The following is a 72,089-nucleotide window of genomic DNA, read 5'->3' on the forward strand; positions in this document are numbered from 1 at the left end:
GTCTCAAAAACACGTCTGTCTCTTCAATTTCCTAAAAACCATCAAATCGTTTTTACCCATCTACACCATCTATTATTCTTAAGTGCTAGTAGGTGGTCCACTTAGCTTGAATACCTCGTGGGCTTCTAGCTTTCTTTTGTTTCGAGCTAACTCGAGGATTTCTTCGAGTAGCTCCTCCTGATTTCCGCTGGAGAAGTTACATGTTGATATATTCGCCGTCTTAAGGTAGTTCTACCCTTTTCTTGGGGGCTACTTCAATATCAGCTGGTTGTATCTGCACATACTCCATGAACTTTCCTTCATCTATGAATATCTGGATCGTGTTCCTTAGGTGATAGCATGTATCAGTTGTATGCCCATAGTACTGGTGGTACTCACAGTATTCCTTAGCCTCCTTTGTTTTATCCGGTTGCTTTCCCCTAGTGTTAGGGTACGGGAAACCCGGCTTCGCTCCTTCCTTGCTTAGAATGTGGGACAATGTGGTGTTTAGCTTTGTGTATACATTATCTACAAATTCTTCTCTTCCTCTGCCTTTATCATCTCCGTATTTGGATCTTTTGTATCGAGAGATGGTTCTGCCCCCGACTTCATTTTTCCTCTTAGGTATCTCCGGAATTGGTTCCAGAGAGTTGGTTTGTTGCGGAGATGTTGTCGTCTTTGTTTGTGCCCTGGGGTTGTCCTTATGGATTTCTTCAAGTCTGATGTAGCGATCTTGGGAAAACCTAATCTCTCCTTCGGAATCAAGGGCTCGGTTGTGAAGCTCAACGAAAATGGCTGAGGTTCTGTCAAGTACATACTTATAGCAATTAATGCTGATTTCTGGATTGACTTTCCTGATTGCTTGGCATGTATTTTGCCACCTATCTGTGTATTGCATTAATGTCTCCTGGGGTCCGATAGCTAGATCAAATAGCCTATCTAACCCTGCCTTTGTTGACTTTTGTACATGTATGTCTCCAAGAACACCGTAGACAATTTCTCGAAAGAGTCAATTGAGTTTGCTGGTAAGTTGTCATACCAAGCAAATGCTGATCTTGTTAAGCTTGCAGAAAAGTACCTACACAGTACTACCGTAGGTGAGCTGCAGGATCAGAGGTTTCATTGTATGCCTGAAACGTAGGTAGTGGAGATTTCGCAGGTATAGGCTCCCTCAAAATACGAAAAAGACAACGGAGATGTTGTCGCTTCCTGGAGCACCTCTTCTAGCCTTGCTCCTGCATGACCGGTTTTCAATCCTTGTATCTCCTTTCTCATTTTCTCCATTTTCTCCATAACCATGTTCACATTGTGAGTATCTCTTGAGAATATATCATTGTAGTAAGACTGAGAGGGCTTGTAAGTTGGATCCATTTCGTTTGGATCATGTTGCGTTCTCCTGGCTCCCCCTGGTGGGTTAGCCTTTGGTGGGTTAAGATCCACCCTTCGTCTTCCTGAGATAGCTCCGTTCTCACGCCTCTTTAATGGAGGGTGAGTTTGGGAACCTTCGATATGTACATCCAACATATCTTTCAGGTTCTGGTTCTGTTGGGCCATCACGTGCATTGCATCCTCATTCTGTTTGTTACGGAGTAGCAAAGCTGCTACTTGTTCTGCTATTTGGTATTCATTGTGGATTCCACTATCCCGAGGAGTGATGTCGGCCGGGTCCTCAGAGTTATCCACTCCTTCTTCTATGATCGGAGAGTCGGGATCTAGCTGGATCGGAGTTAGGTTTCCCAACCCCCGTCCTGTAGGAGTTGAGGTTCTGGGTAACCCTACGTTGGTCGCAGGTGGCTTTGTTGCATTAAGATGCTCCGACAACAGCATACCGTAAATTGGTTGTGCTCCTGATATTTTACCCATCCCTTCAGTAGGAATAGGTGGCTTGTTAGTGACTGTTCTTTTTGCTATTTCACTTTGCCCGTCCTCTACTTCTATTCTTTGGTTCGCTTGAGATGGCTTTTGAGATCTTCCTCTCGTGACTTCTGGTCGTGAGCTTGTTGGTACATCATTTGGTTTCTGCATGCCTTCGGCTTTTGTTATCCCGCTGTTACAGAAAAAACGACAAAATTTGCTACTTGGGTGCCTTCGTCAAAAGTAGCACTTAATGCTTTGACACAGAAGACGGCTGAGCAGCTTTTTCAGAAAAAGGACTGAAATGACATATGGAAAGACAGGTATTGAATTTCTTATGACACCCTTGGAAAAAAAAAACCCTTAAATGTTGAAAACAATTGAAAAAGGTACCGGATCTTTTTGAAAGATGGGGTATTAAATGCTTGAAAAGATTTTTGCTTCCTTAAATCCTCGCTGAGATTCCTCAGTGCTCAGAGGTACTCAGATCTGAAGGATACTTTGTCGGAAAAGGTTTTTTTAGTAAAAAACAAAAGTTTTAACATTTTGCGAGTACGTTTTTAGAGAAATTTTTGTAGATCTGTAAGATTGCGAGTCTTTAGAGGCTATGAACTCCAAGAACTTGTGAAAACAATGGATGAACAAATCAACAGAGAGTGAGATTCATCGCAGTTGAACTCAGATATCTTCGTTAAAGAAGATGCGTAAGTTGAAATAAATGACGGAATATAAAAACTCAAGCTGGTGAGCAAAACCTTCTAGCGCCAAACTGTGACTATTAATTTTTCCATAGTCTACGTGATGTAAACAGCTCAGAGGATCGAATACTATGTAGTAAGGATACCTCTTTTGAACTGATGATACTAAGTAATAAATGATATCTAAGATCACGATAATAACAAAGAATAATAATGTAACGTTAATACTTCTAAGTTATCATGAGACACAAGATATACGTGGTTCGACTTTCGTCTACGTCCATGGGGTAATGAGTGATTTGTTTGTATTAAGTTTTGGTGGTTATAAAGATATTAAATGCTTCCCAAAGTAATAGTGAGAACTCAAGTCAAAGTAAGTACTTAAGTTCTAAACATTAAAGAGGTATAAGCTTAAGACTATATCTCCTTCTCCTAGATATTGAATGCCTTTAGTTTATTGGTGAGGCTTGGTATTTATAGCCCCCTATGCTCTAGGTATATCATTGCTGTCTTTGGATCCATCATTTCCTGGTATATCTTCCCTACAAATGGTACCTTCGTTCTCTGCGTGCTTTCTCCAGTCGGACTCTGCCACCTCAGCTGGCCCACGTTCCTTCGAGAGCTTCCCAGCCTCAGTACAGATTGTACCTTTGTTCACCTCTACTTTGCCAGTCAGATTCCGCCACGTCACTTCTCTCCACGTTCTTTGGTTATGCGTGTAGATAAGAGACTTGTGCATTTAATGATGATTAGATGCGCTACCTCTGTCCCTTCGCCAACTTCCTCTCTCTAGACTAGGCTTTACTTTATCCATCTTGTCCGTCGAGGTATCCCTTCTTGGGATGAGATAAAATAGATCTGCGAAGGTATCCTCTGCCACTTAGGTTTATCTGTATATCAAGGCTACACAGTTATTCCGTATACGACCACTAAGATCGTGACACGTGCTCCGCAAAAATATTGGTATTCACAATGACGATTAATGTTCACTCGCAGCGGAGCAGCACGAATCTCCCGGAGTGTCAGTATTGAGATCTGCATGAAAACACTCACAGGCCGCACCACTCTATGATAAAGATATTTACATGTCAACGTGCTCTTGATTAAAAGTTCGCACGATCGACACAATTCCTTAAGGAAAACCTAGACTGTCCATGTCAGTCTTAAAAGCAATCACGACCATATGATTTGGCCAGTCGATTCAACAATCTTAGCCTCTTCCTAGCGGAACTAGGCAATCTCTATAGTGTCCACCAACTGGCCCACTATTACCTCAGCCGATCGGAATACTTTTAGTTCACCCGCAGAATCCCTGGTCGTCAGCCAAAACATGGATAATCGCGCTGTTGAAAAAGATCTCAAACGAGCCAAGACCGACCATAACGGTCTCAAATTCATCATATCCGCCCAACTTAGTTGGCTTAGTTGGACGGTTTATATCTTCCTTCGAATGATCAAAAGGGTGCTGACGTGTTCACCGGCGACCCAACTACGTCCTTGGTCGATCGACTTGCTCATGGCAAGCCAAGAGCGCATCAAACCGCTTGATCAAACTAGGGTGAATGCGCTGTTTTGAAAACTCTAGTTTTTGTTGCGGCAGCATGCTACTGTCTCCAATCGATCACATCCGTCCAACTTAGCCAGCCAAGTTGGACGGCTTAGATCGTGTTTTGGACGCCAATGAGATGCAGATATGTTTACCAGCCTGGCCGGTCGAACTAATTATGATATGCTAGCAACCACCAAAAACGCTAGCCCAAAGACAGGCCAGCCGCGAGAACGAAAGGAATCTTAATCGAATTAGGCTGCCTAGGTTGGTCTTAAATCAAGCGTGACCGACCAACTTCGTCGGCTGATACACACATTTTTGTGTCCGATTTGTCTCGATTATATATATTGCTAGGGCTCATTTTTGTACTTATTATGGTGTTTTGTTTATTTGTAGGTATTTTTGGCCAATAAACATTTTCGGGAAAAATTGGCTCGAAAAGTTGTCGGAAAGCACCCGGAGGACATTTGCTTTTCGGACTCTCACTTTGGATAAGGGGTAACCTAATTACTAAGGGGCATCCCATTTCCAGGCAGTTGCTAATCGCACCCCTACTCTGGATAAGGGGCAACCATCTTCAACATTTCAAAAACCAGGTTTTGGCGGGAAAATAGGTGCAGTGAAGAACAGTTTTGGCAATCATGATTTGGAGGAGTTTGAGGTCGATTAAACCTCTGATTTTCATAGGATAGACTCCTTATGGGTCTAGGAATCTGATATGGGTGTTTAAATCGATTAGACTGGGCTCAATCGACGGATTTTTCTCACAACAGAAAATATGGAAAGTCACGTGTGTGACCTGTTTTAGGGAATTTTAGAGAGATTAAAGCGCTGTAAACCTTCCCAAAGATTTGTATCTATCTAAGGAAGAGTTTAGAATAAAAAGGAAAGCTCAGAAATGCGTAGAAATTCTAAAACAAGAAATTGCTGCAACTTGGCCGTGAAGAGAAGGAAAGAGATTTTGGAAGATTTGGGAGAGATTTAATCGGTATTTTTGATATAAATAGATGTCTTGGGTCATATATAAGAGGTGTCGAGAGTTTGGGAACCTAAGGAGAGCCAGAGAAGAAGAAATCAGAGCTTTACCAAACCCTGTTTCTGCTGCTGCTGGTGCTGAAGAGGAAGAACGCGAAGAACATTGACGCACGGGAAACAGTCGCAGAACAGTGTCGTTGTTTAACAGCTGAAGAACATTAAGCTGTGCAGGGCAGTCGTATTCTAGGGTCTTAAAATCAGCGAGAAAGCAACAGTTTTTCTGTAACAGTTCCATTGTAACAACTGTTTTGCAACACCAATACACTGTTGCAAACAGTCTGTGTTATTAGTTTTTCACTCTTTTAATCATCTTTTGAGCAACAAACACATATTTTGAGATCATGATTAATATGAGAAGCTAAACCCCATTGCTGAGGCGATAGAGGAAGCTATTTTTCCAACAAAAAGTGGTATATTCTATTTTATCTTTTTATTTGCAATAATTATATGATTATTTGCCTTGAACTATTATTGAGTGATTGTGATCTATTTTGATGGAGTATGCTTATTTTTAAGACTTTTGATGCTTCATACTTGGTATTTACAATTATTACTTTTGAAAATCTACTTGTTGCAATATTTTAGAATCAAATTAAACAAGAAAATTGCATAAATATAAGTATTGGTTTAATCACTTTGAACTTGGAAAATAGTGGAATCTTAGCCTTAGTGTTTCTTTTAGTATTGATATCATCTTTGATTGAGTTTTCTATAATTTTTAGTGAGTTTTCTATTTTAATATTAGAATTTAAGTCTAATTAATATCCTTCACAAGTCCGAGAATCGAACCACTTTTACCAATATATACAAATCACATCAATTTTTGGTGCCGCCGACGCGGACTTGTTTTTAGGGTTTTAGATATATTTTATTTTATTATTATTATTTTATTATTATTTTTGTCCTTTTTTTTTTTATGTTTTTGGGTATTTATCTTGTGTCTACAGGTTCTGGATCATAAAGAAAATTGAGCCAAGGAGTTTGGTGATTTCATAAAGACTTGGAGCTAAAGATTAAAGCAAAAAGAACTGAAAAGAAGACAATTTTATTTTAGACAATTTTAGTTTAGGGTTTGTTTATTTTATTTTAAAAAAAAAACAAAAAAAAAACTGTATTAGGGTTTATTATTTTTGTAATTTTTCTTTATTTTTTTTGGACTTTTGGACTTTGGGACATTATTGTTTTTATTACCCTACGAAAGGGTACTTTAAATATAAATTGTTTGCAGAGAAGGAGGACAATTACGATATTTTCTCTGCACCTTGGGTTCGTACACTAGACATCGGAGTCAGTGGCCCGAGTCGACTACAACCGATTCATCCCCCGTCTGGAACGGAAGGTAAGATTCTAAAAACTCGTGAATCCCCTGTCAGCGAGTTACTGGACTCCTTCGTATGCATATATGTTGAGGACTGAGTACGGATATTTATTTTTCTAGTAAAGGGCAAGGCCTGGCCATACAAGATAAGGGTTCGGATTTCATCACCGTTCGCTTCTTGCCCGCTTTAGGAACACGTAACCTACGCGAACCTAAGCCTAAAATTTTGACTAGAACGAGACCGATAGAGTAACGATCTTAACAGCAAAGTCATTCGAAAAATATTGGTTACTCTTTTAAGCATACTTCGAAGTTCTTGACGGTTTTTGTAAGTTGAATGCGTGACTGCGCCGCCTTGTAATACCGGCGAGGCCTTGGGTATCAAAGCTCCACCGAGCTTCCCTCGCCTCTATTCAACTTACGTTAACTCGGATTGATTCCAGAAGGGTTTGCTTAAATTATAACGAATTCCCGTTCGAAGGATTAGAAGTTGCTCTAGAAACAATCTAAGTGGAGCCATCATGCTTTTTGTTTGCTAGAAACCAATAGGTTTGATTTGGTTGAGTCGGCGTTGATATGTGTTGGCTTACCCTTCCAATTTAGAAAATTCTATTGTATGCCTGAACGTAAAAGAGACGCACCAGGTAGATTTGTTAAAGAGAAACCTAGTAGTTCGAAGCGTCTCGATTACCTTAATCTAGAAAGTCCGGCTTTTGAAGAGTCTGTTTTTGAACGTTCTTTGACTGAGGAGAGAATACATGTTGCTCCGATAGCGCCGGAAATGGCAACTTTGAAAGCTTTGTTGAATCCAACTAGGACTATCCGTCCTTCGTGTATTAAGTTAGCTGAAACGGAGGCACCCTATGAACTGAAACCCGGGACCTTACAGATGCTCCCAATCTTTTTAGGGAAAGAAAATGAAAACCCTTATTACCATGTTAGGGATTTTGAGGAAATTTGTAGTACTCTAAGAATTAGAGGCTTAGATGATGATGCTTTGAAACTTAGGTTATTCCCATTTTCCCTGAAAGATAAGGCCAAGTCGTGGCTGTATAGTTTGGACTGCGAGTAAATTGAGACATATGAACAACTTACATTTGCCTTTTTCAATAAGTTTTTCCCTAGGCACAAAACATCGTCTCTTAGGACGCAAATATGCACATTTTCACAACAAGAGGGAGAATCTTTATATATGGATTTGGAAAGGTTCAATGATTTAGTATCCCAGTGTCCTCATCATGGTTTAGAAAAGGTTAGGCTAGTTCAGATCCTTTATGAGGGTTTAGATTATTCCACAACGACCATGGTTGAGTCTCTATGCACTGGTGGATTTGAAAACCAAACTGTTGATGCGGTGATGGAATTTTTTAATGAAATCGCCGAAAAAACCCAACAATGGGAAAATAGTAGGGCACCCCAGAAAACAATTATTTTAAGTAGAGGAAATGTTAATAGGGTAGAAGGAGGCTATGAATCAGATGCCAAAATTGCTGCTATAGCAAAACGGTTAGAAGCCTTAGAAGTGGGCCAGAATAGTAGTAGAGTGGAGCCTTTTTGGGAAGGCCAGAATATTGAAGAGCAGGCCAATGCTCTTTATAATAACACTAGATTTGATAACCGTCAAAAGATTGACCCATATTCAGAAACCTATAATCCTAGTTGGAGAAACCATCCGAACCTTTCTTGGTCAAAAGATTGACCCATATTCTAATGCTCCCCCAGGTTTTGGCTATACTAAGAATCCTTCAAGACTAGCTCAGTTTCAGAATTAGTCAGATAAGAAAATCCTAAGTTTAGAGGAATCTCTCGCCTTGTTAACTCAGCAAACTGCAAAATTCCAGTTATCCGTAGAACAAGGTCTACAAGCTAATAACAGGATAGGACAAGAAAATAGTCAGGCTATTTCCGAGTTAAAAACCCAGGTTGGTCTGATAAGTGATTCTTTGAGAGAAAAAGGTAAGTTTCCTAGTCAAACACAACCCAACCCTAGAGGAGTTCATGAATTAGGTGCAAAACCATCGAATCAATTGAATGCCGTTAGAACCCTTAGAAGTGGTAGAGTTGTAGACAATAAGGTAACCATGCCCGATAGTGAACATACTGTAGTTCACCCCTTAGGATCTCACCTCTCAAAACCAGTAGCTGAAGAGACTGATAAAGTTTCTAATGATGTGAATTCGGTTCCTGAAAGGTCTGATTTTAGGCCTAGAGCCCCATTTCCTCAGCTATTAGTACCAACAAAGAAGGAATCGAACTTTAATGACATAGTGGAGGTTTTTAAGCAAGTTACCATAAACCTTCCCCTATTAGATGCAATTAGGCAAATTTCTGCTTATGCCAAGTTCCTTAAGGATATGTGTACGCGAAAGTGAAAACTTAGCGTCCATAAGAAAGCCTTTTTAGCTAGTCACGTAAGTTCAATCATTCAGAACACCACAACTCCAAAGTACAAAGACCCAGGTTCTCCTACCATTGCTTGCACAATAGGTAACTTCCAGGTAGAAAAAGCTTTACTTGACTTAGGAGCCAGTGTGAACTTACTGCCATTCCATGTATACTTACAGCTAGGACTTGGTGAAATGAAACCTACTCAGATGACACTGCAGTTAGTTGATAGGTCTGTTAAAATCCCTCGAGGTGTTATCGAGGATGTTCTTATTGAGGTCGACAAGTTTATTTATCCAGTGGATTTCGTGGTCTTAGATAACCAACCTTCCCCTGACCCAGAGAACTAGATACCTATGATTTTAGGTTGCCCATTTTTAGCTACGTCTAATGCGATCATTAACTGTCGAAATGGTGTGATGAGTTTATCTTTTGGTAATATAACTATGGAGATGAACATTTTTAATGTCAGTAAGCAACCTCATGAGCTAGATGACACATGTGTTGAGGAGGTGAACATGATAGAAGCCTTAGTTCAGGAGTCATTACCAAACATCTTGTCTGAAGACCCATTAGAAAGTTGTATATCCCATTTTGGTTTAGATTTTGACGACGATAGCACTATTGAACAGGTGAATGCTCTATTAGATTCTACCCCTGTGTTAGACACTGATAGATTGAAAGCTAGGTTCGAACCGTTACCAGTTTCTGAGACTACCCTAATTCCTTCTTTAGAAGAGCCCCCAAATTTGGACCTTAAATCACTACCCGATACTCTAAAGTATGTGTTTTTAGGCCCATCTGAGACTTTACCTGTGATTGTAGCTTCCAATTTGGATAGTGATCAGGAAAGTAGGCTAGTAAATGTACTTCAAGACAATAAGGAAGATTTAGGGTGGACTATAGCAGACATTAAGGGTATAAGTCCTACTGTGTGTATGCATCAGATTCATTTAGAGGAAGACTCCAAACCTTCTAGGGAGATGCAACGTCGACTGAACCCTAACATGAAAGAGGTAGTTCGAAAATAGGTGCCTAAGTTTTTAGATGCGGGTATTATTTACCCAATTTCAGACAGTAAGTGGGTCAGCCCTGTTCAGGTTGTCCCCAAGAAATCAGGTATCACTGTAGTCCAGAATGATAATAATGAATTAATCCCAACCCGAGTGACCACGGGATGGCGTGTGTGTATTGACTATAGGAAATTGAACAAGGTCACAAGGAAGGATCACTTTCCCCTTCCTTTTATCGACCAAATGCTAGAGCGATTAGCTGGACATAGTCACTATTGCTTCTTAGATGGCTACTCCGGTTATAATCAGATCGTTATTGCCCCAGAAGACCAAGAGAAAACCACTTTTACCTGTCCCTTTGGTACCTTTGCGTATAGACGCATGCCTTTCGGGCTATGTAATGCCCCTGCAACTTTTCAGCGTTGTATGATGAGCATATTTTCTGATATGGTAGAACGGTTCTTAGAGGTCTTTATGGATGATTTTTCAGTGTTTGGTTCATCTTTCGATGAGTGCTTGCATCATTTGACATTAGTGTTGACTAGGTGTAAGGAAAAAAATTTAGTGCTTAATTGGGAAAAATGCCATTTCATGGTTAAATCAGGAATGTTAGGGCACATCGTCTCTTCAAAGGGTATAGAGGTAGACAAAGCCAAAGTTGACCTTATTAAGACTTTACAGGTCCCAAAAACCGTAAAAGATATTAGGTCATCCTAGGGCATGCAGGTTTTTTACCGTCGATTCATTAAGGATTTTAGCTTGATTTCTAGACCTCTTTGCAATTTGCTTGCAAAAGATGTTAAGTTTGTCTTTGATGATGCTTGTTTAGAGGCTTTTGAGAAGCTTAAAACTTTACTCACTACTGCCCCGATAGTCCAGGCACCTAACTGGAACCTACCCTTTGAGATTATGTGTGATTCTTCAGATTATGCTATAGGCGTCGTTTTAGGACAACGAGAAAACAAATTACTTCATGTGATTTATTATGCTAGCAAAACTCTGAATGATGCCCAAATGAACTACACAACTACCGAGAAGGAACTTTTAGCCATCGTGTTTGCCTTGGATAAGTTTAGGTCCTACCTATTAGGTTCTAAGATCATAATCTATACAGATCATGCTGCTTTGAAATACCTTTTATCTAAGAAGGATACCAAACCTAGATTGATTAGATGGATCCTATTGTTACAGGAATTTTCCCCAGACATTAGAGACAAAAAGGGTGCAGAAAATGTAGTAGCAGACACTTGTCTAGGCTAGTTGTTAGTTCCCCTAGTGATTCCCTTCCTATAAGGGATAGCTTTCCTGATGAACAATTGTTCTCTGTTTCCCAATCACCTTGGTATGCAAATATAGTGAATTATCTTGTTACTGGTCGAACCCCTCAACATTGGGGTAAGCAAGATCGTTCTAGGTTTTTAGCCGAGGTTAAGCATTTCTTTTGGGACGATCCTTATCTGTTTAAGTATTGTCCGGACCAGATTATTAGGAGATGTGTATCTGAGAGTGACCAGTCTAGTATTATCTCCTTTTGTCATGAACATGCATGTGGGGGTCATTTTAGTGCTAAGAAGACTGCTGCTAAGATTTTGCAGTGTGGATTTTACTGGCCTTCGTTGTTTAAAGATTCCCATAGTCATTGTGTTTCTTGTGAGCGTTGCCAGAAGTTAGGAACCATTTCCCGTAGAAATATGATGCCTTTGAACCCTATTTTAGTGATTGAGGTCTTTGATGTGTGGGGCATTGATTTTATGGGTCCATTTCCTATTTCGTTTGGTTATCTTTACATACTTGTCGCTGTAGACTATGTGTCTAAGTGGGTTGAGGCGGTTCCGTGTAAACGAATGACCACAGGGTCGTAGTCCAGTTTTTGAAAGAGAATATACTTACACGTTTTGGTACGCCGCGAGCTATAATTAGTGATGGAGGTTCACACTTTTGTAATAGACCGTTTTCTCTTTTAATGAAACAATACGGTATTACCCATAAAGTAGCAACCCCATATCACCCTCAGACTAGTGGTCAGGTAGAGGTTTCCAATAGGGAAATTAAACGTATTCTAGAGAAAACAGTTAATCCAAATAGGAAAGACTGGTCGTCGAGGCTTACTGATGCCTTATGGGCTTACCGTACTGCGTTTAAGACACCCATTGGAATGTCACCTTATCGTTTAGTGTTTGGCAAGGCATGTCACCTGCCTGTTGAGTTAGAGCATCGAGCCTATTGGGCTATTAAGAACTTAAACTTTTCACTTGACAAGGCAGGAGCTCAAAGAAAGCTCCAGCTCAATGAGTTGGACGAGATTCGTAGAGATGCATACGATAGTGCTAAGGAGTATAAGAACAAAATGAAACTTGTGCATGATAGGAATATTTTACGAAAGTCATTTTCTCCAGGTCAAAAAGTTCTTCTGTATGACACTCGTTTGCATCTATTCCCCGGGAAGTTGCGCTCTCGGTGGACCGGTCCTTTTGTGGTCCGTACTGTTTTTCCTCATGGCGCTGTTGAGATTGAGACACCAGATGGTAGTAGTTCTTCGAAGGTTAACGGTCAGCGATTGAAGCCCTTTTTAGAGCCTTTTCCTACAGGTGATGTTGAGGAGGTCCCTCTGGAGGACCCTGTTTACCTTGATTGACCATCGAGGCGATTTTGTATGTTGTATAATATTTTTGTAGGTTTTTGGTTACACTTCACCCAGGTACTATCTTTCCGACTTCTCTCTTTACTATTTCCTCATGTTACTTATATTTTTGGTACTGTTCTTTGATTAGAAACATTGAGGACAATGTTAGATTTAAGTTTGGGGGTGGGGTAGAACTTTTTGTTACCTTTTCGTTGCAATAAATAAACTCCAGAGCCTAGAAATTTATCCCTATTAAGGATGGCACTAACCAATCTAAGTGGATGGAAGCATTTTGGTTGTAGGAGTTGAGGAACCAATCTGACTAGATGGCAAAATCTAAAGAGTCTATTCATAAAAGCACAGAGCTCAGGTGTTAGAAATAACATGATAGTTTCACCATATCTCGTTGAGTCCTTTTCACTTCTGTTTTTATTTTGTTTTGTTTTTAAACTATGTTTCTCTAAGTGATTAGGTGGGGCTCACGATTCAAGTTGTTACCAATGCTAGGGTGAATTAGAGTGATTGAGATACAAAAAAAAAAAAAAAAAGAAGACCAGACCATCAGACCAACTGGAATAAATTCAATAAAGTCGACCACTGGAACCCTTGTATATGCCAGTTGTGTTGACCTAGAGTTAGGATTATCACCTGGTTCCCTTGTATATGCCAGTGTGTTGATATTAGTCAGACGTATCTCAGTCCATTAGGATAGGTTCATTTTGGCGGAGGCCTTCAGACAGATATGAGAAACACCGTTCACCTAGTAAACATCAAAACCATCTATGTTTTTCTATATCCATCTTCTTGATCTATCCATGTGATTAGTTTTGACTCCGGATATTGATGTCCATAGTGCGACTATCTGAGTAGAGCTCTGTCACTTCATATGAATTTTAGTATGCTTGAGTGCAAACTCGTGTACAACAATTGGAATTTCGCATCAGGGTACTTCCTCCTGTAGTCAATAAGTATGCCAACCAAGGAGATTCTTTAGTGCCTTCCAAGGTTCTGTGTAGATAGCTAGGGTCTGGAGTATAAAGGTTTTGTGGGTATACCTCTGGTAAGCCCTCCGGAGACAACACTCCGCCACTAGGGACACCTAGGGGTTTAAAGGCTTATTGCATACGCTAAATGCAATCGACGATGCCTGCGACAGTGAGTTAGGATTTTATTTCTATTTTATTTTTGCTCGAGGACTAGCAAATAATAGGTTTGGGGGTATTTGATAGACACATTTTTGTGTCCGATTTGTCTCGATTCTATATATTGTTAGGGCTCATTTTTGTACTTATTATGGTGTTTTATTTATTTGTAGGTATTTTTGGCTAATAAACATTTTTGGAAAAAATTGGCTCGAAAAGTTGTCGGAAAGCACCCGGAGGACATTTGCTATTCGGACTCTCACTTTGGATAAGGGGTAACCTAATTACTAAGGGGCATCCCATTTCCAGGCAGTTTAATCGCACCCCTACTCTGGATAAGGGGCAACCATCTTCAACATTCAAAAACCAGGTTTTGGCGGGAAAAGTGCAGTGAAGAACAGTTTTGGCAATCGTGATTTGGAGGAGTTTGAGGTCGATTAAACCTCTGATTTTCATAGGATAGACTCCTTATGGGTCTAGGAATCTGATATGGGTGTTTAAATCGATTAGACTGGGCTCAATCGACGGATTTTTCTCACAACAGAAAATATGGAAAGTCACGTGTGTGACCTGTTTTAGGGAATTTTAGAGAGATTAAAGCGCTGTAAACCTTCCCAAAGATTTGTATCTATCTAAGGAAGAGTTTAGAATAAAAAGGAAAGCTCAGAAACGCGTAGAAATCTAAAACAAGAAATTGCGCAACTTGGCCGTGAAGAGAAGGAAAGAGATTTTGGAAGATTTGGGAGAGATTTAATCGGTATTTTTGATATAAATAGATGTCTTGGGTCATATAGAAGAGGTGTCGAGAGTTTGGGAACCTAAGGAGAGCCAGAGAAGAAGAAATCAGAGCTTTACCAAACTCTGTTTCTGCTGCTGCTGCTGCTGAAGAGAAGAACGCGAAGAACATTGACGCACGGAAACAGTCGCAGAACATGTCGTTGTTTAACAGCTGAAGAACATTAAGCTGTTCAGGGCAGTCTATTCTAGGGTCTTAAAATCAGCGACAAAGCAACAGTTTTTCTGTAACAGTTCCATTGTAACAGCTGTTTTGCAATACATTGTTGCAAACAGTCTGTGTTATTACTTTTCACTCTTTTAATCATCTTTTGAGCAACAAACACATATTTTGAGATCATGATTAATATGAGGAGCTAAACCCCATTGCTGAGGCGATAGAGGAAGCTATTTTTCCAACAAAAAGTGGTATATTCTATTTTATCTTTTTATTTGCAATAATTATATGATTATTTGCCTTGAACTATTATTGAGTGATTGTGATCTATTTTGATGGAGTATGCTTATTTTTAAGACTTTTGATGCTTCATACTTGGTATTTACAATTATTACTTTTGAAAATCTACTTGTTGCAATATTTTAGAATCAAATTAAACAAGAAAATTGCATAAATATAAGTATTGGTTTAATCACTTTGAACTTGGAAAATAGTGGAATCTTAGCGCCAGTGTTTCTTTTAGTATTGATATCATCTTTGATTGAGTTTGCTATAATTTTTAGTGAGTTTTCTATTTTAATATTAGAATTTAAGTCTAATTAATATCCTTCACAAGTCCGAGAATCGAACCACTTTTACCACTATCTAGAAATCACATCATCTGCCGAACTGACCGGCCTAGATTCAATCTCACTCAACGGGTATAGTCGGATACGTTCGCTGATGGCTCGACTATTGTGATGACCAGTCGAGTATTCTCTAGCACGCTGCGAGCACCCAAAATCGTCGGCCCAAAGTAGGTTGGCCACACGAATTTAAAACCCTAAAATTGAATCAACGGCAGTATGCAACTGCCGCAAATCATCTTCGTCGTCCAATTTCGCCAGACGAGTCGACCGGCCTAGATTTGATTTCAGTTGACAAACAAGATTTCGTCGTGATCGCCATCCACTCCTCTTTCACGAGGAACGATAAGCCAAGCAACAACTAGCCCATAAGGATCCCAAACGATCGCCCAAAGGTAACTAGTTGCGCTGCTTGCATGTAATGCAACAACAGTCATTAACTGGCGCAAATCGTCTCAGCCACTCAATTTGGCTAGCCGATTTACGCGGTCCAGATCTAACCTGGATCGACCGATAGGATTTTAGAATGGCTACCAGTCGCCACTCTCCTATAGGGACTGATCGGCCACTCACTGGGATGCGTGTGTAACACCTACCAACTCCCTGAAAGAGGGTGGTCATGCTCCTTTTAAGACGCTCAATCCGCGACTGATTCAATCGTTCTCTAAAACAACGATGTTTCTTGCACATCGATTATTTTCAGCTGCTTTTTTAAAAGCGATGCTTCATACACATCGATTATAAGCGATGTTTTATAAATATTGGTTTCACAAATAATTTGTTATTTGACCTAAAAGCAATGCGAGATTCTTTTAGCGACGAGTCTCACGACTCGATCCACTTACTCGAGACATCAAACATGTCACAAACTGGGGGATGCTCACTGGTGATAGACACATTTTTGTGTCTAATTTGTCCTCAATGTCCGTATTGTTGGCACTCGATTTTGTACTAATTTTGTTATTTTATGTATTTGTATGTATTTTTTGGAAATAAATATTTTAAGAAAATTCGGCTCGAGAAGTTGATTTGGCACCCGGAGGACAAGTGTTATTCGGACTCTCGCTTTTGGATAATGGGCGACCACTGGATAAGGGGCGACCTTCTTTCAAATTCAAATTTGTTTGGCGGGAAAATTCTCTCTTTACTGGCAGATTTTAAATTCGACATTTGAAGGTGTTTTAACGAGATTAAAGAGAGCTGAGACTTAATGGGTATATGTGATATGAGTATATGAAGATATTATGGTGGTTGGGATCGATCAAATTTGTCCAGAAAATCAATTCCCAATCAAAACAGAGAAAAGAAGATCGTCTCATTTTTGGAAAGAAAATCACGTAAAAGATGTTGCATTTTGTGTAGTTAAGCCCAGATATTCTCCTAGGATGCGTATCAATCAGTTTATGAAGATTTCCAAGACAATTAACGTACACAGAGGAAGAAATAAGAAATTATTCTCAAAATATTTTTCTTCATGTGAAGATTTTTGAGGAGTTATGGCGAGATCATGAGGCTTAGGTGTATAAATATGTTGATACTATCACAGGGAAGGGCTGTCGAGAGTTGGGAGGAGAGAAGGAACGCTGCAGATCGAGAACCATGATTTCTCTCTGCTGCTGCTGCTGCCATGGATGAAGATGAAGAACACGAAGAACGGACTCGCAGAAGCAGTTCGTTTATCAACATGTCTAAGACGTACAACGCGTGGGTCGTAGTTCTTCGTACAACAGTTAACATTTATCGTTCTTTTTGTAACAGCTGAACAGCGCCTTTGCAACAGTTATTTCTGTTGCGATTTTTCTGTTCAATTGTTTTTACACCTCATTTTTATCATTTGTAAAACTTTTTGAGCAATAAATAATTATTTGAGAGCATTTTTTACTATATGAGCTAAAACCCAACACTGGACGACGAGGAGGCCAAACTTCATACGTGGGGTAATTTCCATTATTCTTTTTAAGACTTTGCATTAATTTAAAATTGAAATATGATTTGAATTAATTGTTGTTATTAATTTGATGATGTATGCTTGGCTAGGTGTTTTGATACATCATGCTTAGGACTACAAGCAATGTTTTGAGAATCGACTTTGGCAAAATAAGAGTCCATATATGTTTTGAGCTATTATTGTTGAGAATAAATCATTAACCCTTATGTTTATGAAGATTGGCCGAATCATTAGTCCCAGTACCTCTCTACCAATTTGTCAATATTTGTATATATTTATTTTCTATAATCCTTCACAATCCGAGAGTTTGGAACCTCATTAACTACAACCACCAGAAAATATTTAATCAAAATGGCGCCGCCGACGCGGATTTGTGCTTAGGTAGAATTTTTAGGTTTTTTTTTTTTTTTATTTGTTCCTTTTTACTTTGTCTTTTTGTCTTTGATTTACAGGTTCGAAGTGGAGCACTAAGGACTTGGAGAGGAAAAAGCTTAAAGCGAAAAGCGAAAAGAGAAGAAAAAAAAAGGACAATTTTAGGATTTAATTTTTTAATTTTTTTTTAGAGTGTGTGAGGAAAACTGTAATTTTTATTTATTTATTTATTTATTTTGGACTTTGGACTTTAAACAATTGGACTTTATTTTTTTTAACCATACGGAAGGGTATTATTATTAAAAAAAAAAATTTATTATATAAACTGTGTGCAGGGAAGGACGACGATTACTATATCGTCTCGGCCCCTCGGGTTCGCACACGGCATAGGAGTCGTGGCCCGAGTCGACGACAACGGTTCATCGCCCGTCTGGTACGGGAGGTAAGTCCAATCGAAACACCCGCGAATCTCCTGCAAGCGGGTTACTGTCTGCCTTAAGGTGATAATTGTTTGAGGACGAACCGGACTGTCTTTATTTTCCTAGTAAAGGGCAAGGCCTGGCCTAAACAAGATAAGGGTTCGGATTTCATCACCGTTCTCTTCTTGCCCGCTTTAGGAAAACGAAACCGAACGCAAACCTAAGCTTTAAAATTTGGAATAGAACGAGACCGATAGGGTAACGAGCTTAATAGGAAACTCGTTCGAAAAATATTGGTTGCTCTTTAAGCACACTCCAAAGTTCAGATGGTTTCTGTGGTTGAATGCGTGACTGCGCCGCCTTGTGATAGCGGTGAGGCCTTGGGTTCAAAGCTCCCTGAGATTCCCTCGCCTCAATTCAACTTACTTTGACTCGGATTGATTCCAGAGGGGTTTGCTCAAATTGCAACGAATTCCCTTTCGAAAGATAGAAGCTGGTCTAGAAACAATCTAATGGAGCCATCATGCTTTTTTGTTGCTAGAAATCTTTAGGTTTGCTTTGGTGGAGTCGAGTCGGCCTTGTTTGTGATTGTATAGAACCCTCTGTAGTTTATATTTCTTTCGTGATGAATCCTTTTGAAGAGACGCCACCTGCGATGACGTTGCGAGAATATATGTCGATAAATTCTCGTTATCAAGAGACGTCTTCGGAAATGACTCTTGGTGAATATATGCGTGGCAGCGATATATGGATCTCCAACTTTTATTGAGGAATCACCTCTAACGATCTATGAGAAATATTATAAACATAGACCATGTAGTTTGGAACAAAGATTTGAGAATTCTTGAATTTCAAAAATTGTATCATGATGATAGGATAGTGATGATGAAGAATCTGAAATATGTGGGAATAGTGATCAGGAATTTGTTACCACCGTTGAGCCTTATAATGATTATATTATTTCTGGTTCAGATCCTAATATTTTAAAAATTATTCACCTATTCAAAAGGACGGGATTTGACTAGAGATACCCCCGTTTCAAGACGATGTAGTATGTCCTGTTTACGAAACCGATGATGGGTTTAGAGGAACCAGTTTATCTTGAGATCGAGTCAAACGATTTAGAAACATAGTCTTAGATGAACTCGTAGAGATTAGCGAGGATGAACCTGACTTAGAAAAAATCAATTGCCGACCTAGATTAGGGTGGTTATGACCAGTCTATCTAGAGACGTCGAAAACTCTAAGTTTGGGGGTGATACTTCTCCATGTGCTTTAACTCTTAGTAAGGTCCCTCACTTGGGACTTGACATCAATGCCTCAACCATCTTACAAGATTATCTTCATAATCGTTTTCCAGAACCTAATGATATCCAACAAGAGTCTCAAATGTTAGAAACCCATCCTCTGGTTGTGTGGTTAACCCATGCAATAATACCAGATGATTTTGTTTTCCCACCAAATAGTTTTCTTCCAATTGTGGGAACGTATAGATTTCAAATGTTCACTTATAAGTTCTGAGACTAAGCCTAATACTTTAGGTTAATGGAATCGACACATTTCCTAAGAATGACCACTACTCTCACTGTGGTCAACTATGTAAGTCATATCTGATTGACTTAGAGATCCGCAATTATTTAGGTTATTACTTTCGTGATTCTAAGTTCGTATTTGAGTTTTTACAGACTCTAAGACCTAGTGATTCGGATCCCATCTATGAAGAAACGCAGCCAATGAAAATATTCTATCTATCAAGATCCTTTCATAGAACCTGAACCTGAACCAACAATGGGACATAGGTATCTTCATCAGGAACTAGATAAGGGTATGCAGTACATCAGTTCTTCCTTGGGTTATTGTAGTTTCCTTGGTCAGCTCTATTTAGTTTTGAAGACCCACAGTTATTTCGACTGTTACTTATCGGTTCGAGTTGACTAATCCTTTCCTAAGTCTGGCTGAAGACTTTAAACTTAGCACTTCTGGGAGGTAACCCAATCTCACGCAACACGGTAATATCCTTCCTTAACTCTTTTATTTCCAATAGTAACCGTTTCTTCTCTTGTTCATGTTTTTATTTTATCTTTTAGAACATTGAGGACAATGTTAGATTTAAGTTTGGGGGTATTGGGAGAAACTTTTTAGTTGCGTGATAAATAAACTCCAGAGCCTAGAAATTTATGTAATGCGTATTTAGGATAGCACTAACCAATCTAAGTGGATGGAAACATTTTTGTTTTAGGAGTTGAGGAACCAATCTGACTAGATGGAACATCTATAGTCTATTCATAAAAGCACAGAGCTCAGGTGTTAGAATAACATGATAGTTTCGCCATATCTTGTCGAGTCCTTTTCACTTTTCTTTTTTATTTTTCTTTTATTTCAAAGTGATTTGGTGGGGGCACCGATTCAAGTTGTTACCTTTGCTAGGGTGAAATAGAGTGACTGAGTTACCTTTTTCAAAAAAAAAAAAAAAAAAAAGACCGGACCAGTTAGACCAATCGGAATAAGTATTAACACTTGTATAGCAATATGCGTGTGTTCTCCCTGTTTCCATCGCCTAAGCAAGCGTGGAATGCAGGACCCGTGGGAACTATCATGTAATCTGCTGACAAGAAGCATGCGCTTGGATCCAAAAGATCTATTCATGCCGTTAAGTTAAAAAAAAAATGATTATTGTTATGTGTAGTCAACTGCTGGTTCCCTTGTATTTGCCAGTTTGTTGATCTAGATTTAAGTTATTGACCACTGGTTCCCTTGTATATGCCAGTGTGTTAATATTAGTCAGACCGGTGTCTCAGTCATTTAGGTTAGGTTCATCATGGCAGAGGCCTTCAGACAGATATGGGAAACACCGTTCGCTTTTCAACCATCTACATTTTTCTTTTTCCATCTTCTTAATCTTTTCATGTGATTAGTCTGACTCCGAGTGTGATGTCCATCGTGAAACTATCTTAGTAGAGCTCTGTCACTTATATGAATTTTAGTATGCTTGAGTGCAAACTCGTATACAGCAATTGGAATTTCGCCAGGGTACTCCCTCCTGTAATTAATAAGTATGCCAACCAAGGAGGTTCTTTAGTGCTTTCCAAGATTTTTCGTAGATAGCTAGGGTCTGGAGTATTGGTTTTTGTGGGTACACCTCTGATAAACCCACCCGAGATTAACTCGGTTACTTTTCAAGAATAAATTTTGCTCGAGGACTAGCAAATAATAAGTTTTGGGGTATTTGATAGACACATTTTTGTGTCTAATTTGTCCTCAATGTCCGTATTGTTGGCACTCGATTTTGTACTAATTTTGTTATTTTATGTATTTGTAGGTATTTTTTGGAAATAAATATTTTAAGAAAATTCGGCTCGAGAAGTTGATTTTGGCACCCGGAGGACAAGTGTTATTCGGACTCTCGCTTTTGGATAAGGGGCGACCACTGGATAAGGGGCGACCTTCTTTCAAAATTCAAAATTTGTTTTGGCGGGAAAATTCTCTCCTTTACTGGCAGATTTTAAATTCGACATTTGAAGGTGTTTTAACGAGATTAAAGAGCTGAGACTTAATGGGTATATGTGATATGAGTATATGAAGATATTATGGTGGTTGGGATCGATCAAATTTGTCCAGAAAATCAATTCCCAATCAAAACAGAGAAAAGAATATCGTCTCATTTTTGGAAAGAAAATCACGTAAAAGATGTTGCATGTTTGTGTAGTTAAGCCCAGATATTCTCCTAGGATGCGTATCAATCAGTTTATGAAGATTTCCAAGACAATGAACGTACACAGAGGAAGAAATAAGAAATTATTCTCAAAAATATTTTTCTTCATTGTGAAGATTTTTGAGGAGTTATGGCGAGATTCAATGAGGCTTAGGTGTATAAATAGGTTGATACTATCACAGGGAAGGGCTGTCGAGAGTTGGGAGTCGAAAGGAGGGCCAGAGGAGCAGAAATCAGAGTTTTCATAACTCTGTTGCTGCTGCTGCTGCTGCCCGTGAAGAACAAGGAATCGGCCACGGTTCCTTCATCCATTTGCAACTTTTTCTTCAACTGCTCTGCAACGTTTATCTTTATCGCAACAGATTCTTCATCATATTTTGCAACAGAGTAGTAAACCACAGCATTTAGTTTTCCGTCACCATTTGTTTCTCTGTAACAGTACAACATCGTCTTCGCAACAGGAACTGCTGTTGCGATTTCTCTGTTGCATTGTTTACTCAATTGTAATCAACTTTGGAGCAATAATAAAACATTTTGAGATTATGATTAATATGAGGAGCTAAACCCAACATTGGGACGACAGAGGGAGTCTATTTTCGTCATTGTGGTAAATTTAATTTATTCTTTTTATGACTTTTGCACTGATTAAAAATTGAAAAATGATTTTAATTAATTAGTTATCATTTTATTTGATGCGGCATGCTTGCTTAAATGTTTGATGTCCCATGCTTACGATTTATAACTAATATTCTGAGAATCTATTTTGGCAAAATAAGAGTCCATATATTTATGTTTTGAGCAGTAATTGTTAAGAATAAATAAAATATACCACATGCATGAAGAATTGTCCAAGTCCTTAGTCCCAATACCTCTCGAACATCTTGTGACAAATTTGTACATATATTTTCGTTTTAAAATCTATTCAAGTCCGAGCAACGAACTTTTACTTACCTCTTGAAAAATACTATAAACTGGGGTATTAGTTTGGCGGTTTACAGCGTGCGGCGTGTAGCGCTCCCATTACGAGAACGTGTTAGGGAAGAACGGACGATTAACATCAATGAGATAGTGGGTAAAGGGGTGACCAGTTTTCCCTCATAATGGAAACGTGGTGATCACCACTTTTTACACAACTCCACTTCTTCACTGCTTAATCACCTCCACTTCCTACGAGATCATGGGGTGCTCGAACATGACTTGTATAAATAGGATTTCAACCTATTTCGCCAAAAAACAAGTGTTGTCAACACAAGTATCCAGAAAACACAAATAACTGATATCTTACATTCTGCAAGCCAATTCCACATTATGATACAAGTCATAAAGCATCCACACCTTCGTAATTCAACATTCTGATCTCAACACCTTCTTCGCTTCCCTCCCTAAGATCAACCCTTATCCTTCACTTTGTGACCGAATTGAATCTGGAACGACCATTTCTTGGTTTAGGCCAGAGTCTTACAGATTGATCTCTCGAATCTAAAAGTACTCCCGTTCAGTGCATTTGTTTAGGGTTTGAATTCGTTTCTCATCAACACACCCAAATTTACCAAAAACAGCAGAATCGGTTTTTACCCCAAAACATGCCCCAAATTCTTTTTTGAGCAAACTGCAATTTTTGTCTCCTATTGTTGAAGGACTATGCTTTCTGCTGGTGTTAGGGATTATGAGACTCCCAAAGAAGCCTGTGCATAGAGATCCGAAGCCTAGATCGTCTTCTGAGCCACCTCCGCGTATGGATCATCCTGATGCTACGCCTTCTCCACCTCCTGAGGATACTGAAATGCCTGCGGGAGTTGAAATGGTTGTGGAATATGAGGTGGCCGTGGATGTTGAGGTAGAAGAGGTTTTTGTTGAAGATCTTCCTCCTCCCCCACCTCATTATGAGCTCCAGAGGCTGCAGCTACGTGACAAAGATAGTTACGCCCATTTGTATTTGGCTGAGATCTCCAAGTCTTTCCGCCTGTATAAGTTTGACATCTCCTTTGTTAATGGACCTGATGTTCTTACTGAATCTCTGATCCAGGGCTTCCCTTATGATGAGAATAACTTGTTGACCAGTGTTGGTTAGTTGGCCACAGGTATGCTCCTACCTTTATTTAATAGAAAGGATCCCTTCTACTATGATGTTTTGTCCACTAGGGATGACCCGGTGAACAAAACTCAAGTTCGAGGAGTCATGCAATACATTGGTAACTATTGGCGTGCCCTTCGAGAGTGCTGGTACCGTAGCAAGGGTAAGACTACTTTGAAGTCTTATGACCCCTTTGTTGCTGGGAGGTCTAAGAAGGAGGACTATACCCCTGCCAACTTCAATGCTACTTATGCTGATGCCATGCAGAAAAGTAATCTTCTTCCCCGGAGTGTTGGTCCGCGCCGTATCCATGTTACTGCCAAGCAGATTAGGGAAGGAAATAACATTCGTTTGTTGGAGGAGATTGAAAAGACTGATTTGACTGTCATCCCCTATTCTGCTAAGATCTTCTTTCCAAAGCCTCATTGCATTCGTCTGGACCATGATGATCGTTGGGCGCATACTCCTATTCGTGTTGTGGGTCCCTGGGATTACGGTTTTACTACCACAAATCCCAGCATCCCTCGTACAACTTCATCTTTGCCTGCTAAGTATGATGGATATCAACCTTCGATATTCAACCCTGTTGTTTCTCACGAGGTGAGCTTCGTTTGTTACAGACGTTTATTTTTCATTTTTGTCTTGCGGCCTTTGCTAAGTATTTTAGGTACTTCTTTTTGTAGCATGCCCCTGCTTCTTCTGTTGGGACTGTTCCGGGCTCTGCTGATAACTCCGTAGCTACCAGGACAAGGAAAAGGAGGCACTACAAAATTACTGACCTTTTGTCACGGCTTAATTGCCACGGATTTGAATATTCGTGGCTATTTGTCACATTTTGCCACGTTAAATAAGCAACCGTGGCAAATAGGTTACTCACTTGCCACGGCTTGATGCCTACTTGCCACGCGTCTAGCTTTACAATGGATTAGTCCGCCAGATATCTCCTACCCACGACAGGGTGGGCCGTGGGTATAACTGGCCATCTTGTTTCGGGATAAGCCGTAAAACTAGTTAAAAATAAGTCGTCCACGATCCCCACCTAAAGAGATAACTCCCCAGTTCCTCCAACCTCCCTCAACTCTCCTCTTTCTTCAATCATGAATACTAAAAAGACAATCAATACTTTGAAACCATCTGCAGAGAGGGAAATATTTAGGCAATGTTTCAGGTAATTTGGGGGATTTGTATAAAATTAGATCTTCTTATTTTGATTTTCTGAAACTAGGGTTTTTGAAAGAAGTATTATTTCTGATATTGGGTCAGATTCGGATTAAGAAAAGTCTTCAATTTCATCCAGACATCATAGATTTCATCCGCTCAGATTATATCTCCGCAAGCTGGTAAGAAATTAAATTTCTTGTTCCTTTCGATTCCTGGTGTTCTGTAGTCTTTAAAATCGTACGATTACGAGTCTAGTTAAAAATTTTAAAAACGATGTGCATCGTATGTTTGAATCGTTTTGATAATGATTCGTGATATTAATTTTTGAATAGTATGATTCAAATCAAAATCTGAATTCATTCAAATCACAACTTTGCTAACCAAACACAGAACAAACAAGAAATCCTTATAGATCTCTTTTAGATTTATGAAAACCTGATAACCTAAAACAATTACAAACTTCATCTCATAGCATGTTAAAATCAAGTAAAATTACAAACCCAGATTCAGTATTTATGAATGCATGTGTAAGGACAAGGAGCAACAAAGGACTTGTGCCTGTATTTGAAGCCTTGCCCTAGAAAAGGAGGTTTTCCATGTTCTCCAACACGTGCAGTTATAGAAAATCTTATTATGAAGTTTTTCTATACACTATGGTTATGATATCTGCAACAGAGAAGCGCATTGAGTTAATGCTAAAGGAGCTGGTGAAGAAATGGACAAGCTACAAGGTTTCTACAAGGTGGTGTTCAAGGTTTTTCCGCTACTGCGACCATTATTTTCGCATTCGGAGGTTGTTTCTAGTAGTAAGTAAAGTTGGGTTCTCTTATTTCCATGACTTAAGGACGGATATGAGTGAATGAATGAATTAAGGAATGAATGAATGAATGATTATGGTCAGAGTCGGATGGTAATAATGATTACAAAGGCTCCAGGTTGGTGTGTGCCTTTGTTGGCAGTACGTGGTGACAGGTTCGAATTCAATATTTATGCTTTAATTCGTTTTGGTCTCTGCTTTAATTCGTTTTGGTCTCAAAACTGTATACATATAGGAGTTCATCTATATTTGCGAGATAATAATAAGATTAAATTCTTCTTTTTTACAAGTTTTTATACCAATGGAGGTCCCTCCAATTTTTCAGATGAATGGTGCAGCGGTGAAACAAGTTATTCTTCCAACTCCTTGATTCAGGTGTCTCTCTCTCTCTTACTCATATATATAAGATGGATGTGCTCTGCCAATGCTCTATACCAACTTCTAGAGTTGCTACAACTGAATAGAAAAAAAAAAATCTAAAAATGACAAACCCTTTGAGGCAAGCCCTTTAAAGCCATCTTTCTTTTAGCTTTCTTGGATACCTTACCTTATTTTCTTTTCTTGGTGATTACGTACAGGTTCCTTGATATTTCAAACGCATTATCAGTTTTTTTGTCCCTTCCTGTTATTGCATGTTTGAGTTAACCTTGAAATACCATTTTTCTTTAATTGCTGATTTCAGTCATGCATATAGATCTAATTAGTTTCTGCATTTACTATGTGACCTACGGGAATGTTGTAGAACTTCTTTTAGATATCTATTTGCACTCCCTTTTAAACCTTCAGTGTGATTAACGTTAATCAACTTAACATTGCTACCAGATATTGATCAGAACTCCATTTTTTGTTACATAACCGCCGTAATAATATATGTGTGGAAATCTGGATATCACATTTAATTCGTAATATATTTTTCCGACTAGGAAAAATTATTGGCAAGAAGCTACTCTTTTTTTTACTCGGTCAAATAAAATTAAAAAAGCGAAAAACTGTACAGGGACTAGGCCTTCCTAATGACTAGCCGTGAGGCCACTCACTGGAAAACTTATTTGAAGCGATAATAAACTCTTCCAGGCCATTCCACAGATGGAATAAAACCTGGCCTACCCTCATAAAACTCAAAAATATCTTCAGCCAGCAAACAGGCTTGCTTGGCCGAGGCATCAGCTGAGAAATTTACCTCCCTATAGCTATGAATATAATGAACATTGTTGAAGTAAGACTTCACAATTTTCCACTTCTGCACCAGCTGCCAAGGCAGCTCACCCTTTTGGCAAGAAGCTACTCATAAGTTTAATCTAGAGAGGTTAAGAGAAGGCAGTGAGTGGGTGAATCATATTAATAAATCTAACCCGCGCAATTGTGCGGGTTTACTGAACTTGTTTCTCAATATTAATCAATTCTATCACAGATAACATGAATTGCATATAGTACAAGATTAATAGCTTGAATTCATGACTAATATTTACATTTTACTTGGAGATGGAAGGTTCACCATTTAGCTTCATCATCAGTAACTACTACCACTGTTATGGAATCAATTCTTTTTCAATTGTGTAAGCTTATATACTGAACTAGCATCAAATTTATGTACCTTATTTGTGGCTACCTAATATGTTATAATCTTGTACACATAGGACTAATGAGGAACCAATCTTAAGCGGTCATCTTCTTCAAATGTTGGCCAAAACAACGAGGACAATGCCTCTTTAAGAGGTGAAATTAAGAAACTGAAGGACCAGGTTGGTACGCAGAACAACATGAAAGAAAAACTTCTTCAGATGGAGAAAACTGTAGATGAGATGAAAAAGGCTAGCGAAGAATCAGAAAAAGATAGATGCCTTAGTGCTACTATTATCTGGTCAGGTATGTGTCCATAAATATTTTTGGCAGTCTATTATCTAGAATCTTAAAGCTTTCTCGGGCATGTATGAGCATATCCATAAATATTTTTGAAAGTGTACTATCTAGAATCATAAGTTTTCTTAACTGCATTTTATTTTGTAGAGCGTCCTCCCACATCCAGAGCCGTAGATTTATGATCTTGCTACACGAATCCAAGATAATGTTTTAATCTTTATAAGTACAAATGTCTGTGCATAGTTCTATACCTTTATTCATAAAATTATAGTTGCTTATAAACCACTAAACATATTCCCCTTGCTGCAATATATTAGAAAGACGATGGCATAATTGTTTAGTTACTCTGGATGAACATCATGGATTATGGTGATGATTGCAGACACATTTATTATTTTAGCTGTCACGGCACAGATTTGCATTATCGCTAGAAAATAGCTTGCCAATGATCTTAATAGTTGCATACACCAGTGGATGGTTTTATATATGCATGTTGAGTTATAAGGAAATTTTGAAATGGGTGTACTGGTTTCGGACTATTCTGGGTTTCTTGCTCTTTTTTTTCTGTCATGGATTGAATTTATGATAACTAGATATCTGTATTTGTTTGAATCTATAGGTGCACGTAGGAGAATATAATGAACGTTGTATTCAGTAGATGTTTTCTTATGTTATTTAACATTGATATCAAATTTGGTGTTTACATTTTGCAGGTTAATTTCATTGAAAGATATTAAGTTCCAGGCTATGTTGGAAGATGTATGTTGATTAACTTGGAAGTAAGGATCTATCTGTGCTAATTGGTGTACTTTGGTTTTCCATGCTCAATTTGAATTTTCTCTTGAAACTTGTATCCGATTCGAAACGGAAACGGTTTAGTATCACGCTTTATTTGCTTTTGTTGAATGTAATCAATCAGATAACCATGATTAGTATCGATCAGCTTTTAAACAGCTGCAACGAAATCTATGGCAAATGATCTTGGATCAGCACCAACGGACAAAAACTGTGACTAACATAGTGGCTAATAACCACGTAGTGTGACATCCATCTAGTAAATAGCCACGGCTACGCGCGTGGTAAATGCTGTTAAACTAGTAGCCACGCACAAAAACACTGGCTGACATCGTGGCAAATAGTATTAGCCACAGGCCTATTTGTCACGTAGAGCTGGCCGTGGAAGATTATCTTTTGCCACGGATTTTTGATCAACTGCCACGGTTCTTTGGCGTCACTAAATCTCTGTATTTTTGTAGTGAGGGCTTCGATTGAAGCGACTAATCCAACACCTGCGGAGGTAAGGATTATAATCTTACCTTAGTGTTTATAGATTCCTTAGTATTTTGCCCTTGATCCTTAGCCTGCGCACATGTTCTTCTACAGTTTCCAAGAAGAAAGGCAAGTTGAAGGCTGTGATCGATGTTGAAGAATCCGATGAGGATCCTAAGGCTGTTGGGGAAGAGCCGGATAACGAGGACATGGAGGATGTCGAGGAAACTTCCCTTAGTCCACATTTAGATGATATTGAGAAAGATTTTTCCAAAGATATCCCTAGTCATATCCGTGATGGTTCTATGGAAGGTGATATCCTTCATGCTGATGGCGGTTCTCCATTGATGAGCCAAGTTAGTACCCAAGTTGCAACTCCTGCTCCGCTGCCGAAGGTACCTGCGTTTTCTCCTCCTAGTGATTTGCAGCCTGTTGCTTTGGCTACTACTAGTGACGTGGTGATATCCTCCAAGAGTCTTCCATCTTTTCCTGCCACTTCGCTCCATTCGAGTTGTTCGTTTGCGAAGAGTGTAGCTCCGATTGTGAGGGTTAGTAGCTCAGACTCTCAGCCGAAGAAGAAGGTTATGATTTCACTTGCCAACTTCTCCTTCAATGATATGCCCACTTCATTAGGAAGTGCTCAGTCTGTTTCTACTGCCCCTGTTAGCAAAGTTGTTGGTCCCCCACCTTCGTCACCGGATAGGACTGTACTGGGTAATATTCCTTCTTCTGGTGACATGGACTTAGGTGGTGCTCCTAGTCAAGATTTTTCTTCGGTTCCCAGCTCGTCCACCATGTCGTCTCTTCATCGTGGTGAGGGTTCAGTTCTTGTGCCCCATGCTCGCTCTCAAGCGACTGGTGGGTGTCAACTGATCTTGAGAAGGGTAAGTTACCTGAGAGCTTGAGTCTTGGGATCTCCGACGATGCTATTCTTGAATCCATACTTCGGGATTCTAAGGGTCCTTTTGCTGCTGAGGTTGATCGTCATCAACTGACTGATTCTTTGGGGATTGCTTCGAGGTTGGATACTTTAGATGCTCAGTATCAAATGGCTAAGGATCTATTCTTCGATCCAGACTTCCTTCGCTCTAGTCAGAGTTTTGGTGAAGTCCACAGGGGTAGTATCCAAGAGATGGAGGCTTTCATGGATACCTACGCTGATTTCCTTCCTCACATTTCCTTGTTATCGGTAAGTAGCTTTCTTCTTACTTCTACGCACCTTTAGCTAGAACCTTTGCTTGTTCTTATGCTCCGCTGTTTGCATCTTTTCAAACAAATCGATGCTGGATGTACTTTGTTCAATTTCTATAGGGATAAGTGTACTCACTTGAGTGCTCTGCTGGAGTGTGACCGCCAACATTATGCCTTTGTTAGCACACTTCATCCTTCTCCTGGTGATGCTACTTCTGTCGCCAGGGTATCTTCGTTGGAGAACAATCTGAGGAAGGCTCAGAGGTCCTTAGAATCCTATTTGCTAGCTCTTTAGAAATCCAACAAAGCTGTGAAGGTTGCTGAGGAGGGACACAGATCTGCTGATTCTGCTTTGGCTGTTGAATCCTCCAAAGTCATAGGTTCGTTCCTTCTCCTCCTTAAGCTTTGTTTTTATTTTTTCCTGGTAGTCTAGTCTCGAGAGAACCTACGCATGCCATCTGGTAGCACATCTTCGGGAGAAGGTATCCAAGTTAACCTCCGATGTTTGGTATTACCAGAAGAAGTTTGATAGGTTGATGAACGTGACTGTTCATAATGAAGCCCAAATCTCCCTTGAGTCTACTCATAACTCAGACCTTGTGAAGAAGATGTCTTTGCTCCGTAAAGAATGTGACAAAACCTCAAGTGGAAAGAGGCTCTCATTTTAAAGCAAAAAGAGGATATTGCCTCAGTTGAGTAACGTCTCTCAACCCAAGAGATTATCGGCAAAAAGTATCATGCAGATTTTGAAGATGCTTGCGCTTCCTTAGCTAAGGTAACAGCCGAACGCAATGTATTGTCCTCTGAGGTTTGTTCTCTTAAGAACAAACTTAGTGAGGTTTCTTCGAAGACCTCCTCCATGTCTCATGCGTCTATGGTCAAGAGATTGGAATAATTAGAGAATGTTTACCAGGTCTTGTCTTCTGAAAATGCCTCGCTCCGGATAGATGTTGAAGATCTCCGGACCGAACTTGATACTCTAGTAGAGGATCTTAATGCTGCTGAGGAAGAATTTTCCGAAGCCCAACATAGTTTAGAAGATTCCCTTAGCCATTTCGGAGGTAGCATAGGACCTTCCTATTCCCGTAGCCTCCTTCATTCCCTGTTACGTTTTGATCTCTGTACCTTGGTAGCTATTACTATAAAGGAGGAATTCAGAATAATAATAGACGAGAAACTTAGAAAACAGAACATAAGTATTAATTCGAAGAAAATATCTTCTCTAGATGATGAACAAGAAAAATATTATAATTCTCTCATTGTTACGCTCACAATCTTCTCTAAACAATGTGAAAATGCGGGGGTCTAACAACCACACCCAACAATTCGTTTGGAAATCTGAGAGGACTTACTCCAATACACTTTCTAGAGAGTAACTAGACAGTCAGACTCAATCTAGAATAAAGTATATCAAAGAGTATTAATATCTCTAACTCTTAATTCAATATGCAATCACGTTTGAATATAAGGAGTAACTTGCACAGTACCAAATACCAATGTTCAAGTGTCAATCAATGTAAATCAACAACCCAAGGTTGGATATTCTAATTGATTGATCTTAACGCATAACCTGTGATATTTCAATTATATAACAAAAGATAATGCGAAAAAGAAATAACACAGACACCAGAATTTTGTACGAGGAAACCGCAAATGCAAAAAAACCCCGGGACCTAGTCTAGATTGAACAACGCACTGTATTAAGCCGCTAAAGACTCTAGCCTACTACCAATTAACTTCAGACTGGACTATAGTTGAACCCTAATCAATCTCACACTGATTCAAGGTACAGTTGCGCTCCTTACGTCTCTGATCCCATCAGGATACTACGCACTTGATTCCCTCAGCTGATCTCACCCACAACTAAGAGTTGCTACGACCCAAAGTCGAAGAATTGATAGAAAAATATGTCTCACACAGAAAAGTCTATATATTTTATAAATCTGTCTCCCACAGAAATACCCAATAGTTTTTGTTTTGTCTTTTTATAAATCAAGGTGAATAAGAACCAATTGACAAACCGTACTTATATTCCCGAAGAACAACCTAGTATTATCAATCACCTCACAATAATCTTAATCGATTAACGAAACAAGATATTGTGGAACCACAAACGATGAGACGAAGGTGTTTGTGATTACTTTTATATCTTGCCTATCGAAGATATAAATCTTGAGTCAATTATTTCAATTGTACTCAATACGACAGAAATAGCAAGATCAGATCACGCAACTACAAAGATAATAGTTGGGTCTGGCTTCACAATCCCAATAAAGTCTTCAAGTCGTTAACCCACAGGGTATCGAGAAGAAACCTATGGTTAAAGGATAATCGACTCTAGTTATGCAACTAGTAGCACACAGGAGGTGTGGGGATTAGGTTTCCCAGTTGATAGAGTTCTCCTTTATATAGTTTTCAAATCAGGGTTTGCAATCCAAGTTACCTTGGTAACAAAGCATTCAATATTAACCGTTAGTTGAAAAATCTGATTCAACCAAGCTAATATCTTTCAACCGTTAGATCGAACTTAGCTTGTTACACACAAATGAAATGTACCCTCATTTAGGTTTATGCAACCGTACCTAAACGTGTATACCATGTTGGTTCACAAATAGTTAACTGAGGTTTGCCATATGATTACTCTCATATAAACCTTATTCATCTTAACCATAACTAGTTCAAATGAAACTAGTTAAAGAGTTGTTCAATTGCTATATTCTCATGGAATTATACAAGAACACAATTGAAGCAAAATCGGTTTGATTCAATCGAATCAATACATGAACATTATAGCCACGCTTTGCAAAGATTACATTCCTTATTGATAAATGTTTAGGTTCATGTACAACCGATTTTAGAAAGTAACACACTTAAGTATGCGTACGGGTATGCGTACTTAAGTAACCGGATTTGAGTTTGTTTTAGTTTTCAAACTCAGCAGAAATTCACGGGCGTGAACTTTCCGCCAGTATACGTATGGGTACGCGTACTTTAGGTAACTGGATGAGTTTTTTTTTATTTCAAACTCAGTATAAATTCACGGACGTGAAATTCCTCCAGTATGTGTATGGGTACGCATACTTACCCAGTCTCCTACAACCATTTTGTATACACACAAGTATGCATACTTTAGGTTCCCGGTTTTGGACTTATACACTAATGTGCGAATACACTATGCTTATATCCAAAGATGGTTATATGATTCTAAACTCTTTATTTAAATCATTGAAACATTCTTAGAGGATGACAATATCCATTTTCATACACTATTAGCATCAAAGCAATTTTCAAGATATTGAAATAATCATTATCGAAACATTCCAATCCTACATCAAATGATTGTATCACACGAACCATGTAAGATGTTACTCGACAATTTTCTCATGATATAAGATGAACTTGGTCGAAGCGAAAGCTTACCAACACATATTTCGAGAAATATGTAAGCGAGATATACTCAGCTCGAAATCTCAAATGTGTATAGAGAAAACTATATCGTAACACGACTTATGTCTCAATATAGGAGATAGTAGAAATAGACTTTCCAAGTGATAGATGAGTTCAAGTCTCCACATACCTTTTGTCGAAGAAGTTATACATGCTCCCCTTAGTAGTTATTCGTCTTCAAATGATGAACTCCGTGAAAACTAAGCTCAACTACACAATTTATGTTCTAGTCCGAGACATCTATAAATAGTTTAGAAATCAAGACTTATAATTTTGATCACTAACATTGACAAACATGCTTGAGATAGCAACGCATGCGAGTTCGACCAAGCAGTGCTCTAACAATCTCCCCCTTTGTCAATTTTAGTGACAAAACTATCAATACATATGGATTACAAAATAATAAAAATTGTAGATTCTCATCCAAATGCTTGATCTCCTTGGAATCTTCAACACGACTCGAAATCTTTGTCACTTCCAAGTACTCCATGATCCTAAAGGTTGTAAGTTCAGCATCATAGTTGTTGAAGATCCGTAGCGATAACAATGAGAGAACAAAATGCTCTCAATCATTGTTATAAAGTGTCATAGTATTATTACACATCATCAAAGTTCAATTGTGTCACAACTTTGACAACAATACTATGGTGATATGTATCACTCCCCCTTAGTCAATACTCCATCTCAACATGAAAACCACTCCCCTTTACATAATAATCCGTAAACCATATGTATTTTTAGTATCACATTACACATTAATTCTCCCCCTTTTTGTCAATATAAATTGGCAAAGGTACGAAAACTAGTGGGATCCTCATGATATTTTCACAGAGATACTTGATGACCAAAAGAGAATACCATATCAACTTATTTAGATGTCATCATAAAGCCGAAGCTAAATGCATTCATCAAGGAGTTTATAAAGATACAAGATAACCCCTTTAATATTTCACAGCCGCACTCCCCACAAATATTTGGCAATTAAGCACAAGTTCAAAAAGAAATCTCCCCCGTTAAATTTCATTCCTGAAAGAACAACAAAGGCGACCTTTCTTTTACACGAAAAGAAGGATTTCTTTGGATATAACCAAATCACATGAAAACATGAATTTGTATCCAAAAATCTCAATTGAATCAACCACAAAAATATGATCAACTAAATTGGTCATTCTCGACTTAAGAGAACTTACGGAGCAACACAGTATGTGCACAAAAATGTGGATCAGAGATTGACCAATAATGTGGAATACACAAGGATTCAGTCTATTTTCCATCACTATTTGTACAATGACATATAATAGAAATAATTCTTGTAAACAAAAGTTTTATCCTTTCTTCCATCAAATAATGACATAAAAGGCTTTAACTTTTGTAAGTCAAAAGTTCATTCTATCTTTTATCAATACTTTCATACCGACATAATAGGGATAACTTTTGGACAAGTATGGGACAGTCACAGGATCACAGACGTAAACAACATATCCCATAACAATTTGCAATATATAAAATCATAAAGATTAAAATTGCAAAAAAAAACATCTTCCAGAAAACTTAGAATTTAAATAAATAAATCTAAAAACATGAAGATGAAAACATTGGACATAGCTATGTGTACTCACAATAATGGCTATTCCAAACCCTAGTTATTCTTCTAAAAACACAAGAAATAAATTCTTATAAGAAGATTTACTAGACATCAAGACAAACTCGTAATGCATATATAAGATGATTTGTCCTTACAAGGTAGAATCAATCTTTTTTGCATCAATCTTTTTTGCACGGATTTACACTAAGAATATCTACCGAAGGCGTATAAAAATATTTTCAAATAAGAACATACAAAGCCATTAATGACCATGCAACATAGTTCACACAAGATGATTGTGAACATTCAAGAATCCCATAACAATGCATACTACTGCCCATTCTTGAATTTCCTTCTTTGTGATTCACCAACAACATTCTTTTAAAAGATACAAATGAGATTAGAAGAGTGGTAATCCAAGAATACAAGTGCCCAAGTCCAAGAGAAGTGGAACAAGTGCAACGAAACAGAGCAAAACACTCAAAAACAAGAGACAGGACAATTACCAATATTAAATCTTCCAAATTCAAGAATTCTCATCTCCATTTTTAAGATAATTCAAATAGGAAGAGAATGCAAAAAGAATGAGGTCATTCCGAGTTCAGACGAAGAAGATACGGCTAAAACAAGTTTACCGAATATCGATGTCTACAGACAAGTATGCATAAGGGTATGCAAACGAATTTTCATGACCTGGGGTAGTATGCAAACAGGTATGCGTACTCAAACCCCTGGATTTTGATTTTAAATGATGGTATGCATACTTGGTATGACTACCATGAAGTCCAAATATCCCGAACTACTATTTTCATACCTAAACATTTATAAACCTTAAACACAGATCAAGTTAGGTAGAAATGAACGATAAGCAAGGTCCATGGATCATTATAAGTATTCTAAGTGAAAAAGCGGGGGTCTAACAACACCACCCAATTTCGCTTAGCAATCTGTATGGACAAACTCGAATACACTTTTAAGAGAATCAACAAGACTCAATCAATTAAAAGTATATCGACAAGTTTATATCTCTATCCTTATTTGATTTCCTCAAACAGAAACTGTGAGTACTAATCAAATACAAGGAATAACTTGAACGGTACCAAAGACAAATGTCCAAGGATCAATCAATATCAATCGACAACCAAAGGTCGGATTTCCAATTGATTAGATCAAACGCACAACCTGTATTATTTCTATTATATAACAAATATAATGCGGAAAAGAAATAACAAAGACACCAGAAGTTTTGTTAACAAGGAAACCGCAAATGCAAAAAAGACCCGGGACCTAGTCCAGATTGAATACACACTGTATTAAGCCGCTACAAACACTAGTCTACTCCAAGCTAACTTCGGACTGGACTGTAGTTGAACCCCAATCAGTATCCCACTGATCCAAGTTACAGTTGCACCCCTACGCCTCTGATTCCAGCAGGATACTACACACTTTATTCCCTTAGCTGATCTCACCCACAACTAAGAGTTTCTATAACCCAAAATCGCAGGCTTTAACAATAAACAAATCTGTCTCACACAGACAAGTCTATCAAAGGATAAATCTATCTCCCACAGAAAAACCCTAAAGTTTTTGTTTCGTCTTTTGATATATAATCAAGGAGAACAGAAACCAATTGATAATCCGGTCTTATATTCCCGAAGAACAACCTAGATTAATCAATCACCTCACAACAATCTTAATCGTATGGTAGCGAAACAAGACGTCGTGGAATCACAAACGATGAGACGAAGATGTTTGTGATTACTTTTATATCTTGCCTATCGGAGAACTCTCACTATCTCAATCCAATCAATCTAATTGTACTCGTACGATAGAAGATGCAAGATCAGATCACACAACTACGATAAAAGTAGTATCGGTCTGGATTCACAATCTTAATGAAGTCTTAAGTCGTTAACCTAGTTTTAGAAGAAGAAAACCAAAGGTTAAAGGAGAATCAACTCTAGATTACAAACTAGTATCACACGGACGTGTGGGGATTAGTTTTTAGAGTTGCTAGATGTCCCCTTATATAGTCTTTCAAATCAGGGTTTCGCCTGGCTCACAAAGCAAACGCTATCCACTGTTAGATGAAAACCTGATTTAGATTCAAGATAATATATCTCAATCGTTAGATCGAAATCTTAGCTTGTCATACACAAATTAACTGCACGCTTTTAGGTTTGTTAACCGTACCCAAATGTGTGCATTGTTGGTTCAATAATAGTCACCAAAAGGATAGCCATTCGAGCATTTCATACCAACCATTTTCTTCTTCACCATAACTAGTTCAAATGACTCACATAAACTAGTTAGAGAGTTGTTCAATTGCAAGGAAATATCATGTGCTACAAAAGACACAATTGAAGCAAAGATGATTCGGTTCACATGAATCGGTGCATGAACTTTATAGCCACGGTTTGCAAAAGCATTCCTTAGTCTTTATGAGTTAAGTTCAGAAATCATCTTTAGATATATAACCTATACAAGTTCGCAGACTAGGTTCGCGGACTTGAAGTACTGTAAAGAGTTTTCAAACTCCAGCATAAATTCTCGGGTTCGAGAGCTTCGCTGGTTCGCGGACTTGGTTCACGCAGAATATTTTGATAACTCAGCAGAAATTCTCGGTTTTGTGAACTTCGGCAGTTCGCTGACTGAGTTCGCGGACTCGGCTACTAGACGATTTCCAGCATGAGACTTATGCACATATGTGTTTCCACAACATACTTATGTCCACTATGGTTATGTAATCTAAACTCTCGTTCCAATCATTGAAACATTCTTAGAGGATGTTATACAGTTGTTACACTATTTCTCGTCAAAGCAATTTTCAAGATGATCGAATCATACATGACTTGCATCACTAGGTAAAGAAAAACATGGTCGAAGCGAAACGCTTACCAACACATATTTCGAGATATAGCTAGGCGAGGTATACTCGGCTCGAAATACCAAATGTGTATAATCTAAGTCTATATATAGTATACGACTTTTGTCTCAAGAAGTAGGAGATAGAATAGATATACTTTTGAGTGACAGATAAGTTCAAGTCTTCACATACCTTTTTGTCGAGAAGTTCCACCGGTTCCTTGAGTAGTTCTTCCACTTGTATGATGAATCGCCATGACGTCCTTGAGCTCAACTACACTTAGTATCCTAATCCGAGACTTAGCTATAATAGACTAGAAATCAAGACTTATAGTTTTGATCACTAACATTGACAAACATGTTTGAGATAGCATCACATGCGAGTTTGATCGAGCAGTGCTCTAACAATCTCCCCCTTTGTCAATTTTAGTGACAAAACTGTTAATACATATGGAATACAAAAATGATAATGAAACTTTAGTGGCTCCTATTCCATAAGTCTAATCTTCAATATTCCTTGAAATCTTCGTCCTTCCAAGTACTCCAATGATCCCAAAGGTTGTAAGTTTAGCATCACCGTTGTTGAAGATCCGTAGCTATGACAATGAGAGAACTCGAGATTCTCGATCATCATTATACAGTGTCATAGTATTATTACACAGTGTCAAAGTCCAATTGTATCACAACTTAAACAATAATACTATGGTGATATGTATCACTCCCCCTTAGTCAATACTCCATCTCGAATCATGGAAACCACTCCCCCTTACACAATGATCCGAAAACCATATGTATTTAGTGTGAACTACATATTAATTCTCCCCCTTTTTGTCAATAAAATTGGAAAAGGTACAAGAACGGGATCATAATGAAATTTCCACAAGAGAAATTTCATGATTAAAAGAAAATACGCACATCATCTTAATTTAGATGCAATCATATAGCCGAAGCTAATAGCATTCATCAAGGAGTTTAAAGATACAAGATAACCCCTCTAATATTCCACAGCCGCACACCCCTCAAGATATGACCATTAAGCACAAGTTCAAAAGAACTCTCCCCCATTTGATGTCATTCCTAAGGGAACAACAAGAGCGACCTTAATTTTGAGAGAAAAGAAGGACTTTTGACACCAAAAACCATGATAAGTGATTTTCTATATCCAAAAACTCAATCAAATTAATCACAAGTAAACCCATGATTAATTTAATTGGAATACACAATCAAGTTAAACACACTAGGTGATCAACTTAATTGTTTATGCTCAACATAAGTAAACTTACGGAACATATGACTTCCAAAACCATTGAAAAATGATTAGGATACCGTTCATATACTGAACACAAGAAAAATATTATGGAATATATGAATGCTCAACTAGACTAATTACAAGAGAACCCATAGTTAATCTAATTAGAATACAAACAACCAAACTAATCACGAAAGTAATCAATTTAATTATCATTTGTTTTGCTCGACATAAGAGAACTTACGGAGCAAATAACTAAATAACCAAACGAGATGATTAATTTAGTTTACCAATGCTCAATATAACATACCTTACGGAACAACCAACCAAGCTAATCAAAAATAATCAACTTAGTCGTATCGTGCTCAACATAAGACATATTACGGAGCCTCACAGTATTTCATAGGATATGAATCAAAGAAGATCAATACTGTGGAATACGCAAGGATCTATTCTATTTTCAATCATTATTTGCATAACAATAATAGACTTTATCCTTGTTCACAAAAGATTCTAACCTATCTTCCATCAAAGAATTGACAATATAGGCTTAACTTTTGTGTTTGTCAAAAGTCTATTCATCCTTAAATCAATACATGAATACCGATCATGAACGACTTTACTTTTGACAAAATATGGGACAACATAGTTCACGGACGTAAACACACAGATCCCAATAAACATTGCAATATAACAAACCAAAGATTAAATATTGCAAACCATCATCCTCCAAATATTTTTAGAATTTTAAACCAAAAAACCTAAAAAAGAAACAAGAAGATGAAAAAATAATAGCTATGTGTATTCACAATCATCTCTATTCAAAGCACTAGTTATTCTTCCAACTAAGCCAAAAAGAAGACATCCTAGGCAACAATGTCTTTAAGAAATTCAGCATCATTCCCGAACTCCTTGTTGTCAACAGCCATTGGAACATAAGGTTTGCGAAGAAAGGAGTTAATATCAACGAACTGTCTTGGCTGATTATGTCGAACCAGGGCTTTCTGAATTTCCAAAGATCATAAAACACAAGCCTCTATATTACGAATCTCCTTTCTTACTTCCTTCAACTCATCAAGAACATCGGAAAACTTCTGAGAGTTAGAAGGTACCGCCCTTGGTTTTCTTATATTCCTTCTTTTTCTTTTCAAGGACGAAGAATTTGGAGATTTCTCTTTTTTCTTGATTGATGGCTTAACAATCATGTTGACATCCTTTCCATCCAAAGACATGATGCTTTGAGAACATCTATTACCAACTGATTTTTGTGAGTGGAATTCACAATCTCAACACACAGTCTTGAAAAAGAATATCAAAGAGGAAAAAGGAATGTAGGGTTCGAAACCTTTAAACAGGTTCGTGGACGTCCAACTCTAAACCCTATAAAGAGTAAAATTGTCGATAATAACCCTTTTCTTTTATTTGATGGATAGAAAATAACAAACCTAAGAAAACGTTTTCCTAAAGCCTGTGCATTCACAATCTTGTCTCTTTTGATCAGGCACATGAGACAAGATTTACCAATCAACACAATCAATTTGTGTTGTGGTGAACAACAATTTTTCCACCATTTTCCTCTTGAGAGGAATCCTCTGTCTTCTGTCTATCAAAGCGACTTAACCATACCTTATTCTCTAATGGTCTTATTTTATCCTTGGAAATCAACTTCTTAGACGAAGATAAAATCCTACATGCCTCAGCGGTCTTCTGAGCAAGTTTAAGCTTCCTTGCTAACTGATTTTCTCTTCGTTGAAGTTTGTTGGCGTGCCTTATTTGATGTTTGTACTTGTAACATCTTGATAGTTCATGACCCTTTTGAGAACAAAACGAGCACGTCAAACTTGGATAGTAATCAGGCATCTGTGGTGCGACTGCGACTAAACACAAGTTGAATCCTGAAATGTTACAAACAGAGTTTCCATAGGATGGGTCAATTGATTCTTTCAGCTTGATTGGATTCTCATCTTCACCGAAACCATCAAGGTTTATATATGTATTGCTACAACTATAAAAATAAATATTCTCACATAGAATACCGACACTTGATTTCCTATCTTCTTCAGAATCATAGATCTCAGACATTTCATCAAGTGTTACAGCAAGACCTTTGTTCCCGGTGTATTTTCTCCGATTAGGGCATTCTTTTGCAAAATGACCAAAACCTTTACACTTAAAGCACTGAGGCATATCCTCGTCATCAACCTCGTCAGCATCCCTATTTTTAGGAGGGGCGCGAGTGCGAGGTTTATCTGATGACCTAGGTTTGTCTCTTGAAAACCGTTTACTTCTCTTCAAAAGAAGATACCTAAACTGTCTTGTGATCAAGGAGACTGATTTGTCAAGATCTTCATCCGCAAAATCATCCTCAGACTGATCATCCTCAGAGACATAAACAGACTTACTTTTATCGAGTAATTTGGTGTTCTTCTGTGCTTTAAAGGCAACATCCTTTCCGATTTTGGATGTATTCTCATGATCAAAGATCTTTATCTTACCAACTAAGGTATTTCTGGAAAGATTATCGAGGTTATTCCCTCAACGATGGCATGCTTCTTAGACTCGTATCTAGATAGCAGTGATCTGAGAATTTTCATCACAATGTCTTTTTCATGAATAGTCTTACCCAATGCAAAATATGCATTAACAATTTCAGACACTTTGTGATTAAACTCATCAAATGAATCTTCATCTTCCATACGAAGGTTCTCCCAATTGGAATTAAGGTTTTGAAGCCTAGCTTCCTTTTCACTGCAGTTTCCTTCAAATACGGTTTCTAAGATATCCCAAGCATCTTTAGACCTAGTGCAATTACACACATGGTGCTGAAGATTTGGGGTAATGACATTCAAACCACCGGAATTTTTCTTAGCCGCAAGTATCTCAGCAGGGCTATATTCAATAATAGGTTTGGGAACGTTTACATCTCCAACTGCCACAAGGGGAGCATCATAGCCATTAACAACATATAACCATGATTGAAAATCACGTGCTTGAAGAAAAGCTCGCATAGAAATTTTCCACCATAAGTAATTAGAGCCATCGAAGACTGGTGGTACGTTAATAGAGATAGCACCTATGTCCATAGAGTCAGATCACTACAAACACAGACTTGTAAGGTTTTGAACGTGTTTGCCTGCTCTGATACCAATTGAAAAAGCAGGGGTCTAACACCACCACCCAATATTTCTATTAGCAATTTGTATGGACAAACTCAAATACACTTTTAAGAGACTCAACAAGACTCAATCAATTAAAAGTATATCGACGAGTTTATATCTCTATCCTTATTTGATTTCCTCAAACAGAAACTGTGAGTACTAATCAAATGCAAGGAAAAACTTGGAGGTACCAAAGACCAATGTTCAAGGATCAATCAACATCAATCGACAACCAAAGGTCGGATTTCCAATTGATTAGATCAAACGCACAACCTGTATTATTTTTATTATATAACAAATATAATGCAGAAAAGAAATAACACAGACACCAGAAGTTTTGTTAACGAGGACACCGCAAATGCATAAGAACCCCGGTACCTAGTCCAGATTGAATACACACTGTATTAAGCCGCTACAGACACTAATCTACTCCAAGATAACTTCAGGCTGGACTGTAGTTGAACCTCAATCAGTCTCCCACTGATCCAAGGTACAGTTGCACCCCTACGCCTCTGATTCCAGCAGGATACTACATACTTTATTCCCTTAGCTGATCTCACCCACAACTAAGAGTTTCTATGACCCAAAATCGCAGGCTTTAACAATAAACAAATCTGTCTCACACAGACAAGTCTATCAAAGGATAAATCTGTCTCCCACAGAAAAACCCTAAAGTTTTTGTTTCATCTTTTGATATATAATCAAGGTGAACAGAAACCAATTGATAATCCGATCTTATATTCCCGAAGAACAGCCTAGATTAATCAATCACCTCACAACAATCTTAATCGTGTGGTAGCGAAAAAAGACGTCGTGGAATCACAAACGATGAGACGAAGATTTTTGTGATTACTTTTATATCTTGCCTATCGGAGAACTCTCACGATCTCAATCTCATCAATCTGATTGTACTCGTACGATAGAAGATGCAAGATCAGATCACACAACTACGATAAAAGTAGTATCGGTCTGGCTTCACAATCCCAATGAAGTCTTTAAGTCGCTAACCTGGTTTTAGAAGAAGAAAACCAAAGGTTAAAGGAGAATCGACTCTAGCTTACAAACTAGTATCACACGGACGTGTGGGGATTAGTTTGTAGAGTTGCTAGATGTCCCCTTATATAGTCTTTCAAATCAGGGTTTCGCCTTGCTCACAAAGAAAACGCTATCCACCATTAGATAAAAACCTGATTTGGATTCAAGCTAATATATCTCAACCGTTAGATCGAAGTCTTAGCTTGTCATACACAAATTAACTGCACGCTTCTAAGTTTGTTAACCGTACCCAAATGTGTGCATTGTTGGTTCAATAATAGTCAACCAAAAGGTTAGCCATTCGAGCATTTCATACCAACCATTTTCTTCTTTACCATAACTAGTTCAAATGACTCACATGAACTAGTTAGAGAGTTGTTCAATTGCAAGGAAATCTTATGTACTACACAAGACACAATTGAAGAAAAGATGATTTGATTCACATGAATCGGTTCATGAACTTTATAGCCACGGTTTGCAAAAGCATTCCTTTGTCTTTATGAGTTAAGTTCAGAAATCATCTTTAGATATATAACATATACAAGTTCGCAGACTAGGTTCGCGGACTTGAAGTACTGGAAAGAGTTTTCAAACTCCAACAGAAATTCTCGGGTTCGAGAGCTTCGCTGGTTCGCGGACTTGGTTCACGCAACATAGTTTGATAACTCATCAGAAATTCTCGGGTTTGAGAACTTCGGCAGTTCGCGGACTTGGATACTAGACGATTTCCATCATGGGACTTATGCACATATGTGTTTCTACAACATACTTATGTCCACTATGGTTATGTAATCTAAACTCTCATTCCAATCATTGAAACATTCTTAGAGGACGTTATATAGTTTTTACACTATTTCTCGTCAAAGCAATTTTCAAGATGATCGAAACACACGTGACTTGCGTCACTAGGTAAAGAAAAACATGGTCGAAGCGAAACACTTACCAACACATATTTCGAGATATAGATAGGCGAGGTATACTCGGCTCGAAATACCAAATGTGTATAATCTAAGTCTATATATATAGCATACGACTTTTGTCTCAAGAAGTAGGAGATATAATAGATAGACTTTTGAGTGACAGATAAGTTCAAGTCTTCACATACATTTTTGTCGAGAAGTTCCACCGGTGCCTTGAGTAGTTCTTCCACTTGTATGATGAATCGCCATGAAGTCCTTGATCTCAACTACACTTACTATCCTAGTTCGAGACTTAGCTATAATAGACTAGAAATCAAGACTTATAGTTTTAATCACTAACATTGACAAACATGCTTGAGATAGCAACGCATGCGAGTTTGATCGAGTAGTGATCTAACACTAAGTACATAAAAACACAAATATTGCTCAAGTTTATAGACATACCTTTTTAGAAGAATCCAATCGAATTCTACAGCCTTACCAAACATAATCCGTGCGCCCCAATTCTTGTCCTTCCCTCACCGTATTCATAGCAGGGCATTTCTTGGTGAGGATGCACTTCCAACACAATCAAGTTGTGTTGAGGTGAACAATATCTTGCTCATCATGGCACTAAGAAAGTGTTTCTTTCCAACTACTCTTACATCTTACAGTATTGAGAGAAACCCAATGAACTGATTCTATAAGTTTTTCAAAGAACTTCCAGAGACCACAAGAAAGTTTGTGTTTTTGATTTCTTATTTTACACCTTATAAGAAACAGTTTCCGCAGATAATTTTCAGTATCGCATAGGGAAACTCTTTTGATAAAAAGAGACATCATAATTTCTTCATAAGAATGGACAATACTATTATCTTGGTAAGATGTATCAGGAATTAACCAATGAATTGATTCATGCTTAGAGGTGGTACAATCGGAAGACTTAAAATTAAAGTTTTCTTGTAAACCGTTTAGTTTGCTACAACTAGTTGGATTACATAGAGGAGGAGCATTGCTCTCACTGATTAGTAAACCAATGTCAACCTCAACATGAACATTATTCATCATGACTAGATTTAGCTTATCAGGAGATTCTTGTTCTTTCTGGAGGTATCACTCAACATCAAGAGTTAAGCTTTCTAGTTTTTTTCAAGCCCTGAAAACACTTCAAGGGATTTTAAACCTGGTGGAGGTTTAGATAGAATTTCTTCTACTGATTTTATCAAATCAGTCATGAAAGAGAATTAAGAAATCCCTGGAACTGAAGGTGCGTTTATAGAGATAACACTTCTGTCCACATCAGATCGCCACAAACACAAACTTATGAGGTCTTTAATGTGTTTGCCTGTTCTGATACCAATTGAAAATGCGGGGGGTCTAACAACCACACCCAACAATTCGTTTGGAAATCTGAGAGGACTTACTCCAATACACTTTCTAGAGAATCAACTAGACAGTCAGACTCAATCTAGAATAAAGTATATCAAAGAGTATTAATATCTCTAACTTTTAATTCAATCTGCAATCAGCAAATGGAAATCTGTGAGCCCGATTGAATATAAGAGGAGTAACTTGAACGGTACCAAAGACCAATATACAAGTGTCAATCAAAGTAAATCAACAACCCAAGGTTGGATATTCTAATTGATTGATCTTAACGCATAACCTGTGATATTTCAATTATATAACAAAATATAATGCGGAAAAGAAATAACACAGACAACATAATTTTGTTAACGAGGAAACCGCAAATGTAGAAAAACCCCGAGACCTAGTTCAGACTGAACACTATACTGTATTAAGCCGCTACAGACTCTAGCCTACTACCAATTAACTTCGGACTGGACTGTAGTTGAACCCTAATCAATCTCATATTGATTCAAGGTACAGTTGCGCTCCTTACGTCTCTGATCCCAGCAGGATACTACGCACTTGATTCCCTTAGCTGATCTCACCCACAACTAAGAGTTGCTACGACCCAAAGTCGAAGACTTGATAGACAAATATGTCTCACACAGAAAAGTCTATAGATTGAATAAATCTGTCTCCCACAGAAATACCCAAGAGTTTTTGTTCCGTCTTTTGATAAATCAAGGTGAACATGAACCAATTGATAAACCGGACTTATATTCCCGAAGAACATCCTAGTATTATCTTAATCGACTAGTGAAACAAGATATTGTGGAATCACAAACGACGAGACGAAGGTGTTTGTGATTACTTTTCTATCTTTCCTATTGGAGATATAAATCTCGAGTCAATTATTTCAATTGTACTCAATACGATAGAAACAACAAGATCAGATCACACAACTACAAAGATAATAGTTGGGTCTGGCTTCACAATCCCAATGAAGTCTTCAAGACGTTGGCCTACAGGGTCTCGAGAATAAACCTAAGGTTAAAGGAGAATCGACTCTAGTTATGCAAACTAGTATCACACATGAGGTGTGAGGATTAGGTTTCCCAGTTGCTAGAGTTCTCCTTTATATAGTTTTCAAATCAGGGATAGCAATCCAAGTTACCTTGGTAACAAAGCATTCAATATTCACCGTTAGATGAAAACCTGATTCAACCAAACTATTATCTTTCAACCGTTAGCTCGAACTTAGCATGTACATACAAATGAAATGTACCCTCATTTAGGTTTATGTAACCGTACCTAAACGTGTACACCATGTTGGTTCACAAATAGTTAGCCGAGGTTAGACATATGATTACTCTCATATCAACCTTATTCATCTTAACCATAACTAGTTCAAATGACTCAAATGAAACTAGTTAAAGAGTTGTTCAATTGCTATATTCTCATGGAATTATAGAAAAATACAATTGACAAAATCGGTTTGATTCACTCGAATCAATACATGAACATTATAGCCACGGTTTGCAAAGGTTGCATTCCTTATTGATAAATGTTTAGGTCCATGTACAACCGATTTTAGAAAGTAACACACTTAAGTATGCGTACTTAAGTAACCGGATTTTAGTTTGTTTTAGTTTTCAAACTCAGCAGAAATTCACGGACATGAACTTTCCGCCAATATCCGTACGGGTACGCGTACTTTAGGTAACCAGATGAGTTTGGTTTTTTATTTCAAACTCAACAGAAATTCACGGACGTGAACTTCCGCATGTATGCGTACGGGTACGAATACTTACCCAGTCTCCTACAACCATTTTGTATACACACAAATATGCATGCTTTAGATTCCCGGTTTTGGACTTATACACTAATTCGCGAACACACTATGCTTATATACAAAGATGGTTACAAGATTCTAAACTCTTTATTTCAATCATTGAAACATTCTTAGAGGATGACAATAGCCGTTTTCACACACTATTAGCATTAAACCAATTTTCAAGATTGAAAATACGGGGGGTACAACAACCTCACCCAATATTTCGATTAGCAATCTGTATGGACTACCTCCAATATACTTTTAAGAGAGTCAACTAGACAGTCAGACTCAATCTAGAGAAAAGTATATTGAGGAGTTAATATCTCTTTCACTTGATTTGATATTTACTCGAGCAAATAGAAATCTGCGAGTCTTTATCAAATACAAGGATAATAACTTGGATGGTACCAAAGACCAATATCCAAGGATCAATCAATTTCCAATCAACAACCAAAGGTTCGATTTCATAATTGATCGATACAATGCATAACCTGTGATATTTCAATTATATAACAAAATATAATGCGGAATAAAATAACACAGACACCAGAAATTTTGTTAACGAGGAAACCGCAAATGCATAAAAACCCCGGGATCTAGTCTAGATTGAACACCACACTGCATTAAGCCGCTACAGACACTATCCTACTACAAACTAACTTTGGTCTGGACTGTAGTTGAACCATAATCAATCTCACACTGATTCAAGGTACAGTTGTGCTCCTTACGTCTCTGATCCCAGTAGGATACTACGCAGTTGATTCCCTTAGCTGATCTCACCCACAACTAAGAGTTGCTACGACCCAAATTCGAGGACTTGATAGACAAATTTGTCTCACACAGAAAAGTCTATATAATTGAATAAATCTGTCTCCCATAGAAATACCCAAGATTTTTTGTTCCGTCTTTTGATAAATCAAGGTGAACAGGAACTAACTGATAACCCGGACTTATATTTCCGAAGAACAGCCTAGTATTATCAATCACCTCACAATAATCTAAATTGTATGGTAGCGAAACTCGATATTGTGGAACCACAAACGATGAGATGAAGATGTTTGTGATTTCTTTTTATATTTCCCTATCGGAGATATAATCTCAATCCAATTATTCAATTGAACTCGTACGATAAAAAATGGCAAGATCAGAGCGCTCAACTACAAAAAAAATTAGTTTCGTCTGGCCTCACAATCCCAATAAAGTCTTTCAGTCGTTAACCTACAGGGTCTCGAGAAGAAACCTATGGTTAAAGGATAATCGACTCTAGAAAACCAACTAGTATCACACAGGAAGTGTGGGGATTAGTTTTTCCAGATGCTAGATATCTCCTTTATATAGTTTTCAAATCAGAGTTTGCATTCTAAGTTATCTTGGTAACAAAGAATTCAATATTCACCGTTAGATGAAAAACCTGATTCAACCAAGCTAATATCTTTCAACCGTTGGATCGAAACTTAGCTTGTCACACACAGAAATGAAACACATTCATTTAGGTTTGAATAACCGTACCTAAACATGTACACTTAGTTGGTTCACAAATAGTTAACAAATGGTTAGCCATATGAGCACTTTCATATTTACCGTATTCATCTTTCTCAAAACTAGTTCAAATGACTCATAAGAACTAGTTGAAGAGTTGTTCAATTGCTTAGGTCTTTATTCATAGACACAATTGAAACAAAATCGGTTTGATCCACTTGAATCAATTCATGAACAATATAGCCACGGTTTGCAAAGATTTCATTCCTTATAATTTATTGTTTTAAGTTCATGAACTACCAATTTGAGATATCACCAGCTTGAGTACGCATACGGGTATGCGTACCTTAGCTACCGGATTTGAGTTTACAAACTCACCGGAAATTTTTGGTTCGAAAACTTCCGTGGGTACACGTATGGGTACGCGTACCTAAGGTGACTGGTTTACAAGTTTGCAAACTGCAAACTCAATAGAAATTTTCGGTGGAAAACTTCCGCCAGTATGCGTACCCAACCTATCTCCATCACCAATACTGTATGCACACATATGCACGCACTTGGCTTCCGGTACATGGATTTATATACTAATGTGCGAACACACTATATATGCTTATATCCATAGATGGTAATCTCAATTCTACATTTCAATCATTGAAACATTCTTCTATAATGTTATAACAATCGTTATTCACGACTATCGTAATCAAATCTATTTTCAAGATTGAAACGTCATCATGACTTTCGCCACGGGTGAATATGAAAATGGTTAAAACAAAAGCTTACCAACACATATTTCAAAAAACAGATAGGAGAGTAAACTCGACTCGAAATAGCAAATGTGTATGTATGAAAGCTATCATACTTAAACGACTTTGTCTCAAGAATAAGAGATAGAATAGACTTTTGAGTGATGGATAAGTTCAAGTCTCCACATACCTTTTAGTCGGATGAAGTTCTACCGGTTCCTCGAGTAGTTCTTCGTCTTCGTAAGATAATCGTCATGGAGTCTGGAGATTCAACTACACTTGACTATCCTAGACCGAGACTTAGCCATAAGTAAACTAGAAATCAAGACATATAGTTTTGATCACCAATATTGACAAACATGCTTGAGATAGAAACACATGCGAGTTCGACCGAGCAATGCTCTAAAAATCTCCCCCTTTGTCAATTTTAGTGGCAAAACTATCAATACATATGGTTACAAAATAGATAAAAACTTTGTAGCTTCTCCTCCACATGCTTGATCTCCTTGGTGCTTCAACATTAATCTAAATCTTCGTCACTTCCAAGTACTCCAATGATTCCAAAGGTTGTAAGTTTAGCATCATCTTTGTTGAAGTTCCGTGGCCATAACAATGAGAAAACAAAAGCTCTCAATCATTGTTATACAATGTCATAGTATTATTACACAGCATCAAAGTTCTCATATCACAACTTCGACAACAATACTATGGTGATATGTATCACTCCCCCTTAGTCAATACTTCGTCTCAACAAGAAAACCACTCCCCCTTACATAATGATCCGTAAAACACTAAACCATATATATTTGTAATGTAAACTACATATTAATTCTCCCCCTTTTTGTCAATAAAATTAGCAAAGGTACGAAAACAAGATCCTAATGAAATTCTCATGGAGACGCTTCAAGACCAAAGAAAAGTACATATCAACTTTGTTTAGATGCAATCACAAAGTCGAAGCTAAATGCATTCATCACGGAGTTTATAAAGATACAAGATAACTCCTCAAATATTCCACAACCGCACTCCCCACAAAGATATGGAAACTAAGCGCAAGTTCAAAAGAACTCTCCCCCATTTGATGTCATTCCCGAAAGAACAACAAGAGAGAGCTTACTTTTACAAGAAAAGAAAGATTTCTTTGGACACCAAAAAAACAAAAATGATTTTGTTATCCAAAAATTCTCAATCAAAACCACAAGAGAACCCATGATTAATTTAATCGGAATACACAACCAAAATAATCACAAACGAATCTATGATTAGTTTAGTTGGAAATGCTCACACAATAAGACTTATGGAGCCACACAGTATATACATAAAATATGGATCAGGGAAGATCAATACTGCGGAATATACAAGGATTCATTCTATTTTCCATCACTATTTGCATAACGACATGCAATAAACATAATCCTTGTAAACAAAAGATTTTAACCTATCTTCCATCAAATAATTGACATAATAGGCTTAACTTTTGTTTTTCAAAAGTTCATCCATTCTTTTATCAATACATGCATATCGACATATAAACGAGATAACTTTTGACATCGTATGGGACAATAATAGTTCACAGACGCCAAAACACATATCCGATAACAAATTTCAATATATAAAACCATAAAGATTAATACTGCAATCATCATCTTCCAAAACAATTTTTTAGAAATTAAACGAAAAAACCTAAAAACAAGAAGATGAACACGGTGGACATAGCTATGTGTACTCACAATAATGGTTATTCCAAACCCTAGTTATTCTTCTACACAAAACAAGAATAGAATTCTCATAAGAAGATTTACTAGATAAAAATTAAATAACACATCTATCCAAGTCGTGCTATAAGATTTCGAACACAAACGAGTTCCTCATTGGCTTCCTTCAGCTTGTTCCTTACGAACTCGAGATTCTTCACGAACTGATCTTTTAGGACCTTAAAATCTTGAAGAAGATTTCCAACCAATTGTTGTGACAATTGAACTGGTTGTTTGTCTACATGATCAATTGCATGATAGAAATTTATAAGAACAAGGTTCTCAGAAAATTCAGCGAACTTGTTTCTTTCATTCTCAACTTCCTTCTTGCACCCTTCCATAGTTTGCACCATTATTTCTTAGAAGGCTATTTCCGTTACCGAACTGGTACATATTAAGAAAAACTTCATGATATATATACATATATGTATGTATGAGATACATATAGGAAAACCCTAGGGGTTTACGAACAAAAGTCGGTAATGGGCCGAGTATGCAAACGATCACAGTTATGAACCAGATTCAAAAAACCGTCTAGGCAAAGGGGTCTTATAAAGACTTTGAAAAGGATCTTTAGATCAAAAAGAAGGAGCACTGAAGAGTTCAGTGTTTTAACAAGTCATGGATTTCTCAAGAGTTCTCATGGATCAACTATGCTTCATTATGAAGAGAAGGCTAGAGTAAAATTCTACTTAGAAGGGATCAATTTTACAGAACCAAACGAAGAATTACAACAACCATTCTTGTCAAGATGAGTTGTATCTTGACATCTATATGCATCCTCATAAGGTTGGAATGAGAATGCACAGCAAAACTGGTCAAGTTGTAGACAGAGCATGTAGCTCATCATCGTTTCCCTTCTCACAAAGAGGATTAACAGGATTAATCTCAAAATAATTACAAGGAGAACAAGACATACCTGAACATGCTTTCTTCCTTAATTTTTTGATTTTTCGTTTGAGATTATTGATACTGGTTCTTAAATCAGAAGCATGATTGGTGATGTGAATGTGATCGAACCCAGATACATTGGACACAGTGTGATCCTCGCCAATAGATGATATTGAGCCAACCTTCTTCCTTTGACGTCTTTTTATCTTTACTAGAACATCAACCGTCTTAGTTGTCCATATGACATTCTTTCTTCTACGATTGTAGAAAGACTTAATATCATACATATAACTAAGAGAGGAGTTATCACAGTACTCTTCCAAATTCGGGAATATGATGTTCTCAGTACGGAGAGACACAAGCTTGATTACTTCCTTTGGCATCCATATGAGAATGTTATGAAGTTTTTCACTTCTTATCCTAAAGCGACATTTCCGTTCAACATGACCCTTGTTTCCACAATAGAAGCAGTTGAAGGTAGTGTTTTTAATGGCTCTTTCGCCTTGTCTTCGAAGAATGACCATCAGCTGTAATAGGTGAAACTTCACATAGCAAGTTGTCATTAGCCCTGAAAAATTGATCTTCCCAGTATTTGGAGCGTCTATTCCTTTATAGCCCATACCACGTGTATCACGATGTTCTTTACATGCTCCTAACATGGAAGACAATTTTGTATATCTAGTGTTGAATCTCTTCAGATTCTCTTCTAGTGATTTTACCTTGATGACAGTTGTAGATAGATCATCCTTCAAAAAATTTTCTTTGGCAAGAAAAAGACATTCTCTGTCGTTAAAGTATTTCTGTTGAGAGTCATACATTGCCTCAAATCCAGCAAGTCTTTCTTTCAACTCACAGAAACTTTTCTGAAGTTGTTCACATTCAGCAATTTTTGAATGGACTTCTTCATCTTTATCTTCAAGGATTGATTGCAAGAGTTTATAACCAGTAGCATATCCTTTAAAGAGTTTTCTTAGTTTCCTGTTTTCACGACAGAGAGGGAACAGATATTCTGCCAGGTAGGCAATTGATCCTTTCTTTTCTATGATATCGTCAAAGATTACAATATATTTCGTGAGACTTCTTCATCAATACTTGGTCCCTCGTCTGAGTCACTTTCATATGAAAGTTCATCAAGTTGTTCATCTAGGCGATTTTCCCATTTAACAACGGTTTCTGACAGAGGGTGAGATATGAGAAAATTCTTGGAAGTCTCAGAACTCTGAACAGTATCAAAAGGATTCTGATCTGGTTTTGCGGAGTCAGAGATATTACTACTGTCCATAGAGTCAGATCGCTACAAACACAGACTTTTGAGGTCTTGAACGTGTTTGCCTGCTCTGATATCAATTGAAAATGCGGGGGTACAACAACCTCACCCAATATTTCGATTAGCAATCTGTATGGACTAACTCCAATATACTTTTAAGAGAATCAACTAGACAGTCAGACTCAATCTAGAGAAAAGTATATCGAGGAGTTAATATCTCTCTCACTTGATTTGATCTTTACTCAAGCAAATAGAAATCTGCGAGTCTTTATCAAATACAAGGATAATAACTTGGATGGTACCAAAGAACAATATCCAAGGAACAATCAATTTCCAATCAATAACCAAAGGTTGGATTTCACAATTGATCGATATAACGCACAACCTGCGATATTTCAATTATAAAGCAAAATATAATGCGGAATAGAAATAACACAGACACCAGAAATTTTGTTAACGAGGAAACCGCAAATGCAGAAAAACCTCGGGACCTAGTCTAGATTGAAAACCATACTATATTAAGCCGCTACAGACACTAGCCTACTACAAATTAACTTCGGTCTGGACTGTAGTTGAACCCTAATAAATCTTACACTGATTCAATGTAAAGTTGTGTTCCTTACGTCTCTGATCCCAGCAGGATACTACGCACTTTATTCCCTTAGATGATCTCACCCACAACTAAGAGTTGCTATGAACCAAAGTCGAGGACTTGATAGACAAATCTGTCTCACACAGAAAAGTCTGTAGAATTGAATAAATCTGTCTCTCATAGAAATACCTTAGAGTTTTTGTTCCGTCTTTTGATAAATCAAGGTGAACATGAACTAATTGATAAACCGGACTTATATTCCCGAAGATAAGCCTAGTATTATCAATCACCTCACAAAATAATCTAAATCGTATGGTAGCGAAACTAGATATTGTGGAATCACAAACGATGAGACGAAGATGTTTGTGATTTATTTTTATCTTGCCATATCGGAGATATAATCTCAAACCAATTATTCAATTGAACTAGTACGATAGAAAATGGCAAGATCAGATCGCTCAACTACAAGAAAAGTAGTTTCGTCTGGCTTCACAATCCCAATGAAGTCTTTCAGTTGTTAACCTATAGGGTCTCGATAAGAAACCTAAGGTTAAAGTAGAATCGACTCTAGCAAACCAACTAGTATCACACAAGAGGTGTGGGGATTAGTTTTCCAGATGCTCGATGTCTCTTTTTTATAGTTTTCAAATCAGGGTTTGCAATATAAGTTACCTTGGTAACAAAGCATTCAATATTCACCGTTAAATGAAAAACCTGATTCAACCAAGATAATATCTTTCAACCGTTAGATCGAAACTTAGCTTGTCACACACACAAATGAAATGCATTCATTTAGTTTTGAGTAACCGTACCTAAACGTGTATACTTAGTTGGTTCACAAATAGTTAACCAATGGTTAGCCATATGAGCACTTTCATATTAACCGTATTCATCTTTCTCATAACTAGTTCAAATGACTCATAATAACTAGTTGAAGAATTGTTCAATTTCTTAGGTCTTTATTCATTGGCACAATTGAAACAAAAGCGGTTTGATCCACTTGAATCAATTCATGAACAATATAGACACGGTTTGCAAAGATTTAATTCCTTATAATTTATTGTTTTAAGTTCATGAACTACCGATTTGAGATATCACCAGCTTGAGTACGTGTACGGGTATGCGTACCTTAGCTAACGGATTTGAGTTTACAAACTCAGCAGAAATTTTTGGTTCGAAAACTTCCGTGGGTACACGTACGGGTACGCGTACCTAAGGTGACTGGTTTACAAGTTTGCAAACTACAAACTCAGCATAAAGTTTTGGCGGAAAACTTCCGCCAGTACGCGTACGGGTACGCGTACCCAACCTGTATCCTTCACCAATAACGCATGCACACATATGCACACATTTGGCTTCCGGTACATGGATTTATACACTAATGTGCGAACATACTATATATGCTTATATCCATAGATGGTAATCTCAAGTCTAAATTTCAATCATCGAAACATTCTTCTATAATGTTATAACAATCGTTATTCACGACTATCGTCATCAAAGCTATTTTCAAGATTGAAACGTCATCATGATTTTCTCAGGGGTAAAGATGAAAATGGTTAAAGCAAAAGCTTACCAACACATATTTCGAGAAAAAGATAGGCGAGTAAACTTTGCTCGAAATAGCAAATGTGTATGTATGAAAACTATCATACTTAAACGACTTTGTCTCAAGAATAGGAGATAGAATAGACTTTTGAGTGATAAATAAGTTCAAGTCTCCACATACCTTTTAGTCGGATGAAGTTCCACCGGTTTCTCGAGTATTTCTTCATCTTCGTAAGATGATCGCCATGGAGTCTGGAGCTTCAACTACAATTGACTATCCTAGACCGAGACTTAGTCATAAGTAAACTAGAAATCAAGACATATAGTTTTGATCACTAATATTGACAAACATGCTTGAGATAGTAACGCATGCGAGTTCGACTGAGCAATGCTCTAACAAAGATATTGAAATAAGCATTATCGAAACATTCGAAGCCTACATCAAATAATTGTATCACACAACCCATGTAAGATGTTACTCGGCAATTTTCTCATGATATAAGATGAACTTGGTCGAACAGAAAGCTTACCAACACATATTTCGAGAAATATGTAAGCGAGATATACTCAGCTCGAAATCTCAAATGTGTATAGAGAAAACTATATCGTAACACGGCTTATGTTTCAATATAGGAGATAGTAGAAATAGACTTTCCAAGTGATAGATGAGTTCAAGTATCCACATACCTTTTGTTGAAGAAGTTCCACAAGCTCCCCTTAGTAGTTCTTCGTCTTCAAATGATGAACTCCGTGAAAACTAAGCTGAACTACATAATCTATGTCCTAGTCTGAGATATCTATAAATAGGCTATAAATCAAGACTTATAATTTTGATCACTAACATTGACAAACATGCTTGAGATAGCAACGCATGCGAGTTCGACCGAGCAGTGCTCTAACACAGTGGATTAACCTTAAACTGTTTGCTAAGCTTGCACAAGTATTGTTACAAGATTTCTCTAGGTTTTCAGTGCCTAGAATTCTGTGTCCTTAGCTATTAGCCAAATCCCTCTATATATAGGTGATATGATTTTTGATTGTTGTTGTAGTAATAAAGATTCGAACTCTAAGACTTGTGAATATTAAATTTAAAGATTTAATGAAAATGATAAATAAAAGCGAGAGTTACTCGGACTAGGATTTCACTGAATTCATATCATCAAGTTCAATTATTTATTCTTCAACAATTCTAGCTCAATAAATAAAAAACATGGACTCTTATTTTTGCCAAGATAGATTCTCAAAATATTTGTTGTAAATCCTAAGTATGGGACATCAAAATATCTAAGAAAGCATGACCCATCCAATGAAATGGCAACTAATTAATCAAAATAATAATTCTATGTTAATTAGTGCAAAAGTCATATAGAGAATAAAATAATTTTACCCATGTATGAAATTCGGCTTCCTCCGTCGTCCCAGTGTTGGGGTTTAGCTACTCATGATGTAGACACTCTCAAAATAATTTATATATATAGCTCAAATGGTGTTTACAATGAAGAAAATGAGAAAAATAATATAAACCGCTAAACATGCGTTACAAACTCTCCCAACTCTCGATATACCCTCTCTGACTCCTAGTAATCATTTATATACCCAACAATCAAGAAATATTTCGAATAAATTCTCATAATCTCCTCGGTAATGACATTAAACTCGGGAATATTTTATTTCCCCTGTTTTGGATAACTATCGAAAATAACCAAGTTTGCTTCTTCAAAACACGTAAAAGACGCGTGTGCATAGTGAGCATATAATATTTGTTCAAATCCCATGAAAATCTGCAATAATATCTTCCCAAAAATACAGCCATACTCCAAAAATATCTCACGGGCACGTGCATTAACCTGTTTTTCTTCTAACTCCACGTAACCTCCTGATTCTTCGAGTTTAAACAACTTGCTATCCCTGTTTAACCGTAACATGGTTATATTAATCCAAATATACGAGAAAATCTCGATAATAACTCTTCAATCAATTTTCAGAAGTCTTCACAGGTTTAAAACATTTTCCCGCCAAAAGTATTTTTTATCTTTTGCTTCAAATCGATCACTGTAGCCAAATTCGATCAAGTTCAAAGACCTTACCAGCCTGTTTAACCAAAAGGAAGATACCCATTCAATTTCAGCCATTAAGTCTCACTCGAACACCTTCAAAAGCCAAACCTTAATTCTGCCACCATTTTTCCCGCCAAAATTGAATATTCAAACGAAGAAGAAGGTCTCCCCTTATCCTGAGTGCTGGAGTGTGAATAACAATAGGTGTTGATTAGTAAAGAAGGTGCCCCTTATCCAAAACTGAGAGTCCGAATAACATGTGTCCTCCGGGGTACAAAAATCATTTTTCGAGCAACTTTCTCCATAAGAGCTTATTCTTCCAAAAAAAACTAAAATAAGTTTATTAGTGATAAAATGAGTCTCAGCTAATGTATTTATGGGTGAAAATGCGCCGCACTTTCGTGCTCATCAAATTCCTCCACACTTACATTTTGCTAGTCCTCGAGCAAAACAGAAAATTGACCCTCTACACAGCTGGTCATATAATAAGAGAGAAAGAGACCCTCTACACAGCTGGTCATATTTTATATATATATATATATATATATATATATATATATAATATATTTTTTAGACCCGCTATACAGCTGGTCATATAATGCAAAAAAAAAAAGAAAAGACCCGCTACACAGCTGGTCATAACCCTAACAATCAAATTATTTTTATTTATTTTTCGTTTTATATTTTTCACTTTTTTAGACCCGCTACACAGCTGGTCATAACATGCAAGAAAAATGAACAGACCCGCTACACAGCTGGTCATGATTTGCAAGGAATTTCCTGAAAAAATAAAGTAAAAAGTTAACTTCTCCCCCACACTTAAACATTACATTGTCCTCAATGTAATTGAGTCATCCAACGCAAATATTAAGATGGGAAATGCAAAAAGTAAGCGAAAACATAAAAATAAAAATACATCTACTAGAATAGGATCCTTATAAACTAACAACCTGAAAATTCGGGGATCAACCCAAAATACAACATTTACAAATGACAGCTTCACACTTATATTATCACGATGCGGGGACACTGAAACTATCAAAAACAGAGACTTACCTCCAAACCAAGTTTTTACAACACAAGGAAGTGTGTAAAGAACATAATATGGGGATATTATTGGGACTGGAAAATTTTCAATTGGCTCATGCACGATATCAGGAATAGGCAAGTCCTCTAGGTACTTAGATGCAAAGTAATCCAACAACACTTTAGAAGCACACAATTCTAACCCTAAATTAGGCAACTTTTGGAAGTCTAGGGGTCTAGAAACAACCTCTAAGTTGGGTGAATTATCTTGTGGGATGGATTCATCTATGGAATTAGGCAAATTATCCACACAATCATCCACAGGGTCATCTATATGTTCTGTTTGGAACAGAGAGTCACTGCAAGATTCATCATCATCAGCATATAATCTTTGACATTCAATAACTCTCAATCTTTTTCCAAACTAGGCGGTGTGTGTTTGTAATAATTCCCATATATTGTTAAAGGTGATTCTTCACTTACCACATGTGGAGTAGAAACTCCATACTGTTGCCTACACTTATATTCAACAAGCGTCATCTCAGATGAGGTTTCCTGATAATTTGACTTTCTACGCTTATATTCTGCCAGCGTCATCTTAGGTGACGTCTCCTCAGAAGACGTCATCATCCTCAAAAAGTCCCTGAAAACAAGTACAAAAAGAAACGCATAAAGAGGAAAAAATAAAATTTAAAATGAAATGAAAATACTATACAAAATAAATAAAAATAAACCTAAAAAAATAATCTAAAAACAAATCCGCGTCGGCGGCGCCAAAATGATATGATTTTTGATTGTTGTTGTAGTAATAAATATTCGAACTCTAAGACTTGTAGAGATTAAATTTAAAGATTTAATGAAAATGATAAATAAAAGCGAGAGTTATTGGGACTAGGATTTCACCGAATTCATATCATCAAGTTCAATTATTTATTCTTCAACAATTCTAACTCAATAAATAAAAAACATGGACTCTTATTTTTGCCAAGATAGATTCTCAAAATATTAATTGTAAATCCTAAGTATGGGACATCAAAACATCTAAGAAAGCATGACCCATAAAATGAAATGACAACTAATTAGTCAAAATCATAATTCTATTTTAATTAGTGCAAAAGTCATATAGAGAATAAAATAATTTTACCCATGTATGAAATTCGGCTTCCTCTGTCGTCCAAGTGTTGGGGTTTAGCTACTCATGATGTAAACACCCTCAAAATATTTTTTATTTATAGCTCAAATGGTGTTTACAATGAAGAAAAGGAGAAAAATAACATAAACCGCTAAACATGCGTTACAAACTCTCCCAACTCTCGATATACCCTCTCTGACTCCTAGGAATCATTTATATACCCAACAGTCAGAAATATTTCGAATAAATGCTCATAATCTCCTCAGTAATGACATTAAACTCGGGAATATTTTCTTTGCCTGTTTTGGATAACTACCGAAAATAACCAAGTTTGCTTCTTCAAAACACGTAAAAGATGTGTGTACATAGTGAGCATATAATATTTGTTCAAATCCCATGAAAATCTGCAATAATATCTTCCCAAAAATACAGCCATACTCCAAAAATATCTCACGGGCACGTGCATTAACCTGTTTTTCTTCCAACTCCACGTAACCTCCTGATTCTTCGAGTTTAAACAACTTGCTATCCCTGTTTAACCGTAACAGGGTTATATTAATCCAAATATACGAGAAAATCTCGATAATAACTCTTCAATCAATTTTCAGAAATCTTCACAGGTTTAAAACATTTTCCCGCCAAAAGTCTTTTTTATCTTTTGCTTCAAATCGATCACTGTGGCCAAATTCGATCAAGTTCAAAGACCTTACCAAGCCTATTTAACCAAAAGGAAGATACCCATTCAATTTCAGCCATTAAGCCTCACTCGAACACCTCCAAAAGCCAAACCTTAATTCTGCCACCATTTTTCCCGCCAAAATTGAATATTCAAACGAAGAAGAAGGTCTCCCCTTATCCCGAGTGCTGGAGTGTGAATAACAATAGGTGTTGATTAGTAAAGAAGGTGCCCCTTATCCAAAACTGAGAGTCCGAATAACATGTGTCCTCCGGGGTACAAAAACCACTTTTCGAGCAACTTTCTTCATAAGAGTTTATTTTTCCAAAAACAACTAAAATAAGTTTATTAGTGATAAAATGAGTCCCAGCTAATGTATTTATGGGTGAAATGCGCCGCAATTTCGTGCTCATCAATAGCCTTCATCGTACTCAGCCGACTAAGGACTTCTATTAGGATTCTATTTCCTAAACAAAGAGTATTTCTTAAAACAAAACTCTTACCTAACTAGGATTCCTGCCTAGAATAGAATTATTCCCTCAACTTAGCTTGAGGTTAACTAAGTTCCTAAAAGAGTACGGATACACCTATATCATGGGTCCCCTTTTAAAGAACTTGAACTCTTTTGAGAGTTAAAAATGAAGGTTAGGGAACTCGAGAGTCCTTTTTTCCTTGTTAAACCGCTTGGCCTTGCTAGGAAATTGACCTTTACATCCAATTAGAAAAGCTTCTTTCTCTCCTTGTCGTGTTTTAGTCACTCTTCGCTCCAATATGCAGTCTTCCTTGAGTGGTTCTTCTCTATCAACCATAAGTCTTCTACTCGTGGTAAAATCATAGTGTCATCTCCGTCATCATCAAGTAATGGTGGTTCAAACAACTTCATGTATTCAACATTTTTACCGAGTACATTCCTAGATAAGGTGGCAGATCCAGACGAAAGGCATTGTCACCAATCTGATCGAGAATACGAAATGGTCCATACCTCAATGGATTCAAATTCTTACTTTCCCGCTTCAGTCGTTCCTTACCTAATTTTAACCATCCCAAGTTACAAGGTACAAGATGCTTGTCATGCTTTGCTTTGTATTTGGCTTGTGACTTCTTTAGTTGTGCTTCAACAGTCGCATTAATCTTAGATATCTTCTCCAAGAATTTTTCTGCCTTTTGTCGTTCACTTCCTTCCTTTCCCCTCATTGAGGTGTCACTAGAAAATACTAGATCGAAAGGACTAGGTGGTAAGTAACCATAACACATCTCGAAAGGAGATTTTTCCGAAGAACTGTGAACTTCTCTATTGAAAGCAAACTGTAGATATGGTAAACTCTCATCCCAAGTTTTAGGATTCTTAGAATTATGTCCCCTTAACATGTGAACCATAGTCTTGTTGACCACTTTTGTTTGTCCGTCTGTTTGTGGATGAAAAGTTATACTCTTCTTCAACCTAGTGTCCATCATCTTCCATAAAGAATCCCAAAAATGACTAAGGATTCGACTATCCCTATCATAAATAATCGAATTAGGTAAACCAAAATGCTTCGACACATGCTCAAAGAAGAGCTTTGATGCACCGGCTCCCGTTACCGTCTTTGTACATGGAATTAATGTGATCATCTTGATGAATCGGTCGACCAAAACGATCAAGTAATCATAACCAGACTTGGTCTTTGGTAACCCACCAAAAAAATCCATAGAAATATTTTCCCTAGGCCTTGATGGTACTGGTAATGGTATATATAACCCACGTTTCCTGTTGGAAGGTTTAGATGTGCTGCACAACTTACACCCTCTGACTAACTTAGCCACATCATCTTGACTTTTTTGGCCAAAAGACATAAAGACGAAGGTTAAGAAGAGTCTTATTCATCCAAAAGTGTCCAACAACTCGGGATGTGTGTGCCTCTCTCAACCATTGTAAACGATCTCTATCTTATGAAATGCAAAGTAACTGACCCTTGTATAAAAATCCATCTCGGAGTTCAAACTCGCCTTTCAAACCACTATTTACACCTTTTAACACCTTCTTGAAGTCTTTGCTATATGTGTATGACTTTGCATACTCTTGAGGAACAATCAGATGAATTCTCATGGCCACCATTAATGCTCGGGCTGGTGGACGAGACAACATATCTGCCAGTTTGTTTGTTACTCCCTTCTTGTACTTAATGAGAATGTTGAAACTCATCAAGTAAAACATCCACTTCACCTGTCGGGATTGTTGTAGTTTCGTCTGTGCGTGCAGATACTCCAATGGTTTGTGATCTGAATGTACCACTACTTCTTTATCTAAGAGATACACTCGCCAATGCTTGATACATTGATATAAAGCATAAAATTCTTTGTCATAAGGTGTGTAGTTCTTAATAGCACCTGAGAACAATTCGGAATGGTACTCTACTGATTTACCATCCTGTAACAACACTCCTCCCAATGCATAGTTAGAAGCGTCAGTCTCAACTTCAAAAGTACGTTGTAAGTTAGGCAATACCAACACTGGTGCTTCTGAAATCTTTCTTTTTAGTAACTGAAAAGCGTCTTCATGGGTTTGCTGCCACTCAAACTTTGCCTTAGCTCCTGTCAAACCATGTAATGGTCTTGCAATATTCAAAAAATGCCAGATAAACTTATGCAGGTAGGTGCAAGCCCCTAAGAAACTCCTGATTTCAGTTACAGTACTAGGTCTAGGCCACTTAGTGATCACTTCAACCATCATTGGATCAATCTTCCGTTTTCCACCACCAACAACAAATCCAAGGTACACCAACTCCTCTTTTTCAAACTCACACTTATTTACGTTCAACTTCAGCTGGCCTTCATGTAACACTTTAAACACCTTCTCAACGTGAACGAGATTCTCTTCCCAAGTTCTGTTTTATATTAGGATATCATCCAAGTAAACAATCACAAAATCTTCTATAAAAGTTCGTAACAAATCATTCATCAAACGCATAAACATCGCTGGAGCGTTACACAAACCAAAAGGAATAACCAACCATTCGAACAAGCCTTGTTTGGTTTTGAAAGAAGTCTTCCATGTATCATCTTCTCGAACTCCCATCTGGTGGTATTTGAATTTGAAATCTAACTTTGTAAAGACTCGAGCTTTCTCTAACCGATCCATTATGTCATCTATCCTAGGTAGAGGGTAACGATTCTTGATAGTAATCTTGTTCATTGCTCTATAATCAATACACATACGCCAGCCTCCATCTTTCTTTGGTACCAACAATACCGCTGATCCACAAGGTGAAGCACTTGGCACTATCATTCTTAATTCTAGGAGTTCATAGACTTGTTTCTTGATCTCATCATATTCCTCGACGGTCGTGCGATAAATACCTACATTAGGCAGAGGACTCTCCCCAGTCAACATGATTTCATGCTCCACACTCCTTTTTGGTGGTGACCCTGTGATATCACAAAAATATATCCTTCTATTTCAACTTAAACCTTTCTAGGTCACCTTCTTGTTGAGTAGTCAACGCTGCTAAACATACTCTACTCGGCTCCTCTTCAAGAGAACGGATCACAAGGAGAATGAACTTTTTGCTAGCATTCACCAACCTCTTATCCTGAGTGGCTGTGATCAAGCTTTCTCCCTCAAGAGGAGAATCTATAGCCCAAATCACAAAACATTCCCCATCTTTGGTAAAGGTATACTTTTGTTACCTCCTGTGTAGAGTTTCATCTCTATCCCATAGGTAAGGACTACCTATTACTACATGACAGACATCCAAAGTAACTATGTCGCATGTAACTTCGTCAATATATGACTCATCTAGAGCAAATTTGAACGTGCACTGCTGTGAAACTTGTAAGCCCCCTTCCTTTTGAATCCATCCTAAAGGGTATGGTTTTGGATGTTTGTTAGTCTTTAATCCTAACTTCTGCACCAAAGAATTTGAAATTAAATTCTTCTGACTCCTGGGTCAATAACAACATCAACTAGTGATGTTTTTGATTTGCATCTTCACTGTGAAGAGTCGCTCCCTAAGATCATCTTTTGAAGGTCTTTTTTTTTCCCCTGTAATAAGAGAAAGCTTTGAATTGGGTTTCGTTAGTCCGTGGACTTCTTTTAGAGTTTGAGCGACTAGTGCTGCCTTCTTGGCTTCTTTTCTCTGCAACCCCTTGGGTTTAGATGAGGGTTCTTTACCTACATTTGTCGATAACATGACCCGATTGTTTGCAATGGGTGCAAGTTAAACCTTCCTTGTCACTAGACTTCCCATCCTCTTTGCTCCTTTCACCTCCTTTCACAGTGGTACCTCCAGATTTTCCCTTAGTATTTTCCTTTGAGTCGGATTTCTTAAGCATGCCTTCAATAGCATTATCTTTTATACTTGATTCATCAATATTATCAACTGAAAACATCTTCAACTCCTTCCATATATACTCATGGAACCCGGAAATATACTTCATATAGATAGAATGATCTTCCAAGTCTAAATCCAAAACCATACCTTGATTCTGAAATTCCGAAGTATATTCTTGCACGGTTTGGTTGTAGGTCTTCTTCAAGTTGTACCACTTGAACCATCTTTCCTCAAGGTAGCCAACCAGATAAAACTGTTTCCTTACAACTGCCTTGAATCTTTTCCACGACAATACTCCCTTACCTAGGTTTTTTCTTTGATAAGCTTTCCACCAGGTTAGAGCATGCTTTTGTAGCTTCAATACCGCGAAAGCGATCTTTTCATTTGAACCATATTCAAAGAAATAAAAATACGTCTCTAGACGTTCAATCCAATCATCCAATTTTTCTACATCGACACTCCGTCGTAAAGTGGAATATCAACATGAATATCAATCTTCAGATTCTTACCATGAGGTTTTCTTGATGTAGGACTTCTAAGAAAATAACTTTTCTTCTTCTCTCCATCCTCATCTCCTTCCTTTTCTTCTTCTTCTTCTTATTCTTCTGAATCGTCTTCTTCCGAATCATCTTTTTCCTAAGCTTCAGGTGAAGGTGTAATCTTTTTCTTCGTTTTGGGCTTGGGTGTATGAGAACGAATACATTCACTCAGCTCCTAAGGGTAACTGGAATTGACTGAAAGTATGTTTGCAGCGTAGCCACTTTTTATTCCATAGTTTGTGGTTCGCCTTCCTTTGAATCATCATCTGACTTTGTCATCCTTGATCCCCTTGTTTTCTTAACGTCTTCTATCTTCTCGAGTACCTCGTAAAGCTTTATGTAGATAGATCTAGTGAAAACCATAAACCACAGAGATTTACCCTAAAACCTAACCTTGCTCGTGATGCCAACTTGATACATTTTGATCTCTATACCTTTGTAGATATTACTATAAAGGCGGAATTCAGAATAATAATAGACGAAAAACTTAGAAAACAGAACACAAGTAGTAATCCGAAGAAAATATCTTCTCTAGATTATGAACAAGAAAACGATTACAATTCTCTCTTTGTTACGCTCACAATCTTCTCTAAACAGTGGATTAACCTTAAACTATTTGCTAAGCTTGCACAAGTATTGTTACAAAATTTCTCTAGGTTTTCAGTTCCTAGAATTCGGTGTCCTTAGATATTAGCCAAATACCTCTATATATAGCCTTCATCGTGGTCAGCCGACTAAGGACTTCTATTAGGAATCTATTTCCTAAACTAAGAGTATTGCCTAAAACAAAACTCTTCCCTAACTAGGAATTCTGCCTAAACAAGGATTTCTGCCTAGAATAGGATTCTTACCTCAACTTAGTTTGAGGTTAAAAGTTCCCTAAAAGAGTACGGATACACCTTTATCATTCCCCCAAGTTGTCTTTGTTTGTTACTCATCCTTTGTTTATCCACAGGCCTCCATGATCAGCTTGTAAGCATGAATGCTAAGGTCACCCACCTTGAGAGCCAAGTATCTTCGTTGGAGATAACTTGTCAGTTTGATGCTGCTGCAAAGTTTAAGGCTAAGTCACTTAAGCAGGCTAATGACTAACTCAGTGCTCAGATGGTGGAGCTTCGTCGAAAATCATCCTCTGACTTGGAGATTCAGTCCTCCCAAATGAAGGTGCAGTCCGAGCGCTCGGCTATTGATTATATCAATAACGCCTTTGCTGAAGCTGAGATCCAAGACGACGGAATTGTCTTTCCTCGTATTTCTTATCCTTGATTTGTTTTGAACTTTGTTTAAGTAAAACTCCTCTTTGTTGTTTATGCCCTCAGCTGAGATATCTTCCTCAGCTGAGATGCCTCCTTTCTTCGAAACAATGCTTTCCGGTGATTTTGAACCTTTATTATCTGTCATGCAACTTTTATTAGATATATCTTGGTAAAATTATTATTTAACCTATATCATTTCATGAATATCTCATTTTTAGACGTAATGTGTCTTAATTGGTCGCTCAATCGAGTCATCACAAGGTGCTAAGGTATTTTTAACCTTTGGTGGAACATTCAACGTCCTACCAGGGTATCCTTTGGCCAGAAGGTACATTGTGGCAAAGGTTACTACGTGGGTAATAATTTTCTTGTAAACATACGCGTTCAGTGCGATGGATGCTTTACTTCGACAAAGTATCTCTATGGGGGATATCTTATTTTTTTCTTATGCCTCATGGAAGGAGCCTTCGCCCCGAGGATCCGAGATTGACATATGTTCAGTTATACCTTGCCTTGCCTCATCGTCACTTATGATGGAGGGTGTCAGTTCTAACATCTTTTGCAGGGCTACCTCCCTTTTTCTCCCAAGCCTCTGTTTTTGTTGTTGGAAGTATTACCTCCGTTGGGATGACTGCTGATAGACGCATTTATGTGTCTCTTTTCATCTCGATTTTCTATATTGTTAGTACCCGTTTTTGTTCTTATTATGGTGTTTTATGTGTTTGTAGGTATTTTTGGGAAATAAACGTTTTTGGAGAAATCGGCTCGAAAAGTTGCACCCGGAGGACACCTATTATTAAGATTCTCATTTGGATAAGGGGCACCTCAATTATTAAGGGGCACCCTACAGTTAAAGACACCCACGCTTCTGATTCAGAGGACCCCATAGAATCTGTTAAGGACACACCAGAACTGGATAAGGGGAGGTCATCCCCTACCTTTTGAATTTCTAAATTGGCGGGAAAAGAAGTGTTTTAACGGCAGAATTTAGGGTTTGATTTTTGGGCATTCTAGGGAGAGATTCAATCGCTGATTTCTTTGGGATAGCTTTGTTAGACCCAAACAGGGTTGGTAAGGGCTTTGGATTGGATTAACTTGGGCCTGATTGTCAATTTGAACAGAGGAACAGTAATACTCAGTTATCGATTGATTACCATTGAGTGACTCAACCGGAGATTTTCACAGGAACAACTTGTTTTAGTCCTGTTATCACGAAACAGGGGTGGTACGGCTTTGAAATTCGAAGAAGTTTGGATTTACGTAGAGTTAAAACTAAACAGGGAAGCAGAGCTTTTCTCGGGGTTAGTTATTCTGGAAAGTTACGAAGAGATGCAGGTGGACTGTGATATGGATTTGAATTGGTTATGGCCTGTTAAGAATATACATGGTTGATATGCCAATGGTTTTCGAAGAATGAGGCGTATTATGGTGGGTATCGATTAAACAGGGGAGAAACGGAAAGAGAATATACTCTGCTAGATTTTATTACATACTTTGGCAGTTTGGAGATATCCTGCCGCGTAAAGAAAAGAAAAAGGGAAAGGAAAAAGCCGAGACTTTTGCTCAAAAAAACCGAAGATTTACTCGAGTTTTAGAGGACCTGTGAGGATATAAATAGAAGCGGGAGGTCACATAAATCGGGGTCGAGACTTTGGGGTCGATTGGGAGGCCACGGAAGGAGTTGCAGAGAAGCTTTCTGCTGCTACCGGAGAAGAAGAAGAAGAAGTTGAACAGTCACAGACACAGTTTCAAAACCTTTCTTCTCGGTACTGATTGCTAAAGGATTTCATCCACTGTTATTCACATTTAGCAGCCATTCCATTGTAATAGTGGATTTGTAACACCTATATCTGTTGCAAATACGTTGTTTTATTTTCTCATCAATAAAAACACCTTTTGGAGTTATGGATTATTACTTCGAGCGAGTATTTGACAATATGAGCTAAAAACCAACACTGGGATAATGGAGGAAGCCATTCTTTACGTATGTGGTAATTATATTTAATTCTTTTATGACTACTTGCACTATTATCAATAGTTTTATGATTTTTCTTAATTGATTGTGATGTTGTATGATGATGTATACTTGGTCTAAGTGCTTTTGATGCGTCATGCTAGTGATTTACAGTCAATCTTTTAAACATCTACCTTGGCAAAGAATTAGAGTCAATATTATTTGAGCTATAATTGTTTTGAATAAATATATGAATTGCATGAATGAGTTTATGGTGGAATCCTAAGTCTCAGTACCTCTCGATATTATGATAATATTTTGTATATATTTTCTAGTATTAAATCTAAAATCAAACCCTCAACGAGTCCGAGTGAACGACATCTTTCTTACCACTATACAAAATCGCATCAACTTCTTCAGCTTCGTAGATCAACAAGAATGGAGTTTCCCCCGTAGATGACCTTCATGTAGTTCGATAAGCCCATAGGACGTTGTGTAGTTGTTCACACCACCTCTTTTTGTATACGCCGAGATTATTCTTTAAGTTCATTGCTATGGTTTTATTGGTTGCATCCGCTTTTCCATTGCTCTTATGATATATTGGAGTTGACTTGTTCTTCTAAATGTTGGAGATATCGAATAACATGTCGATGTTCTTTCCTTGTAGTTGTTTGCCATTATCTGAGATTATGGAGGCTAGTATTCCGAACTTGCATATGATTTGCTCAAACAAGAATTTGAAGACATTTGTGTCTCTAATTCTTGCCAAAGGTTTTGCCTCCATACACTTGGTGAAGTAATCCATAGACACGATAAGATATTTTCTTTTTTATGTTCCCTCTATCAGAGCCCCGACGATATCAACCCCCCATTTGACAAATGGCTAAGGGCTGATAACCGAGTTAATCTCCATTGCTGGTGCTTTGATTTTCTTGGCAAAATGTTGGCATCTTTCACACCGCTTAGCCACGTTCTTTGAATTCTCGTCCATGCTTAGCCAATACTATCCTTGCATTTTGGTTTTAACCGCCAAGGAACTTCTTCCGCTATGGTTGCCAGCGTCTCCGCTGTGTATGTCATGGAGTATTCTCCTTTCTTCGGTTCGTGAGAGGCACCGCATCAGAGGTCCAAGAAATGACCTTTTATACATTATTCCATAACGGAGGCTGTACATTGCTTCTTTTGACTCGAGGTTCCGAGCTTCTTTAACGTTAGCTGGTAGTATACCTTTGTCAAGGTACTGGTGGATTGGGATTCTCCAGTCATCTTCTGCTTCGTTTCTGCGGTCCTCATCTAGCATGGATTGATCTTCGCCAGACTCATTTTCTTCTTCGTCTGATTATTTAATTTCTTCACTGGTTTATTCTTTGTCTGCTTCTCACGTGGCCCGAGTTTGAACGGCCAAAGCCTCCTCAGCGCCTGAGATGGGTCCTTCTATCGAAGGTTCGTATATTCTTCCAATTTGTACTGCGGTGGTATTTTTGTCCCTTAACATTGAGGATATAAATGCTAAGGCATCTACGTATCTGTTGTCTTTTCGGCACACATGTCTGAATGTTATGCTGCTGATTTTTGACGCATACTCCTGAGTTAGCTTTAGGTACGAAGATAATACCATATCTAATATTTGGTATTTGAGTTTGATTTGTCTAATGACCAACTGGGAGTCACTAGTCAACCGAATATCTGATAAGCCCATCTCATGTGCTAAGCGTAGACCATGTATAACCGCCTCGTATTCTGTGATGTTGTTGGGATATTGTTCGAATTATAACCTGAATGCATAGAGGAGTCGATCTCCAGTAGGGGTTTTTATCACAATCACAATGCTTGCGCTTTCTTCGTTAGAGGATCAATCTACGAAGATTTCCCACCTTCGTGAATTCTGAGGTTCAAGCAAGTCCTCCGGATCTTGCGTGTCTTCCTCCATTATTAGAATGTCGTCTATTTCTGCTTCGTCACTGAGAGGTAAATCTGTCAGAAAGTCTGCCAAGATTTGTGATTTCTCAGCTTTCCTTGTTTCGGAAATTATTTGGAACTGTTTGACCATGACATTCCATTTTGCCACTCTTTCAATTTTCTCTGTGTTGTCGAGAATTTGACCTATCTAAGCCTTTGTGAAGACTCGGATGGTATGTGCGTCAAAATATATCCTTAATTTTTGTGTTGCAACTACTAAGGCATATATGAGTTGCTCCACCTTGGTGTAGTTACACTCCGCTAGACTGAGTGTTTTGTTGATGTAATAGATGGTTTTTTTCCCTTGCCCTTGGTCTCGTACTAATAAAGCGCTTACAGCGTAGCTTGTTGCTGCTAAGTAGACAATGAGTATCTCACCTGGCTCCGGTTTCTGTAAAATAGGTACCGAGGCCAGGTACTCCCTGATTTTTTGGAAAGCTTGCTCGCATTCCGTGGTCCACATGAACCTGCTTCCTTTTCTCAGTGTACCGAAAAATGCTTTGCATTTGTCCGATGATCTTGCTATGAATCTTCTCATGGAGGCTAAAATTCCATTTAGTTTTTGTTCTCCTTTCAACGTTCTTGGAGATGGAATCTCCATTATTTCTCTGACCCTTTCGGGGTCTACTTCTATTCCTCGCTTAGTTACCAAGTACCCTACGAATTTTCCTGAGGTAACTCCGAACGTACATTTCTCCGGATTTACTTTCATGTGAAAGTTTCTCATAGCTTCGAATATCTCCCTTAGGTCTGATATGTGATTTTTTTCCTCTTTGCTTTTTACAAGCATGTCGTCCACATATAATTCTAGTATCTTTCCTATCCATAGCTTAAATATTTTGTCTACCAATCGCTGGTATGTTGCACCCCCCTTCTTTAGTTCAAAATCCATCCTTGTATAGAAATACAAGCCTCATGGGGTAAAGAACGTAGTATGCTCCTGGTCTTCTTTTGCAAGGGAGATTTGGTTGTAACTGGAGTAACCATCCATGAAGGACAACCTCTAGTGACCTTCGGTTGCATTGACCAGTTCGTCAATATTGGGTAGTATGTAGCTATCCTTGGGGCATGCTTTGTTGAGATTGCGAAAGTCGATGTTAGATATCCACATGGGATACTTGACTTCTCGTATGAATCCTGCTGCTATGATTTTTTGCAACTCCTTCTCCATTGCTTCCTGGTAGATATCTGCCACCTTTCGGATACGTTGCTTGAATGGTGCAATTTCTGGTTTGAGCCGAAGGTGGTGGGAGACCAAATTAGGGTCAATTCCTGGCATGTCTTCCATTGACCATGCGAAGACATCTACGTAGTCCCTTAGTAGCCTTTGCAGTTGCATCCCCTCGTCCTCTTATAGTAAAGTTCCGGTTTTGATCATCTTTGGCCCAGTCTCCGTTCCGATGTTGATTTGTTTTGTTGGTTCCACCTGTGAAAAGGTTGGTTTCTGAGGTTGTAGAGGAGTGCATTTATATAATTGTCATTTA

At 37.8% G+C, this 72,089-nt stretch overlaps 1 protein-coding gene, 1 long non-coding RNA gene and 1 pseudogene across 8 annotated transcripts; 2 read left to right on the forward strand and 1 right to left on the reverse strand.

Moving 5' to 3' along the window:
* Positions 1–7,578: 7,578 nt before the first annotated feature.
* LOC113300707 lies at positions 7,579–7,678 on the reverse strand (annotated as a pseudogene).
* Positions 7,679–24,720: 17,042 nt separating this feature from the next.
* Positions 24,721–28,516, forward strand: LOC113298528. 5 transcript variants are annotated; one of them, XR_003334224.1, is made up of 5 exons: positions 24,721–24,867; positions 24,963–25,666; positions 25,762–26,052; positions 27,315–27,543; positions 28,251–28,516. It is a non-coding gene; the product is annotated as an uncharacterized LOC113298528 (long non-coding RNA). The 5 variants fall into 5 exon arrangements; XR_003334223.1 differs by having other exon boundaries at positions 24,963–25,039; positions 25,393–26,052; XR_003334221.1 differs by having other exon boundaries at positions 24,963–25,039; positions 25,536–26,052.
* Positions 28,517–28,787: 271 nt separating this feature from the next.
* LOC113293098 lies at positions 28,788–31,176 on the forward strand. Of its 3 annotated transcripts, XR_003332044.1 has the most exons (4): positions 28,788–28,834; positions 28,921–29,995; positions 30,118–30,377; positions 30,516–31,176. XR_003332044.1 is itself a non-coding variant. In XM_026541859.1 (2 exons), the coding sequence occupies exon 2, from the start codon at positions 29,016–29,018 to the stop codon at positions 29,709–29,711; it is 696 nt and encodes a 231-aa protein (XP_026397644.1). In that variant the 5' UTR covers positions 28,788–28,834; positions 28,921–29,015; the 3' UTR covers positions 29,712–30,156. The 3 variants fall into 3 exon arrangements, 1 of the variants encoding a protein (XP_026397644.1); XR_003332043.1 differs by having other exon boundaries at positions 30,118–31,176; XM_026541859.1 differs by lacking the exon at positions 30,516–31,176 and having other exon boundaries at positions 28,921–30,156.
* The last annotated feature ends 40,913 nt before the right edge of the window (positions 31,177–72,089 follow it).

This window comes from Papaver somniferum, chromosome 7 (genome assembly GCF_003573695.1).
Source record: "Papaver somniferum cultivar HN1 chromosome 7, ASM357369v1, whole genome shotgun sequence".
Classification (NCBI taxonomy): Eukaryota; Viridiplantae; Streptophyta; class Magnoliopsida; order Ranunculales; family Papaveraceae; genus Papaver; species Papaver somniferum.

Excerpts from the sequence above, each read along its gene's own strand:
- LOC113293098 (XM_026541859.1), top strand. The coding sequence starts at position 29,016 with ATGGAGGATGTCGAGGAAACTTCCCTTAGTCCACATTTAGATGATATT.